Source organism: Ornithorhynchus anatinus, chromosome 4 (assembly GCF_004115215.2).
Source record: "Ornithorhynchus anatinus isolate Pmale09 chromosome 4, mOrnAna1.pri.v4, whole genome shotgun sequence".
Classification (NCBI taxonomy): domain Eukaryota; kingdom Metazoa; phylum Chordata; class Mammalia; order Monotremata; family Ornithorhynchidae; genus Ornithorhynchus; species Ornithorhynchus anatinus.
In genome coordinates this window covers 71,398,541-71,470,629 of record NC_041731.1, presented here as the reverse complement: position 1 = coordinate 71,470,629, position 72,089 = coordinate 71,398,541, and the positions used below count along the sequence as shown (strand labels likewise).

Below are 72,089 nucleotides of genomic sequence, written 5' to 3'. Positions count from 1 at the left end.
GATATCTAGAAGGTAGGAGGAAATATGAGACTGCAGAGAGGGAGAGATATCAGGGCTGGAGATGTAGATTTGGGAATGATCCGGAAGGGGTGATAGCTGAAGCCATGCGAGTGAAAAAGTTCTCCAGAAGAGTGGGTGTAGATGGACAATAGAAGGGGACCCAGAACTGAACCTTAAAATGTGTGCAAAGGTAAGTCATAGGAGGCAGAAGAGGAGACTGTTGAAGAGACTGAGAATGAGAAGCCAGAGAGATAGGAGGAGAACCAGGAGAAAGTGTCAGTGAAGCTGACACGAGAAGGGAATGGTCAATAGTGTCAGACAGCTGAGAGGTTGAGAAGGATTAGGATGGACTAGTGGCTGTTGAATATGGAAAGATGATCATCTGTGATCTTTGAGAGGGCACTTTCTGTGGAGTAAAGGAGGTGGAAGCCAGATTGGAGAAGATTAAGGAAAGAATTGGAAGAGAGGAACTTGAGACAGCGGGTGTAGACAATTCACTTAAGGAATTTGGAGAGGAATGGTAGGAGGGAGATGTGGTGCTAACTGAGGGAGCCATGGGGTCAAGGGACTGAATTTTTAGGACGGGGAGAATAGGCATGTTTGAAAGCAGTGAAGAAGCCATTGGAGAGTAAACAGTTGAAGATAGCAGTTAGGGAGGGAAGAAGGGAAGAGGCAAGTGTTTGCAAAAGGATGGGGTCTGATGCACAGGAGGAGTGGGTGGATTTTGAGAAAAGGCAGGAGATCTCCTCTGTGATACTGCTGGAAAAGTGGGAAAGTTGAAGAAGGAGCAGGAGATGGTAGGGTTTGGGGAAGGCCAGGGGAGATTTTAGGGAGATCATGCCCGATGATTTCAATTTTCTCAATAAAATAAGTGGCCAGGCATTTGGGACAAGGGATGGGGGAGGCAGGGAGATAGGGAGCTTGAGGAGGGAGTTAAACATCTGAAATAACTGGTGAGGGCAATGATCCAGGGTGTCAGTAAAGATGGGCAAATAATTTTGCCAGGCAGAGAAAAGTGCAGAGTTAGGGTATGCAAGGATAAACTTGAAATGGATGAGGTCAGCCTTTTATCTAGAGTCCAGCCAGCAGAACTCTGTGGCTTATGCACAAGCATGAAGAAGGTGGACTCTGGAGATGATCCAAGGCTGTGTGTCGAGATCGATGAAGGGGTGGGGAGCAAGTGAGATGAATTCAGTAGAGGGGGTGCTGTTGAGAGCAACAATTTGGACACCGGAGGAAGGAAGTTTGGGTATGGAGGCCAAATGGGACATCAGGACTTGGGAAAATTGGCTGGAGTCAAGAGATCAGAGGTCTCTATGGGGGAACAGAACAGATTTGTGGGAAGGAGGTATATGGGAGAGAGAGTGTATTTGGAGGGAAGGACTGGGTTGGGATGACTGGAGGCGAGGGGTTCAGGGAAGTTGAGAGGTATTCAACAGCAATAACTATATAATCCAGTGATTCCCTAAGGAGACTGTTGAATTGTTTGCAGGTCCTTGGGTCCTTGAGAGTGAAAAGGACAGTTCTTAGGAAAAAACACAGACTGGACTGATATGAAGGAAGGCAGCGGTTGATATGTACAACTATAAAAATCTGGGTCCTTGTCCCTTGGGGATTAGGCAGCCACACCCCGATCTGCGATTTTCTCTGTGGAATCGGGCCCAACTGCAGGGAAAGGGGGAAGATGAAAAAATGAGGAGATGGTCGCTTCTATGCTGCAGCAGATCGGGAACGAAATGTCAGAGTTCTGGCGGGTAGGCAGTCAGTAGGCAGTAGGATGACCTGATCCGGCTGAGGAAATGCCTGGATCAACATTAAAATCACAATCTTATTAGGGACACTAATGGGCCTTCTCTTCCACCGTCTCTACAGGTTAGATCACTACCCCATCAATCTTAAATGAATCAAAATGCATCCTGTCTTTAAAGATCCCTTACAAAGGTGATTCTGTAATCCTTAGTAATTTATTCCCAGCCTACATAGCCCAGAATACAACTGAATCTGCACACTGCAGTTCAGTAATAATGATAACATTCATTAAGATCCATGCCCTGAACAATCACCTGCATGTCTTTTTTTATGGTATTTGTTAAGGACTTACTATGTGCTGGGCATTGTATTAAGCACTGGGGTAGATACGAGCTAATCAGGTTGGACACAATCCATGTCCCCCATGGGGCTCACAGTCTTAATCCTCATTTTCCAAATCAAGTAATTGAGGCACAGAGAAGTGAAATGACTTTCCCGAGGCCACACAGCAGACAAATGGATGTCTGGAGATGAGAACCCAGGTTCCTCTGATTCCCAGGCCTCTGCTCTATCCACTAAACCATGCTGCTTCCCATGCTGTTTGTCTTTTTGGGTACATGCTTCATTCACATGGGGCAACTCTTGAATGACTATTCTAAAATTCTGGATTCATTCAATCATATTTATTGAGTGCTTCCTATGTGGAAAGTACTGTACTAAGCTCTGGGGAGAGCACAGTGCAACAATAAACAAACACATTTCCTGCTCACAATAATTCTACAGTGCTTGTTAGGACATTCCTGGAAAATTAGAAACTTTGTTTAATGCCTGTGTTCCAATTTCTTGCTGCATCTTGCTTGCAGCTGGGCCACTCTGAATAAATTGAACAGAACTGGACCTACTATACATCCCAGCTTCATGTAATTGATATTTAGGGATGCATCAAAAAAGACACCCCCAGCTCTGATATGACCAGCCATGACATCACATAGTCTCAGAACCCTGACAAACTTCTCAAGCAGCCAAACTTTCTAAGGCATCACCAGAGTGCGTGGACCTAGTGGTGCGAGATGCTTTTGTAAGCTCAAAGAAAGGCTGAAAGCAAGCTCAATGCCGCTTCCTTCATTACTCCTGAATTTTATGTACTGTGAAAATCATATCTTCTGCTCCATGCTGTGCGGGAAATGAAATCCTTAGTGAATGGTAGAGAAGGATTCGGCTAAGAACTTTCCAGCAAGTGAGAAGTCACAATACTTAATCTGATCTTTCATCTTTCTTCTTAAATGTGATGATGACTGGAGTATCTAGAAGGGCCAGAGGCATTCTCCTTAGTATTTATGAATAACTTTTGTAGTCCTACAAAGTCAATCACATCTGTGGTGTTTACTGAGCACTTACTGTATGCTGAGCACTATACAAAGCAAATGGGAGAGGACAGTATGGATCTCTTTCAGATGGAGAAGTGGGGCTGCTATTAATTCCCTACCCATCCTCTCCAGCATATATATTCTTGGCTGTATATAAACCTTAAGCACTTTGAAACTCACCCCAGTCCTACTGCACTAGTGTACATATCCTTATACTTTACAGTTTCTCCTCTCTGTAATTTATTTTAACATCTGCCTCCCCCTGTAGAGTGTAAGGTCCTTGTGGACATGAATTGTGTGTACGAACTCTGTTTTATCATATTTTCACATGTGTTTACTACTGTGGTCTGTACACAGTAAACACTCATTAAATAACATTAATAGATGGATTAATTAAAATTCAATATAGTTAGTAGACATACTCCTTGCCTTCAAGGAACTTTCAGTGTAGAGGACTTGCATAAGAACTTATGGGAAGCAACATGGTGTAGTGGATAGAGCATGGGAATCAGAAGGTTGTGTTTTCTAATCCTGACCACCACTTGTCTGCTGTGTATCCTTGGGCAAGTCACTTCACTGTGCCTCAGTTACCTCATCTGTAAAATGGGGATTGAGACTATGAACCCCATATGGGACAGGGGCTGTGCTCAATCCAATTTACTTGTACCTACCCCAGCCCTTAGTACAGTGCCTGGCACATACTAAGCATTTAACAAATAATTAATTATTATTATTACACTTTAATTATGCCCAAGCTCATAGTGCTCCTGGGGCAAATTATCAGGTCCAAGTGCTTTGCCAGTTCTATAACCCTGACTTCTGTGGTGTCTTCCTCAATAGTCAGGGCAAGGGCTCTCTCATCACATATTGGTAGGTGTCTATGTTTTACAGAGCCTACTAAAATGGGATCAGGTAAATACTAATCAATTAATCCATCATTGGTATTACTGAGTGCTTACTCTGTGCAGAGCACTGTACTAAGTGCTTGGGAGAATACATCAGAGGTGATAGACATTTTCGCTTGCCCACATGGGCTTGTGTGAGTAAAAGGCATGTTCAGGGTAAAGCATTAGTTTTTCCAGTTGCCGTTTAGTGCAATGGTATATAATTTTGGGGGTAACGTCTTCTAACCCTCTCAGGGTAGCACCTGGAAAGTTTCCAGTACTCTCCCAGTCTCGACTTTGGGAGGGAGAGTGAAGCAGAAGAAAACCCATTCCATTCCTAGCTTGGGCAGTGGCTAGCGAGTGGAAGGAAATCTGCTACAAGTCAAAACTCACCTGTGCTGCAGAGCAGCGGCATGGGAGAACATCGAGGGTGGGGACTCAGGTTTACTATGTGGAAGGAGGCAATGGTGAACCACTTCCATATTTTTACCAAGGAAACTCTATGGATACACTACCGGAATGATTGCTGATGGAGGTGGGGTACTCTGGGAGAAATGTGTCCATGGCGTCACGATGGGTCGGAGACAACTTGACAGCACAAGACAATCCTCTTTTAAGATTTGACAGGATTAGTGCTTCTCCTGATTTGTCTAATGGGATCAAGGGAAGTTGCTATAGATGGAATCTGCTTCTATGCACCCCAGCACTTGGTACAGTCCCTGGAACATAGTAAATGCTTAACAAATGCCATAATTATTATTATTATTATGGAAGAATTGGGCTCATTAGTAATATTATTTTCCAGTGTCTTCATCCCTGTATTTTAGGCAAACTGCCTCCTAGTTGCATTCAATCCAAGAACAGATAGGTCAGAGAGGAAAGCAAGAGAAAACAATTTACAATACAGGTCAGACAAGTTCATAAGTGTGAAAGAAAACATACAGACATCTACATCCAGCTTATTGTTGACTGACAATGGAGAATCTGGAGGTGATTCGGGGAAAAGAAATCCTGACTTTATTTCTATATTTTTATTGCTGCATAATTGTATTCACTCTACTCTCTCTTCACCATCGTAGGGTATAGGTGAACCAGACCCAGTGGCATGTGAAACATATTACCAGTCCTGTACTATGGAAGAATTAAACCAGGTCGATCTTTAAATTGGCATTCCCTAGGGGAGGATGCAGCACACAGAAAGTTCTCTCCAAAGAAACCAAACACCTGTAACTGAGGTTAGAGAGGAAAAGTCCACTCTACTAGTTAAATATTCCTTCTTCAGCTTCATGAAGCAGAGACAACAGATAAATAGAACAACACTGACAAATGACAAGAAAACTGAAATGAAGAATAAAGACAGAGAGTTCTGGCTGGTCAGGGACATTATCAGTATGCTAGAAATGCCCCAGATCTGCTGGGCCATGATATTTCGTAACAAGTGGTGATTTGGATGTGCCTCTATCTGCATTCAAATGAAAAATTAAGTAATAATAATAATAAAAAGCAAATAAAAGTTTCAGCTGCTGAGAAGCACCCTGCTCTGCCAAAATAAATTTTGTGACTGTATTGACTCTATTCTCTAGTCTGGTGAGATAATTCACTAAAAATTATGTTTACTTTCCATCAGACGGTCACTTCATTTAGAAGAATGAGTCAGATCAGTTGTAGCAAATCTTGTTCTTAAACAATGCTTGTTTTTCCACCTTGATCAGCTCTACACTTCTACAGTCAATCAACAGTGATATTTATTGAACACACTATGCATGGAGAGCACTATATTAGGCATTTGGGACAGTACAACAAAATAATAGGCATGGAACCTCTTCTCTGGATTTAGCAGTCTGACAAGGAAGACTCCTGACAGCAGGAATATAGTAGCACATATATATGAATAAATAAGTGTCAATTTATGCAAATTGAAAATGACCATAAGTGCAGAGGGAAGGAATGTAAATGCAGGCACTCAAGGTGGTGATCGTGTTGTGTTGTAACATTACATCTTTCCTGTCCAGTTCCATTGCTGCAGTTATACTCTTAGACTGTGAGCTCCCAGAGAGAAAAGGACAAAGTCTAATTACCACCTGTAAATTCTCCCCCAGCACATAGTCTAGTGCTTTGCACACAGTGTACACTTAATAAATGTAATTCCTGCTATAACTATTACTACCATGAAATGATCTTGGAGAATACCCACACTCCTAAAAACTTAGTTTTACAATCTTCCCAATGTTTTGGAAAAAATGTAAGTACCCAGGAATGAGTTGGTCCCTGGTTGGTAGAGAAACAGTTTTATTGTTCTATATTACATTTTGTCAAGCTCAGCAAAAATAGAGCATGTCCTGAAAATTTAAAATTACTTATCTTGAAAGCAACTGTGCTGTTACTGCATTTCAAATGTCAGTTTGAGAATAAAATTATGTACCATAGCAGAGAGCTTTATTAAGTAAAATGTCCATTTTGTTCTTTGGCCAAATGATGCTAAAGAACAATCTCAGTTCAGAAAATGATTTATTTTCCAACCACGGATAAGACTCCCATAAAGTTTATCCTCTTATTCCTTTATAATTCTTGAAGACGATACAATCTAACCATTCCAAATTGCTTCAAGTAGTATATATAACCACAGACTCCCTCTACAGATTGCACAAACACTTCCTAAGTATGGGTGTTTTAACAAGTGTTTCAAGGAATGGGTTTGGAGGCAAAGGGAAGGATTCTAATGGTACAGAAATTATGCTTTGTGCTCCAGAATGAAATATTTCCAAGTTTCTTTTTTTGAATAGGACCTGTTAAAGGCTCAAACAACTTATGACCAAAGAACAATTTTTTTTCAAATAAAGTTTTCAAGGATGCCATCTTTTGAATCAAAATAAACCCAATGAATAGAATTTGTTTGATGGAAAGTGCTCCAGAATGAACAAGGAAAAAAAGTGGAAACCCTGAGTAATATTCAAGACATAGTGATTCTGTGGTCAGCATGGCTTCTTTTCTAATTGGAAAAATTTCACAACCTTGTCCTAAAGGCTCATTCATCCCTTATTTTGATTTGACTTGGCTTGGAAGACAAGAAACCAAGGCTAGGTTAGCTTCTTTGATGAAGTGCAATGGTTAAAGAACTCACACATTGGCAGAGTTTTAGCAGCGAAATAAAGAACTGTCATCAGAGAATCCCATTTTGGAAAACTGCTCTAATCTTCCAGCAAAACATTTAAAGTTCAGATTATAAACAAAATTTGTAAGCAGTCTAAAAGATTCAGATAGATAACCTCCACCTCCGCATCAGACAGAAACTCCTTTCCAAGTGCTTGAAACTTGGCCCCTCCCCTTACCTTGCTACCCTTCTACTAGAACCCAGACTGCACTCTTTGCTCCTCTAATCTCATCTATCTCGACTCTGAGCTCTCTCCCATGTCCCACCTCTGTCCTGAAATGCCCTCCCTTTTCATGTCCTACAGGCAATACTCGCTCCACCTTCAAAGTCTTATTGAAGGCACATCTCTGAGAGGCCTTCCTTTAGCCCTCTTTTCCCACTCCCTTCTGCTTTGCCCTGACCTGCTCCCTTTGTTCATCTCTCTTCCCAGTCCCAGACTACTTATGTATATATCCATAATTTATTTATGTTAATGTCTGTCTCCCCTTCTAGCCTGTAAACTTATTGTGCTCAGAGAATGTATCTGCTATGTTGTTGAGTTGTACTCTCCTAAGCGCTTAGTACAGTGCCCTGCACACAGTAAGGGTTTGATAAATAAAGTTGAATGATTTATTTGATTGAATATAATTTAAATACATTTATGTTTCCAAATATATAATTACCTTTACCCAAGACAAGAGTTTCTTCTCCCAACCTTGGAAACATTCTCTACCAGGCAAAGATCGTATAAGAGGAGAGGAACTTTTCACTTGTAACTCATTTATTCACTGCCACAAGAAAGTGCATTTAAACAAACAAAAAAAGTTTCCACAAAAGGGTGGCAAATTTTTAGCTAGGACACATTATTCAGGAGAAATCCTTCAAGATTATATGTCAGAGAGCGGTCTCCTATGTCTTCAGGACAAATTGAATTATTAGGTCACCCACTTTGGTGAGTAGAGAGAGGAGACAAGGAAGAGGAAGCTGGGACTTGCCTTGGAGCTGGAGAGGAAGGAACCCAGGCTGGCCATGGCAGAAAGTGTGGCTTCCTCTGAAAATAAAGCATGTGTGGTCAACTGGGTGCTGGCCCCCAAGACTGAGGGGACTCTAATCTGGGCCACAACAGCTGGGAGTCTACCGGTTGGTCACAGAGACCTGCTGCTTCTAGTCTCATTGTCACCACTGCTGGTCCTTGGGGCTGTGGGAAGGTAGGTGGAGGGAGTTGGAGAGCTGCTTTTACTGCTGTCCTTAAATCAAAAGATAAATCCCTGGCCCAGGGGCTCTCTCACTTGTGGATATGACTGGGTTAGGGAAGGAGGCAGAGGGCATTTTTCCCTGGCACTGATTAGCCCAGCTTCTACGCAGTTCTATGCCCTTAGAACCCAGGATAGCTGCAGGTAGCCCCAGTTCCAGGGAGAAATTTGGTGAGCCTGGCTTCTACACATCCTGACCCCACTCTTCCCCTTCTCTCTCTGCTCCTTGGTTCTGTGCCATAAGGAGCCAAGATGACTATCGTGGGCCCAGGTCCAGGTGGGACATTTGTTGAGCCTAGCTTTCCCCTCCCACCTACCCCCATTTCTTCCTCCTCTATGTCCCCCTCTGCAGCTCCATGCCCTGAGGAGCTGGGTTGGCTGCGGGAGTGGAAAAAACGTCAGCTCCAGCTTCAAACACATCCCATAGCAGAAGCAGCTGGGCTAGGGACAGGTTTTGATTTTTTACTATTCTTTCCATCTCAATATCTGTGTCCCACTTTGATCTCACTAGTCCTTGGGAAAAGGGGAATTTTAATGAAATGGTGGTTCCAGCTCCAATCCCTTCCCACAGCAGGGACAATGGAGCTGGGAATGCAGAAGGGTACGCATTATCTCCACCTCTAATGATATTTTAATAGAGTTTCAGATCTTTTCGGCAAGGACCAATTAAAGAACACAGCTCATGTCGAGTGTAACCAATCTGAAATGGTGTTTTATAACCTTGACCAAAATTAAACCCTTCAAATTAGTCAAGAAAAATCAGATAAGCATGGCTTTGTGGCAAGAGCATGGGAGTCAGAGCTCACAGGTTCTAATCCCAGTTCTGCCACTTATCAACTGTGTAATTTTGGGCAAGTCTAACTTCTCTGTGCCTCAGTTACCTCATGGATAAAATGGAGATTAATAATAATAACAATAATAATGTTGGTATTTGTTAAGCACTTACTATGTGCCAAGCACTGTTCTAAGTATCAGGTTGTCCCACATGGGGATCACAGTCTTAGTCTGCATTTTACAGATGAGGCAACTGAGGCCCAGAGAAGTTAAGTGGCCTGCCCAAGGTCACACAGCTGACATGTGGCAGGGCCGGGATTAGAACCCACATCCTCTGATTTCCAAACCCATGTTCTTTCCACTAAGCCACACATTTTACAGATGAGGTAGCTGAGGCCCAGAGAAGTTAAGTGACTTGACCAAAGTCACACAGCTGATACAAGGCAGAGCAGGGATTAGAATCCATGGCCTCTGACTCCTAAGCCCGAGCTCTTTCCACTAAGCCATGCTGCTTCTCTATGCTCATTAAGACTATGAGCCCCACATGGGACAACCTGATTACCTAGTATCTATCCCAGCTCATAGAACAGTGCTTGGTACATAGTAAATGCTTAACAAATACCATTACTATTATTACTATTATATGGGCACCAGGGATGCCAATAATTCAATCAGATTTAGCAGTCCTTACCCCCTTGAATTACTCTCCAAAAATAGTCACTGATATTTGGGATGAGAGGGACAGGATTTCACCTCTCAGCTTGTTACTTGTGTACCCCAACGATCATTATTGACCTGTTACTTTTGGTACCTGGAATGGATGATGATATAGGATTAAGACTGTGAGCACTCTGTGGGAAAGGGACTGTCTAACCCAATAACCTTATATCTACCCCAGTGTTTAGTGTAGTGGGTGGCACACAGTAAGCACTTAGGTACCAGAATTGCTATTATTATTATTACTACACTGACAGTCAATGTTGGAACCCTGATATTTACTAATGAGCTTTAGATACACTGTGCTTTAGGTATAATTAGCTGATGGTTGTATTCAGATATTCATTCAATCATATTTACTGAGCACTTACTGTGTGCCGAGCTCTATACAAAGCACTTGGAAAGTACAACTTATTTTGATGGCAATGTGAAGAGAAATGTAAAAGCCTGAGCCACAGGCTAAAAAGAGAAATTTCTGAGAGTCTCTACTTATATCACAGAACCTAAATTTGCAACTGTAATGGAAAAAAGAGGTTAAGTCAAAGAGATCCACTGAAGGGGGAGAAAAGATGAAGAAAAAAAGTCAACTAGGTCTCAGGGCAAAGCCTTGAGACAGAATTTACCCTGCAAATGTTATATACAGCAACTACATCATGATGTGTTGACAATCACTCTTAAATATGGAAGTTTTGTTATCAAGTGCTGAAAATGGAAAATGTGTGGGAGAGGCTATCCAATCCTCTAGAAAATAAAGATCTATGAGCTCTTACCTCAGAGAGGATTCCCTACTGGTTCTTTTGGGCAAGGAACATGTCAGCCATCTCTGCTATATTGTATTCTCCCAAGTGCTTGCTTAATACAGTGGTCTGCACACAGTAAGTGCTCAATAATATGATTACTTGATTTGATTTCTGTTTATTCAACCACAGGCAGCATAAGAGTGATTTGGGGAAAAGACTGGGGGAAGACTTGTTCTCTCCCTCACCCTTCCTTATTTTTTCTTTGCAGCTTTGATTGGCCTCTCTCTGCCAACAGATTTCTGCATATTCAACCCATTTTACATATGAGGAAACAGTCTCAGAGAAGTTAAGTGATTTGCCTAAGGTCACACTGCAGGCAAGTGGCAGAATTTGTGATTGTCCTCAGATTTCCTGGCTTCCAGGCTTGTCCCTTTTTCTATAGGGAGCTCTGCTTCTCTGGAACTTTTCTTAGGCCAGATTTGAGGTCAGGAATTAGGCCCTGACCTTAGACAACAACACCTCTGATAGACCAAAGCTGAATCTCAGGGGGAGCTTGATTTCTTATATTTGCTTGAAAGGTGAATGTAAAATTAAAATAGAATCACATTATAAAATACTGTAAAAACAATAAATCATAGCTTTTGAAATGACAGAATATAATGGATATTTATCAATCTAGTTAGTAAATTGTTTCTTCACTACACTAAATGTTGACTTAATTATAGAGTTAATTTACCCCACAAAAGGTCTAATTTATACCCAAGAAATATCTCACCCATGAAGATCTCCTTCATTATAGGAGTCCCTGTGGATCATTAAACATTGCACACAATTTAAACAATGCAAATTTCATTTTTCAGTCAGCATGATATCTTCCTAGCTATTCTTCCCAGAAAGTGATAGTATTAACCATAAAAATAACTCACAGCACTGTTGCCCTTAAAGAAAAACAATCTGTGTAACTGGGTGGAAAAGTACTGGCAATGAGACCTCATTCCAATTAAGAAGATATAGAATTTACAATGTCAGCAATATTCACAACAGGAACATTTCAAGGCCTCCTTGTGTACTGATCACTATAGGCCATAATTTTAAAATCTTAAAAGGGACCAAAAAGTGTTTTAATTTCCATATATAGTCACACTGAGAAATGCAACTGAACCTTTGGCTAATGTTAAAAAATTGTTACCAGGAGAAGTAGATTTCAGACCAAGTTCTCCTGAGAGATTCTCAATATTATTTTACTTTATAGTTATTTCTGTATCAATCATTGAAATAAAAAAGACATAGCTTTGGATTTTGAAATGAAGTGAATATGGAGTTTCTGAGTAACCAAATGAATCAAGCTAAAAAATCATTTGTGATTCGCGAAACATCATGGTCCACCCAGTAAGCCATTCTTTAGTCCTACAATGTCTCCCATAATCTTCTGACAGATCAAGACAGTTGTAGATGTTCCCTATTTTTCCAACTTCAATCCTTTATTATCCTAATACTTGAAGAACTGAGCAGCCTCCCCAAAACTTTTACCAGGACTGTTACTACCAGTCCTGGACTTTCATGTCTGCTATGCTTACTGTTTTGGTTTTTTTTTTTTTTTTACATTTGCTATTTTTAGGGATGTAGTATTAACCTGTACTCACTTGCAGCAATTCATTGTACAGAACATGGTAAATTGAAAACAAAGTGATATGTTCCATGCCCACAAGGAGCTTGCATTTTAATGGGGAAGTCAGACATAATATTAAAAATATTAGAATCAAGGTAAACATTCAATGTAAAACTGTATAAACTACATACAAAAGTGCTGAAAATGGACATGAATAAGTTCATATGTGCTCAAGATGGCTGATGAATTTATGCAGTTTGGGGTTTTGAGAGTTAATTGGGGAAGGCTTGTTGGAGGAGATGGAATTTTAAGAAAGTTTTGACAGCTCTGGTTTGTCAGTTCTGGGGAGGAAGGAAGTTCCAAACCAGGTCAACAATATGAGCAGAGACACAGAAGCAGGAGACACAAGCTCATGGTATAATTAGAAGGATTTCCTAGGAGAAAATGTAGAGTGAGTTGGGGATTGGTAGATAATAAGTAGAAAGATGAAATGATGTGAGTTGGTGGAGAGTCCTGACATCAACTTGAGGACTTTTTTTTTTATTTGTTGCAGAGGGACCCATGAAGTCAGTGAAAGGTTTTGAGGAGAGGGGAGTTGTGAGCCAAGAAATACTTCAAGAATATGATCATATGTATATATCTATAATTTATTTACACTAATATCTGTCTCTAGCATGTAAACTCATTATGGTCAGGGAACATTTCTACCAATCCAGCTATATTGTTCTCTCCCAAGCACTTAGTACAGTTCTCTGTACATGGTAAGTGCTCAGTAAATACTGTTGATTGATGATCCAGACAGCAATGTGTAGTATAGATTGAAGGTGAGAAGTAGCTGGAGGCAGAAAGACCAGTTAGGTGGCGAGTACAAGATTTTAGCCACAATAGGACCAGAGCTTGCATCAGGAGGGTAACATTTTGAGTAGAGAAGGAAGACAGGATTTGGGAGATGTAGTATAAAGAACATGCAAGATTTCATAGAAGATTGAATGAGAGAGGAAATAGTATTTGTTAAGTGGTAACTGTGTGCACAGCACTCTACTAAGGGCTGGGGAAGAATAAACAGATAGGAATTGGAAACAATCCCTGATGACCCAAGGTTGCTGGCTTCTGTTTGGCACAGGGAAGGAGATAGTATGATCATCAAAGATGTGATCCTGAAGTGCTAAAAGCACAACTTTCTCCTGACTTTTGGATAAAATTGAAAGTAGACGAACGGAATGGGATAATGTTGTATTAAGTACTATGGATAATTTGAAAATGCTTTATGTCCCCATGAAATAATAGAAATATTCAACTTAAAGAGAAAGAAAGAGAAGTGAACAGCAAACATTGGCTTCATTTTGTATGAGATGGAATTTCTATCCCCTTGCATCTGTCATTCACCCTCCACCCCAAAGTGAATAGAATTTTGTCATTATTATAATGACAAAAATCTAGTCTGCCCTCAAGCCCTGGTTGTTCTCAGAATGTTATATGACAAAAAAGCTTTTAGTGATTTCCTTAGATTACTCATTCTTTGTATTTTTTTATTTCCTGGGTTTTGGACATTTTATTTTATATGAGTATTTTGGAGAAGACAGCACCCAAGCAATGTATGAAATAAAACAAGCTTATCTTTGATATCTAATGCAAATAGTGCCAATGGAAAGTAGCATGGCCTACTGGATAGTGCGCAGGCCTGGGAGTCAGAAGGACCTGAGTTCTAATCTCAGCTCCACCACTTATCTCTTGTGTGACCTTGAGTAAGTCACTTCACTTCTCTGTGCCTCAGTTACCTCACCTGGGACATGGAATGTGACCAGCCTGATTAGCTTGAATATACCCCAGTGCTGAGTACAGCACGTGGCATAAAGTGAGGGTTTCAAAAATGTCATATTTTGTATCTGTACATGAACATATATATGTATATATGCATTTATATGTACAGGGGAGGTATATGCCTTGCTCCATCCCTTTGCCTCTGTTTGGCCTACTGTTCATAGTCCTGGAAATGGGTAGACTATGAGTGTGTTCCTCAACACTTCATTCATTCATTCAGTCATATTTATTGAGCATTTACTGTATGCAGAGTACTAAGCGCTTGGAAAGTACAATTTGGCAACAGAGACAATTCCTACCCAACAGTGGGCTCACAGTCTAGGAGGAGGAGACAGACAACAAAACAAATAGACAAGCATCAATAGCATCAAAATAAATACAATCATAGATATACACACATCATTAAATAGAATAATATGTACAAATATACACAAGTGCTGTGGGGAGGGGAAAATGGGGTAGAGAAGAGGGAGGGAGTACGGGAAATGGGAAGGGGACGAGGGGCAGAGGGAAAGGGAGGGCTCAGTCTGGGAAGGCCTCCTGGAGAGGGTGAGCTTGCAGTAGGGCTTTGGAGAGGGGAAGGGAATTAGTTTGGCAGATGTGAGGAGGGAGGCTATTTCAGGTCAGTGGTAGGACGTGGGCCAGGGGTCAATGGTGGGACAGGTGAGAACAAGGCCCCATGACGAGGTGAGAGGCGGCAGAGGAGCGGAGTGTGCGGGGTGGGCTGTAGAAGGAGAGAAGGGTGAGGTAGGAGGGGGCAAGGGGATGGAGAGCTTTGAAATCAGAATGAGGAGTTTTTGCTTCATGCAAAAGTTGTTAGGCAACCACTGGAGGTTTTTGAGGAGGCGAGTGGCATGCCCAGAGCATTTTGGTAGAAAGATAATCCAAGCAGCAGAGTGAAGTATAGACTGAAGCAGGGAGAAACAGGAGGATGGGAGATCAGAGAGGAAGCTGATGCAATAATCCAGTCAGGATATTATGAGCACTTGTATCAGCAAGGGAGCAGTTTGGATTGAGAGGAAAGGGTGGATCTTGGTGATGTTGTGAAGGTGAGACTGGCGGGTTTTGGTGACGGATTGGATGTGTGGGGTGAATGACAGTGTGGAGTCAAGGTTGACACCGAGGTTGTGCGCTTGTGAGACAGAAAGGATGGTAGTGCCGTCCACAGTGATGGGAAAGTCAGGGTTCCCCACTAAGATGCTACAGATGCTGAAATTTTATCACTGGGACATGGACTGTGACCAAACTGATTAGCTTGAAAATACCTCAATGTTTAGTATAGTGCCTGGCCCTTTGTAAGGGCTTCAAAAATGCCATAAAAAAGGAAGGTTAGGTTTAGGATACGACAGAGGGCAGTTTGGGATTGAAAATACCTTCTACAGTAGGTCTATATAAGGATTGCCTTTGTTGATTGAATTACTCACCAAGCCTCATGGTGTTTTTCTTCTCCTTCCTGATGTCACGCTATTTCCAAAGCCTCTGCTCTACATTGGTAACCTCATTTCTGATTCCTGAGTGATTGGCTCATCTACCTTCTGTGGAGATCTCCCATTGTTTCACTGCTAAAGTACATCATTAGGGTTTTGCTTCATCGTGTCACTAAGACATTGGCTCCATTCAACCTTTTTACAATTACCTGATTATAGAGCAGTTGTTTGTATGTTGCTATAGACACAGAGACATTCCCCAAGTGCTTTATAACCAACTTCTTTTCTAGCTTTCTTGATTCAAAAAGTTGTAAGCTCTGAAAAAATAATTTCTGCTATTAGATGTTTTTGCATATTTGAGTAGAAAAGTATGAAATATTTCCCTGAGTAAATGGCTTAGGAAATTTTCTGAAATTGTGACATATGGAGCTTTTGTTTATGTGTCAAAGGTATGATTCCGGGGAAGGTAGCTGATATGATGAGAAATATATTTCTTTGCTTTTAGTGCCTTGGGCAGCACCATGTATACAGTGGTGCTCATAAGTGATCATTAATGATGATGACTATGCTGCTGACAAGAGCTGTTAGTTGGTAACCACTGAAAACCCATCAGACAATGTTCCTGTGTTTTTAAATCACCATCTAGCTGCTTCTAACATCTGTTATTTTAACTTTAAATATCTTAGTTAATAAGGAGACAGTAAGAAAGAACAGTGCATCTGCATTAATATGGAGCTTAGTCTCTGCTGAAATTCCCTGGGCTGTTGCCGATGAGTCCTCTTTATTTGTACATTTTCCATTCCTTACTAAAACTTTTTTTTTCTTGATCATAAAGGGAGGCATGGGAGCACTACCTTGGCCATGTCCCTGAGGATACATGATATTTTTTTTGAGTGCAGTGAAAGATGAACTATGAATTGAGGTGATTCTGTCAATGTGGTGAGATTAACTGTGGGAGACAACCCCACAGGTTTTGCTCACGATGGAATATAAAGAAAGCAAATCGCAAGAAAGAGCTTGAGCTTGCAGTGTCAACAGTAGAATGAGTCCAAATTGAAAAGGAGTGCTGTTCTTGAAATATATTAGAGAGTGATGAGAGATGACAAAGAATTTTTGTGAGGGATAAATAGTCTGGGCCTTGCCTTGTGAATGATATTGACCTACCCATTTATCATCTTTTGCAGCTGCTCTAAACAACAAGAGGATGAAGATAGGGAATCTATTCACCTGATGAGGATGGGCTGCAAATTAGGGAAGCAGCAACACTGTCTCGCTAAAACAAGGCAGACTGTAAAGCTAGTCCAAATAAGCAGTTCACTCAGCCCTTTAAAAGGGAAGAGTTTCTATTAGTCAATGCTCTTACTTATCTGTCTCCTCTCCTCGCACTCCCTTTCGCACTCTAATAATATTACTAACTATGGTATTTTTAAGTGCTTACTATGTGACAAACACTATACTATGCATTGGTCTAGATAGAAGCCTATCAGGTCAGACAAGGTCCCTGTCCCAAACAGGGTTCACATTCCAAATAGGATCACATTCTTACTGATGAAGAAAATGAAGCACAGAGAAGTGGTGAAGCAAGCATTAGAATCTGAGTTGTCTAACTTATTAGATAGAGTATGTGCCTGGAAGTCAAACTGCTTGTCTCCTCTCTTTTATCTATCTCTTTGTCTCTCTTGGTCTCTATCTGATTCTCTCTCTCTTTTCCTCCCTCCCTTTCCCTCTGTCTATGCCACACTTTCACACTTTCTCTCTATGGAAATATAACTATGACTCCTATTTGGGATTTGAAATAAAGCAGGCATTAATTCAGCCTTTACTGAGCTTTGTTTCATTTTTCTCAGTGTGTTTAGGGTTAAGTTCAAATTGAGGTCAGGCCTTCCACAGGACTGAAAAAAAAACTGATTAAGATAGCCTGAGACATATTTTAACCCAACAGGGGGAAGCAAAAAAAAAAAGGAAATCATAGTTATGTCTGGACTTATTCAAGGACCAATAAAGCTATGTACTTTGCATACTTTCTGACTGTATAGATGGATTCAGCTTCCTTGGAGCTCAAGAATTGGATGTACATATAAATATGAGTGAGAATTCACCTACAGCTACACAGGCTGAAGAGTTTAAATTGAAATCTATTCAAGAAGCACTCTTCCAAGTATGGTATTCAGCATAATATGACCCAGGGTAGGGACTGGTACAACTAGAAACAATAATAGCTCTCTGCTAGTGGGGAGAAAAGGTTAGGGAGAATATGTCAAATAAAATGAGATTCTAGGAGAAAATTAGACCCTCTAATTAATGAGGAAGGATGTGATTTGAATAATTACTCTAAATTGCTTGAAGCAATGGTTTTGAAGTCTATCTTTAACAAGAATAAATGAAGAAATCATTCGGGCATCCTGACCATTAAAAAAAAGGCTTGCAGAAAAGATATTTACTAACTTAATCAGAAGAGGGGCATCCTTGGGAAATCTAAAAGTCTATGTTTTAATGAAACTTGCCATAGGATGGATCCATGCTAATTCATTTCCCAGACACTCTGAGCTCAGAAATTTCATTCTGGTCTCAATTAGGCAGATATTTCAGGTGAAAGGTTTTCTGTTTGTTAGTTTGTTGGTTTTTGTTGCTTTTCATTAGAAACATCCATTTTGGACAAATTATTCCATAGTTCAAGTAATTCAACCAAACAACTAATATTTATTGAGCATCTACTGTATGCAGAACACTATTCTGAGTGCTTGAGGGAGTGCAATAGACAGGAATCCTACCCTCATGGAGCTACAATCTGGGGAGCTTGTGGAAGGGTGTAGAACCAGACATTAATCAATTTGGAAATAGAAGCAAAGGAAAAGCAGATACATAGGTGAATAATAACTTAAAAGCAGAGTACACAATTTGATACATAGAGAATATGTGCATATGTGTAAATACTGGCAACAGGTAGAGTTTCAGTGCCTAAGTACCTGATTGGTAGTGAAGTTTTGAGGTGGTAGTTGGAAGGCTATGACACAGGGAGAAGAAATATTAACTGGGGAATGCTTCCTGGAGCAGATGTGACTTAAAAAGGGGTTTGACACTGGGGGAGGGTTATGGCCTAGCAGATTTGACTGGAAAGGGAGTTCCAGAGATGAGGAGAAGGGAATGAGCAAGGGTTGCATTTACTCAAGTTGTCATGCCCCATTTAGTCTTCATATTCAAATGATCTTCCTGAGATGACCAACTTGACAACCACCCTCTCTACTGAACTAAACTCATTCGCTCCTTTAACCCTTCACCAATCTCATACCACTAACCTAGAGTCTTGGATCACCTCCAAAGTCTACTTCATTGGTTCCTCTAGAGGAGCTGTAGAGCAGTGCTGGCAAAAATCCAGATACGAGTCCTACTTCTTCCACTTCAAGTTCTTGTTTGCCTTTACCTCTGACCTTCCCTCAGCCTGGCAACATTATTTCTACATCCACCCATGCCCATTGTCCTCATCAGTTGTTTCAGATATTTAATTACCTCCTCAAACCCTCTGTCCCCTCTGACGCCCCCATTTAATATATAAATTTATAAATAAATTATATTTTTATATTGGTGCTATTGATGCTTGTTTACTTGTTCTAATGTCTGTCTCCTTACTTCTATACTGTAAGCCCATTGTGGGCAGGGATTGTCTCTATTACTGAATTGTACTTTCCAAGCACTTAGTACAGTACTCTGTGCACAGTAAGTGCTCAATAAATCCAAAGGAATGAATCTGCAGTCTTGTATTTCCTTCTGCCTTCATGACATCTCTACTTGAATGTCCTCCCATCACCTCAAACTTAACATGTCCAAAACAGAACTCCTCTTCCCACCAAAATCCTGTCTTCCCTATCACTGTAGATGGCACCACCATCCTTCCTATCTCAAGCCTGTGACCTTGGCATTATCCTTGACTCCCCTATATCATTTAACCCACATACTCAATTCATCACTAAATCCTGTGGGTTCTAACTTCACAACATCATTAATATCTGCCCTTTCCTCTCCATCCAAACTGCTACCATGTTAATGCAATCACTTATCCAACCCTGCCTTGATTACTGTATTGACCTCCTTGCTGACCTCCCAGCCTTCTGTATCTCCCTACTCCAGTCCATACTTCACTCTGCTACCTGGATCATTTTTCTACAGAAATGTTCAGGACATGTTTCCCTGCTCTTCAAGAAACTCCAGTGGCCTATTGGAAAGAGCATGGGTCTGGGAGACAGAGGATGTGGGTACTAATCCCAGCTCTGCCACATGTCTTCTGTGTGAATTTGGGCAAGTCATGTCACTTCTCTGTGCCTCAGTTTCCTCATCTGTAAAATGGGGATTAAGACTATGAGCCCATGGGATTGTGTTCAACCAGATTACTTTGTATCTACCTCAGCGCTTAGAACAGTGCCTGGTACATAGTAAATACCTAACAAATACAACAATTATTATAGTTATCCAGTGGTTGCCCATTCATCTTGACATCAGACAAAAACTCACCATTGGTATTAAAGTACTCAATCACCCTGCCTTCTCTTACCTCAACTGGCTACTCTCCTACTACAACCCAGCATTCACACTTCACTCCTCAAATGTTAACCTCAAATGCAAATTAGGGGCTGTCCAAGCCCGATTTGCTTCTATCCACGATTAGTACAGTGCCTGGCACACTTAGGAAGCACTTAATGAATACTATTATTTTTATTAATAACCTCACTCTAGCTTGATCTCATCTCTCTTGCTGCCAATACTGTGCCCACATCCTGCCTCTGGCCTGCAACACCCTCCCTCCATAAATCCAACAGGCAATTACTCTTCCCCTTTCAAAGCCTTACTGAAGACATATTTCCTCCAAGAGGCCTTACCTGATTAAGTCCTCCTTTCCTCTTCTCTTATTCCCTCTTCATCACCCTGACTTGCTCCCATTATTCATACCCTCATACCAGCCCCACAGCATTTATGTACATATCTGTAATTTATTTCTATCATCTGACTCTCTTCTAGACTTTAAGCTCATTGTGGGCAGGGAATGTGTCTGTTAATTGTTATATTGTACTCTCCCAAGCACTTAATACAGTGCTCTGCGCACAATAAGCACTCAATAAATATAAATGAACAAATGAATGATGGACATATTCTGCTGCTAATTTATCAGCAGGCACCTCGCAATCCTCAGGGATTCAGATGAAAGGTGACTTGCCCCCAGAGGCTGCTGGCCCCAGTGGTGTAATTTTTTAAGCATTCATTCATTCAAATGTATTGAACACTTACAGTGCTCTGCATAAAGTATTAAATGCTTGGGAGAGTACAATACATCATTAAAGAAATCTGTTTCAGAGAAGAACCTTGATGATGACCTTCTCCTTTGCGGGAGGCTCCTCCCCCTCCCATCCTTTAACTGTTGGAGTTCCTCAAGGGTCAGTTCTTGGCCCTCTTCTGTTCTCCATTTACACTCACTCCCTCGGTGAACTCATTCGCTCTCACGGCTCTGACTACCATATCTACGCAGATGACACGCAGATCTACATCTCCGCCCCTGTCCTCTCCCCCTCCCTTCGGGCTCGCATCTCCTCCCGCCTCCAGGACGTCTCCACCTGGATGTCAGCCCGCCACCTAAAACTCAACATGAGCAAGACTGAGCTCCTCATCTTCCCTCCCAAACCTGGTCCTCTCCCAGACTTCTCTATCACCGTGGATGGCACGACCATCCTTCCCGTCTCTCAGGCCCGCAATCTCGGTGTCATCCTTGACTCGTCTCTCTCGTTCACCCCACGCATCCTTTCCGTTACCAAGATGTGCCGGTTTCACCTCTACAATATCGCCAAGATCCGCCCTTTCCTCTCCACCCAAACGGCTACCTTACTGTTACGGGCTGTCGTTATATCCCGGCTAGACTACTGTGTCAGCCTTCTCTCTGACCTCCCTTCCTCCTCTCTCGCCCCGCTCCAGTCTATTCTTCACTCCGCTGCCCGGCTCATCTTCCTGCAGAAACGATCTGGGCATGTCACTCCCCTTCTTAAACAACTCCAGTGGTTGCCTATCAACCTCCGCTCCAAACAAAAACTCCTCACTCTAGGCTTCAAGGCTCTCCATCACCTTGCCATCTTCCTACCTCTCCTCCCTTCTCTCTTTCTACCGCCCACCCCGCACGCTCCACTCCTCTGCCGCCCACCTCCTCACCGTCCCTCGGTCTCGCCTATCCCGCCGTCGACCCCTGGGTCACGTCCTCCCGCGGTCCTGGAACTCCCTCCCTCCTCACCTCCGCCAAACTGATTCTCTTTCCCTCTTCAAAACCCTACTTAAAACTCACCTCTTCCAAGAGGCCTTCCCAGACTGAGCTCCCCTTCTCCCTCTACTCCCTCTACCACCCCCCCTTTACCTCTCTGCAGCTAAACCCTCTTTTTCCCCTTTTCCCTCTGCTCCTCCCCCTCTCCCTTCCCATCCCCACAGCACTGTACTCGTCCGCTCAACTGTATATATTTCCATTACTCTATTTATTTTGTTAATGAATTGTACATCGCCTCAATTCTATTTAGTTGCCATTGTTTTTACGAGATGTTCTTCCCCTTGACTCTATTTATTGCCATTGTTCTTGTCTGTCTGTTTCCCCCGATTAGACTGTAAGCCCGTCAAATGGCAGGGACTGTCTCTATCTGTTGCCGACTTGTTCATCCCAAGCGCTTAGTACAGTGCTCTGCACATAGTAAGCGCTCAATAAATTCTATTGAATGAATGACAGAAACTAAGTTTTGACCCCTGGTTTATCACTCAGGCATTTTGTTGCTCCCACTGAACAAGAGTTGCACTTGGCCCTATATTTTGCAAAGCAATGTGGGAAATATGGAAGCAAGAAGGGTCAAGGAGATAAAGGCCTGAGGCTGGGAGAAAAAGGAGCTGGTTTCAAGGCCCAGCTTTGCCTTTGGTCTCCTATGTGACTTTGCATAAGACAATTAACTTTTCTGATTCTCAGTTGTTCCTACATAAAATTCAGGTAATACAGCTTGCCTCTTCCTAGCTAACAGAACCAAATGAAATAAGTAATGCTAAGGCACTTTGTAAACTAAAAGGATTCTGCAAACGAACATCTAAACATTTTTACCTCATTTAGGTGGTAGTCTGCCAAAAGTTTTCTCTTTTTGTTCCAGGAACTCGAAGGTATTACCACAGGATAAGAATATTAATATCCTTAATTTTACCCTAATCATAAAGTTAATTTGCTTGGCATGTAGTATTGAAATTTCAATTTTCACACAATTGTTCGAGAATTAACAGATATTCTTGTAGTTTGATTTTGTCATTAAGATATCTTTAATCTTTGATTTAGAAATAATTGGTAATTGATTAGCATAGTTTGAATATTATTAAAAATGGATAGAATGAAATACTTTCATTTAAAAATGTTTTTCCCTATTCCAGAATATGGAGAGGCATAAAATTAAGGAGAAATTACTTTTAATTCATTCTTGTTGGTTTCTGTTAAATAATTTATGGAATGCAGCTGCTTATGATATTTATTACTTGATATATTTAATTAAATATAAGTAATGTAAATGTTCATGTAAGCCTTAAAAATTGATAGACATTTTTCCACAGACTATCACTTAAAAGCCCATTTCATGCAAGTCTAAAGGGTCAAATGAGTTTATTTCAAATGCTTCCATTTTATATTAATTCTGTTTACTGCTCTAAAATATAAATGACTGAAGCTTAAACTGCTAAAACTATGGTAATAATAAATAAATCTATGTCTTAGAGATAAATACTTCAATTACTAAAGGGTTCATCACTACACTAAACCCTTTGATCCACATATTCATTCAATTGTATTTATTAAGCACTTAACAGTATGCACAGCACTGAACTAAGCACTTGGGAAAGTACAGTATAACAATAAAAAGTGACAATCCCTGCCCACAATTAACTCATAGTGTAGAAGGGGGAGACAGCAATACAAATAGACATCAATATAAATAAATAAAATTACAGATATATACCTAAGAGCTGTTGGCCAGGGAAGGAGAGAAGAGCAAAGGGAGCAAGTCAGAGTGATGCAAAGGGAGTGGGAGGTGAGGAAAAATGGGACTTAGTCTGACAAAGCCTCCTGGAGGAGATGTGCCTTCAGTATAGCTTTGAAGAGGGGGAGAGTAATTGCCTGGCAGATTTGAGGAGGGAGGGCATTGTAGGCCAGAAGTAGGACATGGACCATGGGTCGGCAGCAAGACAGGTGAGATCAAGGCACAGTGAGGAGGTTAGACCAGAAGAGGGAAGTGTGCAGGCTGGGTTCCAGAAGGAGAGAAGCAAGGTGATGGAGTGTTTTAAAGCCAATGGTGTGGAGTTTATGCTTGATATGGAGGTGGATAGATAGCCCTGCAGATTTTTGAGGATGGGGGTAATATGTCCTGAACATTTCTGTAAAAGATGATCTGGGTAGTGGTGTAAAATATGGAATGTACTGGGGAGAGGCAGGAGGTGGGGAAGTCAGCAAGGAGGCTGATGCAGTAATATAAGTGGGATAGGATGACTGTATTTACAAGGTAGCAGTTTGGTTGGATAGGAAAGGGTGGATTTATATCATTGTTTCCTTTATTGGAATTGATAATGTTTGTGACATCCAGAGCAAAAATAACGTGCAATGTTGATTTGTTTATCTATTTAGAACTATCATGGAATAGGGTTATATCTTAAACTGAACTCAGCATTAGGCATACCAAGCCAGAGAGAAAAATGCCCTGACATAAAAATGACCAGTTAGGTCCTGCTCTGAAGTCAATGTCCCCTGGCTTTCCATCCTATCATAAACTAGGAAACTAAACAAATTTTTCTGTGCCCTGCAAGCCAAACCAATCCTATTTACACATACCTTACCAGAAATAATGCCTGAAACTTTATTTTCTTATAAACGGCAGTAGCATAGCTCAGGAACCAGCCTTAGGGTGACAAAATAATTTGAAATTTAAGGATTCGGGAGTACAATCAAGATCAGCCCTCCCTTCTGGGAAGGAGGAGATAGGTTTAAAGGAGATAGAGTTTGCAGACTGTTTTTTATTTAAAAAAAAAACAGAAGCAGGCTGTCAGAGCATAGAAAGGCCATCTCCTTGAACTGGGACTTACTCTTGCAAGAAAATGAGCCTCCAACTTACATAAGAGCTTCCTCTTGGGAATTGCTAAAAGATGTAGCAACCAAAGGAGTGGGATCAGTATTTACTGAGCACTTACTGTGTGCAGAGCACTGTACTAAACACTCGAGAGAGAACAAATAACAGTATAATAGAAACATTCCCTGCCCACAACAAGCTTACAGTCTAGATAAGGAGACAGACAATAATATGAAAAAATAGAATTACAGATATGTACCTAAGTGCAGTGGGGTTAGGATGAGGGGGTGAATAAAGGGAACAAGTCAAGGTGATGCAGAAGGTAGCACAGGTCTGGGAGTCAGAAGGTCAGGCTTCTAATCCTGCCTCTGCCACTTGTCTGTTGTGGCCTTGGGCAAGTCATTTCACTTCTCTGTGCCTCAATTCCCTCATTTGTAAAATAGGGATTAAGACTGTGAGCCCTACATGGAACAGGGATTATGTCAACCCAATCTGCGTGTACCCACTCCCACACTTAGTACAGTGCCTGGTACATATTAAGGGCTTAAATACCATAATTACTATTATTAAGGGTGTAGGAGAAGAGTAAAGAATGGCTTAGGGAAGGCCTCTTGGAGGAGATGTGCCATCAGTAAGGTTTTGAGGGTCAGGAGATAAATTTTATGTCAGATATGAAGGGGAAGGACATTCCAGGCTAGAGGCAGAATATGAGACTGAGGTACAATGAGGAGGTTGGCATTTAAAAGGAGTGAAGTCTGAGTGCTGGATTGTAGTAGGAGAGTAGGGAGGTGAGGTAGGAGGGGACTAGGTGATTGAGTTTTTTTTTTAAAACCTATGGTAAGGAGTTTCTGTTTGATGCAGAGGCAGATGGGTAGCCACTGGAGGTCCTTGAGGACTGCAGAAACATGGCCTGAATGACTTTTAGAAAAATGATCCAAGCAGCAGAGTGAAATATGGACTGGAGTGGGAAGAGACAGTTGTGATGGCTGTCAGCAAGTAGGCTGATACAGTAATCAATGTGGGACAGGATAAATGCTTTGATTAGTAGTTTGGATAGAGAGGAAAGGGTGGATTTTAGTGATGTTGTGAAGCTGGAGTTGATATGATTTAGTGATGGACTGAATATATGGGTTGAATAAGAAAGAGACAAGGGTAATGCCAAGGTTCCAGGCTTTCTCCACCTTGATCTGTTTCTCCATCCCTACATTGATCCTTGGGGACTTCAATCTCCAAATAGATGTTTCAGAAAAAATCCTTTAGTGGTGAAAGAAGGAAAGTGGGAAAAATGTAACCTCACAGATTAAACCTAAAAAAAGAAGGCGGAAGAGGTACCCAGCAAGAGTCTTTGCCCCTCAAATAAAAGTTCCTACCTGTTTGGTGTTAACCTACAGAGAACTGGAATCATTGTGGGCAGGTCTGGATGGACTTTTATGCCTCAGCCACTGCATTCTAAAAACACTATTTTCGGTTTCATTTAGTAAATATTCAATTTCTCAGCAATGGACACATTTTGAGCTCCCCTGATCAATGTAATACAGGCAAAGGCAGGCTGTTTTTCTAAATGTATACATGAATAATTTTTCCACTTAGAATAAGCAGAGAAAGTAATGTAATGTTGGTATTTGTTAAGTGCTTACTAGGTGCAGAGCACTGTTCTAAGCGCTGGGGTAGATACAGGATAATCAGGTTGTCCCACATGGGGCTCACAGTCAATCCCCATTTTACAGATGAGGTAACTGAGGCACAGAGAAGTGAAATGACTTGCCCACAGTCACACAGCTGACAAGTGGCAGAGCCAGGATTTGAACCCATGACCTCTGACTCCCAAGCCCATGCTCTGTCCACTGAGCCACACTGCTACTAGCATGGTTTGGGTCTGGGGTGGTGGGGAACCTATGCAGAAAAAAATGCTATTAACTGAAAATGTAAACACTATTGCTTTTTATAAATCTTCAATCAAATTCATAGCTCTCGATAAAGTCCTGTTTTATGCAAGTAGGTAGATTGCCAGGGTTCCAAAATAAAACTTTGAAAAAATCCAAAATACAACTGTGGCCTTGTATTGGAAAGGGACAGAATTTATGACTGATGTATTTTCTTAAATTGGCCTTATAAAGCCTGCTGCAATTCATTATTTTCCCAGTGTTGATTGAACTCTGAAATCTCCCAGATGCCTGCCACCCACTTAAATATATTTCTGGACTTTCAAATCTTTCATCTGGCAAGACCTGGAAATGGGCTCTTGAAGCTTAATGCCTCATAAAGATATTAATTTTCCTTAGCCCAGAGCAGTTTTGTGCACATTTCTCCCTCCCTTGCATTTTCCAAGGGGTAGCAGCTGATATTCAGAGAACAATAAAAGCCAGCTGAATACTAATGTGTGAGCCACTAGGGAAGACTCATTTCAGGTATGGCCACAGGAAGTCTAAATCTGCCTACACTTTCTTGTGCAGTTCATGACGTGGAAAATGCTGGTGTCTTCCTCTTGTTTCACCACTATTCCCACCATGACCATTTGATGCATGATCCTGGAATGAATTACAATCACCAGCGTATAGGTATACACATTTTCTGACCTTGCTCAAAATCAGAAAATATCCAGTCCTGAGAGAAGTGAATATCTTTTTCTTTTTTTTAAGTTTAACATAATGGCTTCTTGGAGTCATCTATATTCCTAGGTAACACCCAGCCTCCTGCAGTCATTTTTAATAATAAACTGAAGCACTAGTGAAATCTCTCTTGGGATACTGAATCCTATTCCAGCAGTGATTTTATGCCACTAGAATGTATAGAGTGGCCACCACCAGTTTAAGTAATTGAAGTAAAAGTGTTCCATTGAACTTAGGGGCCTGACAATTCATTCTCCGTCTGACTCACTGTCCACCTGGGAAAAGACAGATGGCTGTCTGGAGAGTCCTGTTGTGTTTCTGGGAGAGAGGGAGTATTATGCCAAGATTCTAGCTCTAAATTTACTGTAATTCTTTACTTTGTTGAAATAGTATTTAGGTGAACCATCGGCATTGAACATTTTCTGAGTTCTGTTCAGAAGGGTGGTGATTTAATACCCTTTTTGCCAAGAAATTAGGACTAAAAGAGTGAAGCGTGAGAGAACACCTTGGTTCTCATTTGACTCAGGGGAGGGGCTAAAGTAGGTGTCCTCAATTCTCTCAATACACTCTCGGGTTAGAACCAGGACATAGCCATTTCTTGGGTTTCCTCCAGTCCCAATTTCTGGGAAGGAGGGAGATCAAAATAACCACCAAGTCCTTCTTTCTTTTGCCGTTCAACTCTATTTTCCCTTCTCCCATCTCTTTCTTCTGTCTTCTCCAGGTTAAGATGAAGATGCTTTATTTCATTTCTGACCTTGTTGTGGGGCTCTGGTAGGGTTGCCTTAGTTGATTCCATGCTGGGATGGTATACAGTCATTCCCTGGGTCTTCAAATCCGAAATGGTGCCTGCCCTAATTTCAGCCTTCATTCTGATTTCATGGTTGGCAGCTGTGGCAATCGGTCAGTCAGTTGTATGTGGGGGGCACTCAATATTTCCAGCACTGTAAAATAGGGGCATGCATACTAGAAGATACAGAGGGATGGGAGATTCACAGGAAAAGAAATTAGGAAGAAGGCTAAGGTAGGTCAGTAGGAGGAGAAAGTTGTTCAGGCAATTAATGGTATTTGAGTATTTACTGTGTGCAAATCACACACTAAATGCTTGGGAGTGTATAATACAAATAGGTAATAGGCACATTCCTTGCCCACAAAAAGCTTACAGTCTTAGGGGAATTAGTATCACCTGTGGCTCAGGGACAGGTTTGAGGATCAGCACAGTGAGAAATGTGAGGAAACAGACAGAAATGCTGAGCTAAACAAGATTTATTTCATGCAGCAAATTGAACCTCCCTCTTGAGAGGAATACTCTTATTTTTAGTTATTTGCATGTGGCAAATTTAATTTCCCTCTCAGGAGGAATATACTTATTCTAGTTTGGTGCAGTGCACCTTATGACATCCTGTGTCCATTCAAACTGAAGGCTTCCCTCTCAGGAGTAGTACACTTATTTCAGTTTGGAGCCCCATGGCCTACGACATCCTGCATGCACTCAAGCTGCCAAAAAGGTCCCTTGTCCTTGATCACGGACAGGGCTGATAGGAAGGCAGTCTTGGCCTCCAGAGTTGTCTCAACCTAAGGGGTTCAGTACCAACCTATATTTGCTCCTTCACTTGGGAAACTAACACCTCCCAGTTCCAAGAGTCATAGGTTAGGTTGTTCCACTGTAGCTACGCAGAATTGGTGAGATTGAACATCCCTGACTCCAGTCAGAGGCCAAAAACTCAAAGTGTCCATATGACAGAATTCCAACCTAGTCAAAGAATTTCTGAAAACCCCTTCCCAGATTATACCCTGCTACTCCCTGATCCTCTCACTGTCCTGGTCATATTTGGGAGGATGGTATGGCAAAACCCACTCTGGAATTCCCCACTCTGACAACCTTGTGGGTTTTCACTCTTATTGCTCATCACAAGTCCTCCAGCATCAATGACCTTGTGGGTTTTCAGAATCAGGTGGCCCACAGTTCGTGTTGCTGTCAGCAGATATGTGGTGTGTTTGTTCAGAGCAAAATGGTAGACTGTTACAAAAATGGAGTTGGTCTGATGAAGGACTAAGTGGTCACAACTAGATGAAAGGAGACAAATACAACATGGGAAGACAGCAGGAAAAAAACAGAGGATGGAGGGTCAGAGAGGGAAAGAAGAAAAGAGGGAGAAGAGGTGAGAAATGGGAAAGAAAGGAAAAAGTAGGGAGAAAGTTATAAGGAGAGGCAAGTAAAGTCAACCATTTGAAATCAATCAATAGTATTTGTGTGGTTACTATGCAGAACACCATTGTAAGCACTTGGAAGAGTTGGTGTCCTCAAGGAACTTATAGTCTAGAGGGAGAGACAAACATTAAAATAAATTATGAACATATTTATAAGGGCTGCAGGCTCAAGTGTGGGGTGAATAACAAAGGCTTAAAGTGTGCAGATCCAAGTGAATAGGTGGCACAGAAAGAGACAGAGTAGGAGAAATGAGGGCTTAGTTGGGTAAGGTCTCATGGAGGAGTTGTGATTTTACTAAGGTTGTAAATAATAATAACAATGGTATTTGTTAAGTGCTTACTATGTGCCAAGCACCTTTTTAAGCATTGGGGTAGATACAAGATTATCAGGTTGTCCCAGATGGAGCTCACAATCTTAATCCACATTTTACAGATGAAGGAACTGAGACCCAGAGAAATTAAGTGACTTCTCCAAAGTCACACAGTTGACAAGTGGCAAAACTGGAATTAGAACTGACAATCTCTGACTCCCAAGCTGTGCTCTTCCCACTAAAGTGGCAGTCTCTCATAAATGAAGAGGAAGCAGGTTCCAGGACAGAGGGAAGACATGGACAAGGCATCAGCGATAAAATAGAAAAGAAGGATGCAAAGTGAATGGGTTGACATTAGAGGAGCACAGTGTGTGAGCTCCTACTACAGTAGGAGATAAGTGAGATAAGTCTAGGGAAGATTAGGGAAGTAGCATGGCCTAGTGGATAGAGCATGGGCCTGGGAGTCAGAAGGACCTGGATTCTAATCCTAGCTCTGCCCACTTGGCTATGTGACCTTGGACAAGTCATTCCAATTCTTTGTTCCTCAGTTACCTCTTGTGTAAAATGGCAATTAACACTGTAAATTCCATGTGGGACAGAGACAGTGTCAAGCTGTTTAGCTTGTACCTACCCAAGTGCTCAAGGACTGAGGTTGACATTCAATAAGTGCTCAATAAATACCATCATAAGGCAGGAAGGGTAGAGCTGATCTAGTGCTTTAAGTGGACTACTTCCTAAATACAGTATTATGCTGTGAACACAAAATTGCATCCAATGAATCTAAGAGAAACTCCTTACCATTGGCTTTAAAAGCACTCAGTCACCTTTCACCCTCTTACCTCACCTTGCTACTCTCCTACTACAACCTAGCCCGCACACTTCATTCCTATAATGCTAATCTTCTCACAGTACCTCAATCTCATCTTGCTGACAATCTCTCACTCATGTCCTGTGTCTGGCTGAAATGCCTTCCCTTCTCATATCTGACAATCATTCTCAGATGTCCAAAGCCTTTTTGAAGGCCCATCTCCTCCAAGAGCCCTTCCCTATGTCCTCTTTTCCTTTTCTCCAACTCCCTTCTGCGTCAACCTGACTTGTTCTGTTTATTCATCCCACCTCCCAGCTCCACGATACCTATGTACATATCTATAATTTATTCATTTATATTAATAATAAAATATCTGTGAGCTCACTGTGGGCAGGGAATATGTCATAGTGTACTTTCCCAAGTGATTTGTATGGTGCTCTGCATATAGTAAGAGTTCAGTAAATAATTGACTATAGAGGGTTTCATTTCAGTAATTTAAACTAAAAAGGATGATGTTTGCTCTTCTCCATTTGCATAGTTTAAGGCCCAGATGAATGGCTACAGAATTGGTCATACTGTGCCATCCCTAATACTGTGTCAAGAAATATTTTTCTCCTTTATCATTAAAACACCCTCAATTCAATTAGTAATTCTCTTCCTGATTAGGGATCCTAACAGATACTGCTGCCTGTGCTTGATTCAGCAAAACCGAGATAAATCTTATTTCAGGTAATTCTTTATCCAGCTGCCTGATGAAACAACCCCAACTTAGGGCTTTAAAAAACATCTCTTCTTGCAACTTTATTATCTGAAATACTGAAGAGAGAAAAAATTAGTCCTCAGAATCCCAGGATATTAGCATAACTGTGAACACCATTGAAAGAATAAACTGTAAAAGTCTCAAATAGAATTTGAATTCCATGCCCTCCTGTAGCTTTGTAAATCTGAGCAAGAGAGCAATCAATCATATATATATTTGGGCTCTTACTCTGTGCAGAACACTGTACTAAGCACTTGGGAGAGTATAATGTAACAGAGTTGATTGAGACATTCCTTGCAGCATGGCCTAGTGGATGGAACACTGACTTGGGAGTCAGAAGGACCTGGGTTCTAATTCTGACAATGTTACTTGCCTGCTGTGTTACCTTGGGTCACTTCACTTCTTTGTGCCTCAGCTATCTCATCTATAAAATGGGGATTAAGACTGTGAGCCCCATGTGGGACACGGATTGTGTCCAACATGATTACTTGTATCTACCCCAGCACTTAGTATAGTGTCTGCGACATAGTAAGCACCTAATAAATACCACTAAATACACGACAAAACAAAAATGAGCTCATAGTATAGTGGTGGAATATAGACACTAATATAAATAAATAATTGTGGTACTTGTTAAGTGCTTATTAAGTGTCAAGCACTGTTCTAAGCACTGGCACAGATTCAAGTTAATCAGGTTGGATACAGTTCCTGTCTCACATAGGGCTCACAGTCTTATTCCCCATTTTACAGATGACATAACTAAGGCCCAGAGAAGTGAAGTGACTTGCCCAAAGTCACAGCAGACATGTGGCAGAATCAGGATTAGATCCCATTACCTTCTGACTCCCAGGTCCATGCTCTATGCACTAAACCAATACAGATAATAATAATAATGTTGGTATTTGTTAAACACTTACTATGTGCAGAGCACTGTTCTAAGCGCTGGGATAGATACAGGGTAATCAGGTTGTCCCACATGAGGCTCACAGTTAATCCCCACTTTACAGATAAGGTAACTGAGGCACAGAGAACTGAAGTGACTTGCCCACACTCACACAGCTGACAAGTGGCAGATCTGGAATTCGAACCCATGACCTCTGACTCCCAAGCCCGGGCTCTTTCCACTGAGCCACGCTGGTGCTGTGGGGCTGAGGGAGGGGTGAATAATAGGGGAAAATCCAAGAGCAAAAGGGAGTGGGAGAAGAGGAAATGAAGACTTAGTTGGGGAAGGCCTCTTGCATGAGATGTTCTTTTCATAAGGCTTTGTAGGTGGGGAGAGTGATCACCTGTTGGATGCGAAGAGAGAGGCTGTTGCAGGACAGAGGGAGGACATTGGATGGGAGACTGATGGTGAGGTAGACGAAACTGAGATATGAGTAGATTGGCATTAGAGGAGCAAAGTGTGCAGCTAAATTGAAATAAAAATTGGTGAGGGATGGTAGGAGGGGCAAGGTGACTGCTTTAAAGCCTGAGTTAAAGAGTTTCTTCTTGAGGAGGCAATGAATGGGCAACTACTGGAGGTTCTTGGGGAGTGGAGTAATGTTTACAGAACTTTTTTTTTTTTTTAAGCAAAGTGATCTGGGCAGTGGAGTGAAGAATGGACTGGATTGGGGAGAGACAAGAGGCAGGGAGGTTAGCAAGGAGACCGATGCAGTGATCAAGTTGGGAAAATATAAGTGCTTGGATTAATGAAGTAGAAGCTTGGATGGAGAGGAAAAGGCAAAAATTTTGGTTGTATTGTAAAGGTTGAACTGACAGGATTTGGTGAAAAATAGAATGTGAGTTGAATGAGAGGTGAGTTGAGAATAATGCCAAAGTTATGGGGCTTGTGAGACAGGGAGGATGGTGGTGCTATCTACAGTGATGAAAAATATGGGGAAGGACCGGGCTTTGGTGGGAAGGACCTATAAGGAGTTCTGCTTTATTCAAGTAAAATTTGAAGTGTCCACAGGGTATCCAAGTATAGATACCCTGAAGGCAGGAGGAAATGCATGACTACAGAGAGGGAGAGATATCAGGACTAGGGATGGAGAGCTCAGAATCATCTGCATAAAGATGATAGTTGAAGCCATGGAACTGAATGAGTTCTCCAAAGGAGAGGGTGTAGATAATAATTATGGTATTTGTTAGGCCTTACTATATGCCAAGCACTGTTCTAAACACTGGGGTAGATACAAGGTAATCAGTTTGGACATAGTCCCTGCCCCACATCAAGCTCACAGTCTTAACCCCATTTTACAGATGAGGTAACTGAGGAACAGAGAAGTTAAGTGACTTTCCAAGTCAGAGAGCAGACAAGTGGCAGACCTGTGATTAGAACCCACATCCTCTGACTCCTAAGCTCTTGCCAGTAGGTCATGATAGAGAATGGAACGGGACCTACAACTGAGCTTTGAGCGACACCCTGAGGTAGGGGGTGGGAAGCAGAGGAGAAGCCTGTGAAAGAGACTGACACAGGTGACAAGCTTTGAGCACATGAACAGACTGAATCTTGTGGACACTTGTGTACAATTATAAAATAATTTACTAAATGAAAGATATTTTCCCAATTTGCCAAATCGTGGTGCTAAACTCTAAAAGACTCCTAGTTGTCTAAGAGCATAATTCTTCTAGTTCCTATGTTACCCAGTCTTTCATTTTTTTAAAATATTTGTTATACTGGATTTGGGTTGAAAGGAAATACATGATATACATATTTCTGAATGTGTATAACATATGCATATGTAATGTATATGATTCTAATGTTTGACCTGGAAGACACAACTACCAGAGAATTGTGATCAATCAATGAATGGTATTTGAGTGCTAATTATTTGCAGAGCACTGTACTAAGCACTTGGGAAACTACAGTGCAATAGAGTTGGTATATCCTCGATCAGAAGGGAAGCAGCATGGCCTAGTGGAAAATGCATGGCCTGGGTGTCAGGGAACATGGGTTCTAATCCTGGCTCTGCCACTTGCCTGCTGTGTGACCCTGGCCAAATAATAATAATAATATTCAATAGCATTTATTGAGCACTTACCATGTGCAGAGCACTGTACTAAGCACTTGGAATGTACAATTCGGGAACAGATAGAGACAATCCCTGTCCAGTAATGGGTTCATAGTCTAACTGGGGGAGACAGACAGCAGAACCAAAACAGAATGAAACAAATACCAAAACAGAATGAAACAAAAACAAGACAACATTACCACAATAAATAGAATCAAAGGGATGTACACCTCATTAACAAAATAAATAGGGTAATAATATATACAAATGAGCACAGTGCTGAAGAGAGGGGAAGGGGGGAGGGGGAGGAGCAGAGGGTGGAGGGGGAGCAGAGGGAAAAGGGGGGAGCTCAGTCTGGGAAGGCCTCTTGGAGGAGGTGAGCAATAATGATAATTGTGATATTTGTTAAGCACTTACTATTTACCAAGCACTTTTCTAAGCACTAAGGTAGATATAGGATAATCAGGTTGTCCCACATGGGGCTCACACTTTTAATCCCCATTTTATAGATGAGGTAACAGGCAGAGAGAAGATAAATGACCTGTCCAAGGTCACACAGCAAACATGTGGCAGGGCCCGGATTAGAACCCAAGTCCTCTGACTTCCAAGTTCATGCTCTTTCCTCTAAGCCACTCTGCTTCTCTTGCAATCACTTTGTTGTGCCTCAGTTTTACAACCAAATTCCTATACTCCCTCCTATTTAGATTGTAAGAATAATGTGGGACAGGGACTCTGTCCTGATTATCTTGCATCCACCCCAGTGCTTAGGACAGGACTTAGCACATAGTAAATGCTTAACAAATACTATTATTTTTATTATTACTACTAGTATTATTACAAAAGGTGCATACCATCTAAAGGAGGACATTATAAGCAAGGATGGAAGATTGCCTTCCTTGAAAAGCTGGAAAATTCCTGGATTTTCCTCTGGTTAGCCTATCCCTGCTGGAGCAAATGGGCAATTAATTGATCAGTACCTTATGTATATATGTGTGCCAATGGCTCCTTAAACTTATTAGTAAATAAAGCAACTTCCCATCTCCATTGTCTTGGACAGGGTAGTGATGGCTTAGTCAGCGAAGATCCCCTTGGAGGTGGTTAAGATGGAGGAGATGGTGACTGCCCTCCAGGTATTGTCACTGCCCCAGTCTCAGCTCCATTTTTGAAGGACTGGGATGGGGATTTCAGCCTTAGGTTGGTGGGGCCTGAAACTTTTGTTTTCTCTCTCAGCATCCAGAATTGACTCTAAGCTCATTGTGGGCAGGGAAAGTGTCTACCAACTCTGTTGAACTGTACTCTCCCAAGTGCTCTATGTAGAGTAAATGCTCAGTAAATATGATTGATTGATTGAAGGAGAGGACAGCAAAGAGCCATGCAGCAGAATAAGGTAAGGGAAACTAATATCCAGCTCCCATGATGGGCAAACTACAACAGGAATTCCTGGAGGGAGTGATTGCTGAAGTGGTGGAGGTGGCACAGAGGGAAGCAGCATCACCTTATGGATAGAGCACAGACTAGGACACAGAAGGACCTATGTTCTAATCCTGACTCAACTACTTGTCTGCTGTGTGACCTCGGGCAAGTCATTCACTGGGCCTCAGATACCTCATCTGTCAAATGGGGATTAAGACTGTGAGCCCCATGTGGGACAGGGACTGTGGCGAGCCTGATTAGCTTTTAGAAATCGTTGTGCTATAAACCCCGAACAGTACTTGATACATAGTAAGTGCTTAACACCGTTATTATTCTTTCTTGGGGGAATAGATGCGTCTCTATTCTAAGTGTCCATGATTCATTTATTCATCCACTCATTTATTGAGCATTTACTGAGTGTAGAGCATGGTACTAAGCACTTGTGAGAGTACAACAATAAAAGGACACAGACATTGCCCACATGGAACTTAGTCTAGAGCAGGGGAGACAAACATCAGTACAAACAAATTACAGATATGTAAATAAGTGCTGGGGGCTAAGAGGAGGGGAAAGAGCAAATCAGGGTGACACAGAAGGAAGTGGGAGAAGAGAAAAAGTGGGGTTTATTCTGGGAAGGCCTTTTGGAGGAGATGTGCCTTCAGTAATCCTTTGAGGCTCTGGGGGAAAGTAATTGTCAGATATGAGGAAGGAAGGCTTTCCAGGCCAAAGGGAGGACAGGGGCTAAGGGGGTTTGTGGCAAGACAGGTGAGATCGAGGCAAAGTAAGAAGGTTAGCACTAGGGGAATGAAGTGTATGGGCTGGGTTGTAGAAGGAGAAAGTGAGGTGAGATAAGAGGGGACAAGGAGGTGGAGTGCCTTAAAGCCATTGGAGAGGAGTTTTTGTTCGATGCAGAAATAAATGGGCAGCCACTGGAGTTTTTTTGAGGAGCAGGATAACATGATAAATGTTTCTGTAGAAAAATGATCCAGGGCAGCAGAGTCAAGTATGGATTGGGGTGGGAAAGAGACAAGAGGCTGGGAGGTCAGCAAGGAGGCTAATGCAGTAATCCAGGAGGGATAGGATGAGTGACAGTATAGGGTGTGTTGCATCTGATTGTTTATTTTATACACACACACATCTGCCTTACTCATTCTATGATTCTGTCTCTATCTTCTTCTGTGGATATGCTCCTCCAAGGTCCATCTATTTGCATCTCTCTCAGGACACGAGAAGCTTGACTCTTACTGCTAGCATAAAACTATTTGAATCAGGTCATGTGAAACCATTATGCTTTCAGCTTCTGCTAATCAGAAAGACCTTTTTTTGTAAGCAAATCCATTTCAACAATTCAAAGAACACAGTGGAAACATTTTCTTCCACCCACATTTTTCTTTTCAAAAGGTAGGTGAATATATTTTAGTCTCAACATTGGTTGTGTAATGGGGCCTAACTGACAAAGAGAGATCAAGTGGAAAAATAGCATTAAAGGGCAAAGGATGAATTTCTTGTTCTCTTTTTATACTGTTTTTAAAATCCTAGCATTGTTTTTCAATCACAAGAATCCTGTTTAGTGTCATACTGTAAATGAGTCATTTAAATGAGTCAATTAAAACTGCTGTGAGTGGAAAGAGTGGGATTTTTATGATTAATTGTAGTTGCTGCAGATTAAAACAAACCTAAATAAGATAAAAAGGTAGTCCTTATCCTTGTGACAGACCTAGCCTGCTTCTGCCTCTGTCATCTATAAATTATAGTTGTTTGAAGTGTTGAACAGCAGGTTGTTCTGTAGCACTAATTTAGCTCCAGCATGGATTTTTATTATTCATTTAGACCCTGTGTGAGATTATGAAGTCTGATATCAAGATGAAAATATCTGAAATTATTTTTATTGAATCTGAGTTCACTGGATAATTGTACCAATTAAGAAGGCTATAATAACTGACCAACTTAAAACTGGAAATGCCTGGGGTGGTGCCATAAATGACATGCTTTTCTAGTTGTAAGAGACTAACTTCTGTGGAATGATCAGTTTTTTAAGCTAAGAGTTCAATTTTTTGTATGCCTTATTTTGGTTTTAGAAGCTGTTTCTGGACCACTCCCCACCCCATTCCTCATAAAATCAATCACAATGAAGTCACAAGAGATGCTTCTACCTCAATTCATAGTTGATCATTTTCTAAAGAAGATTTAGTTAAAATGTTCCCTACTTATTGAAATCTGCCTCTTCCAACCAAATCATTCTTTCAAGCAACTCTGGAATTTACAAACTTATAAGCATCAAAAAATTACAATTGGGTATTTGTTAAGTGGTCACTAAATAGCAAGCACCGAGCTAAACACTGGGATAGACAATGAGCATACAGAAAAACACGCCTGCCTGACATGGGGCTTACAGTCTATAAAGGAGAGAATTTGGGGAGGGGGGGTTGGAGGGGAGAGGGGCAGGGGGATAAATTGCTTAAGATACCTTTGATTGGATTACAGAATATTTGGATGCACCTAGTCATCCTCCACTCAGTTGAAATTTTTTTCCTGCAGATGGGATCTGTTTCATTTGGAACATCTGCCAATTATATAATGCAATAAAAAGCAAGTGGAGTGGGGAGGATCGGGCAATTTCCCCGTGAGTTTCACAGTGCTTCATTCTAGCACTCAGGAATGGGCTGGTTGTCACCACGAGACTCACACACATCCCGGTTGGGCCTTGCTTGGCCTGGATAGTAATAACTATCATTATATTCATTATTATCTTAATAACAATTTAAGCATTTAAGCATTTACGGTATTTAAGCATTTACTATATGCCAAGTAGAATAGTAAGTGCTGGGGTAGAAGATAATGAGTTGAGACACAGTCCTGTTATGTGGAGTTCACTGTCTAAGTGGGAGGGGAAGTAGTTATTTCATCTCTATTTCACAGATAAGGACACTGAAGCTCAGAGAAGTTGTAATTTCACCCAAAGTCACACAGCAGGCAAGTGGCAGAGCAAAGATCAGACCCCACATCTGACACCCTGATCTTTAGGCCACACAGCTTTTCTTCTTAGTGAGCTCAATTCATCTATTTTGGCAGAGTTGTAATGATTTTTATCTCCTCCTTTAAGTATAAAATCCCAATGGATAGGTAAAATTTGGTATGTCCAGGCCACTAGTACAGTGCACCATACCAAGTGGGCAATCAATACTGCTATTACAACACCACCACCACGTAATCTACCAGTACATTACAAAGTTAGGTGAAGTCAAATCAACTGCAAGTGATCTTTATTACTTTACGGAGACTATTAGCTCTTCAACAAGGTTTAAGAACAGAAGAGAAAATAGAATTGGGAAATGAAAGGATCTTATGTGTGGAAAGGGGATAAGATGAATATACTTCACCACAAAATAATGAAACAAGGAAGCTCATGGGCAGGGTAGCTCTGTCCATCATATTAGCTGACTTGGTTAACTTATAAAGTAATGAGTTCCTTTGAAATCTTCCTTTCCTAATGGTGCTAAAGAGAGAGTGGGCAATTTAGGATGAGGCTAAAGGAACTGTCTGCATAGACCTATTCCAAACTTGTACATGCATTAAGAAATTTATATATGTCAAATCAAGTAAAAGAATTTCAAGTATAGTTGAGTGGTTCTTGTTACTACTGACCCACTTGAGTAACAGAAGAATATCTCCATTGGGTAGCATTTGCTGGAGGGACCAGATGCCAGGGTCAGGACCACATTCCAGGGTCACAATTCACAAGAGATGCTTCTACCTCAATTCATAGTTAATTTTCTAAAGAAGATTTAATTAAAATATTCCCTAATTATTGAAAACTGCCTCTTCCAACAACCAGCTTATTCTTTCAAACAACTCTGGAATTTACAAACTTATTTAAGCATCAAAAAATGATAATTGGGTATTTAAGTGCTCACTATATAGTAAGCACTATAGAGTGCTATATATATATATATACACACACACACACTATATATCTAGATAGTGCTATGTATCTATTTATATCTATAGATATAGATAGTGCTATATAGATATAGATATATATTACACACAGTGCACACACACGTGTGTGTGTGTGTGTATATCACACTACATAACAAGGAGAAGCAGCATGGCTTAGTGGCAAGACCGTGGGCTTGAGAGTCAGAGGTTGTGGGTTCTAATCCCACCTCTGCCTCTTGTCAGCTGTGTGACTTTGAGCAAGTCATTTCACTTCTCTGGGCTTCAGTTACCTCATCTGTAAAAGGGGATTAAGACTGTGAGCCCCATGTGGGACAACCTAATTACCCTGTATCTACCCCAGCACTTAGAACAGTGTTTGGCACATAGTAAGCACTTAAATACTACAATTATTATAACAGATCTTTATTAAAAAAACCCACTGGCATACAAGCCAGGGTACACCATACCCACAAAATCTTTTATAACTAAAGAAATCCAAACTCTCAAATGCTTCCAATATTCTTCCTCTCAGTTCCCACCTCTATGTACACAGAAGGTGCTCAATAAATATGATTAACAAAGAATCCTTCAGGATGAACACATTCCTCCTTTCTTTTGGTGATGGTAAAAGGGAACATGTGGGAAACACTTCAAGGAAATTCCTCTTCTGGTGATTTAATCTGTCATGATTCCTCTTTGTTTTGTTAGTAGAATGCTGAAATTTCTTCTCAAAGTTAGTTCTTCTCCTGATGATATTATCAGTATTGATTCCTAGCCTAAGGATGTTACATGGGTATATGTGGGAATTTCTTCTTAAAAGGAAATTATTCCTCTTTTGTAGTCGGTAAGCTCCTTGTGGTCAGAGAACTTGCCTGCCAACTGTTATATTACTCTCCATCCAAACTGCTACTACAGTGATCCAAGCACTTACCTTATCCCAACTTGACTACATCATCTGCCCCTTCACTACTTCCTGTCTCTCTCTAGTCCATACTTTCCTCCACTGCCCAGTTTATTTTTCTAAAAAAATATTCAGTCCATATCTCCCCACTCCTCAAGAACCTTTAGTTGTTGCCTATCCACCTCCACAACCAAAACTCCTTTCCTTCAGTTTTAAATCACTGTTACATGCCCCCTCCTACCTTACCTCACTGACCTCTTACTACAGCCCAATCTGCTCACTTCACTCCTCTAACACAAATTTACTCACTGAGCCTCAATCTTGTCTATCTCAATGCTGACCTCTTTTTTTTTTTTAATCCTCCTCATGGTCTGAAACTCTCCCTCCCTCAATATATGCCACACCATCACTCTCTCCACCTTCAAAAGACTTAAGGTCATATCTCTTCCAAGAAGTCTTCTCAGTTAAGCCTTCTTTTCCCTTCTGCACCATCTGTAAACTTGGATCTGTGACCTTTGGGCATTTGAAATTCACCCAACCCTCAGGCCCACAGTATTTAAGGGCATATTGATAAACTGCATATTACAAGTTATTAATGTACTTACCTTCTGTTTCTTGCTCTAGACTGTAAGTTCCCTGTGAGCATGAAATGTGACTACAAACTGTCGTATTGTACTGTCAGGAGCTTAGGAAAGTGCTCTTCATAAACAAGCACTCAAGCATTTGTATTGTGTGTAACCTGGGCAAGTAGTTTCTCAGTTCTCTGTGCCTCTGTTCTCTCATCTGTAAAACAGAGATTAAGACTGTAAACCCAGATGGGACATGGACTCTGTCCAACCTTATATTTATCCCGGTGCATAGTACAATGTCTGGCACATAGTAAGCACTTAGCAAATACAATAAATTAATATATAAACATGATCGATGTGAATGGTGGCAGTTCTTTAATTGCATTTGTAAAGCACTTTATGTCAAACACTGATCTAAGTGCCGGGGTAGATAATAATGGTGGTATTTGTTAAGCACTTACTATATGCCAAGCACTGTTCTAAGCACTGGGGGAGAAACAAGGTAATCAGGTTGTCCCACATGGGGCTCACAGTCTTAATCCCTATTTTACAGATGAGGTAACTTAAGCACAGAGAAGTTAAGTGACTTGCCCAAAGTCACACAGTTTACAAGTGGCAGAGCTGGGAATACGAGTTAAGTCAGGCATAGTCCCTGTCCCAAATGAGGCTCCTACTCTGCTGTCTTTGGATGATATTCTGTGAGAACATGTGGGAATCTCTTCAATCTGTGGTACTTATTGAGTGCTTACTGTTCTAAGTGCTTGGGAGAATACAATATGCAGAGTTGGTAAACACGTTCTTTGCCCACAGCAAGCTTACAGTCTACAGCTCACAATATACAGCTTTTGCAATGGAATCCCTTTGATAATATAAAACAGTACTGAGAAGCAGCGTGGCTCAGTGGAAAGAGCACGGGTTTTGGAGTCAGAGGTCATGGGTTTGAATCCCGGCTCTGCCACTTGTCAGCTGTGTGACCGTGGGCAAGTCACTTCACTTCTCTGTGCCTCAGTTACCTCATCTGTAAAATGGGGATTAAGACTGTGAGCCCCACATGGGACAACCTGATTCCCCTGTGTCTACCCCAGAGCTTAGAACAGTGCTCCGCGCATACTAAGCGCTTAACAAATACCAACATTATTATTGCTTGCCTGATGACGTTGACAGATCTTAATTGGCAGCTGGCATGCATGAGCCTTCCTGAGCAATTGCAGGGATGACCAGATTATCCACTCTGGCCTAATACAGGCTCATGATAAAGATATTGCTGCTACTGTCCCACTTTAAGACCAGTGGCTCCTCTGGAACCACCGATATCAGTTCTCTGGTTCAGTAGAGTCTTCAGGAGGCAGACATTTTTTTCTCTTCTTCAGAGTTCATGGGATGAGTGGACAGCAACAGGGACAGATTTCCAACCAGGACACTGGGAAATTCCTAGTTGGTTAGCGGTGCTGCTATGGAACTCCAAGCAAAGAGGAGGCTAATCAGAGGTAGAGATGCTTAGAAGACATTTCCAGCATAGCTCAAGCTTGAGTGACAGTGAAGTAGGGCAACCTCTTCCCACCCTCTTCCCATAAATTTTATCAGACCTTGCCAATTCATGTTTCTGAGTTAAGCTGGTTCTGAAGAAGAGGGTGGTAGATGTGGACATTCTGCAAAAGTGCTCTGTGGATAAGTGTGCCAAGGCTTTCCCCATTCCTCACCTCTGCAACCAAGCAGATCTAAATCTACTGCAGTCCACACCACTGCTGCCAGGACTCTGTTCCTGAACTTGCCTAGTTTTGTTTTCAGTTCAATTCAATTGTATTTACTGAGTTCTTATTGTAATAATAATAATAATAATAATAAGAGTGTTGGTATATGTTAAGCACTTACTACATGCAGAGCACTGTTCTAAGCGCTGGGGTAGATATAGGGTAATCAGGTTGTCCCATGTGAGGCTCACAGTTAATCCCCATTTTACAGATGAGGTAACAGGCACAGAGAAGTTAAGTGACTTGCCCACAGTCACACAGCTGACAAGTGGCAGAGCCAGGATTCAAACACATAATCTCTGACTCCCAAGCCCGTGCTCTTTCCACTGAGCCAGACTGCTTCTCGTGTTAATTATCCCAGTCTATTAAGGCTGAGTTCAGAGCTGCAAGGAGACAAATTCTGCTTCTCAAACCACAGTGCCCTGTTGATATTTGTTTTTTATTTTTATATCATATTACTTTTTCCAGTCAACCAATAAATGGTATATTGAAAACTTAGTGGGTACAGAGGATTGTACTATGCACTTGGGAGATTATGACAGTTGGTAGATATGATCTCTGCCTTCATTATTTCATCCAATTGTGTTCACTGAGCACTGTACTAAATGGTTGGGAGAGCACAGTATAACTGTAAGCAGACATTCCCTGGTCACAATGAGCTTACAGTCTAGCGGGGGGAGACATTAATATAAATAAATTACAGATATGTACATAGGTGCTGTGGGGCTGGGAAGGGGATGAATATAGGGACCAAGTCAGGGCAATGCAGAAGAGAGTCAGTGCAAGAAGAGGAAAGGAGAGTTTAGTCAGGGAAGGCCTCTTGGAGATGTGCCTTCAATAAGGTTTTTAAATGTGGCTCAGAATAATTGTCTGTTGGATTTAACAAAGCAGGGCATTCCAGACTAGAGGCAGGATGTGGGCCAAGGGCCCGATGTTGTGATAGACAAGATCGAGGTACAATGAGAAGGTTAGCATTAGAGGAGCGTAGTGTGTGGGTTGGGTTTCCAGTCTAATAGGGGAGGAAAGCAGGGCAGAAATGATGGTCCAAATTCAACATAAGCTACACAAAAAGCAATGACAGTAGAAAACCGCTGGATCAAAAATCTTTTTTTTAATAGTATTTAAGTACCTTACTATGGACCACGCACTATGGGGAAGCAGCATGGCTCAGTGGAAAGAGCCTGGGTTTTGGAGTCAGGGGTTCGACTCCCGGCTCTGACACCTGTCAGCTGTGTGACTGTGGGCAAGTCACTTCTCTTCTCTGTGCCTCAGTTACCTCATCTGTAAAATGGGGATTAACTGTGAGCCTCACGTGGGACAACCGGATTACCCTGTATCTACCCCAGCACTTAGAACAGTGCTCTGCACATAGTAAGAGCTTAACAAATACCAACATTACTAAACTGAGCATGGGGGTAAATACAACCTGATCAGTTTGGACCCCATCTAAGCCCACATGGAGCTTACTGCCTCAATCCCCATCCTACAGATGAGGAAACTGATGCCCGGTGAAATGACTTACCGTAGGTCACAGAGTAGGGAAGTGGTAGAGCCAGGAGAGAACCCAAGTCCTTCTGTTTCCCAAGCTTGGGTTCTATCCATTAGGCTGTGCTATTTTTCTAGATTTTAAGGGCCTCACTGCACCAGGCCAGGCTGTCCTTGACCCTTCATGATTCCCAGCCCACGAGGGGCTTCCAACAGGCCTCAGGCACTAACCTGAGAAGGGACCAATCTTCACCCTTTCTCCAACCACAGCATGGTCACTATGAGGTAGCAGTACTAACAGCACCTCCCACTGACAGAATGTCCCCTCAGTTCCTATGGTTTTCCATTGTCACTGAACCAGTGGCATATACTGAACACTTTACTATATGCAGAGTATTTGTTCAGTCATTTAACACTTATTGTGTGCAAAGCACTGTACTAAGCACTTGGGAAAATACACTGTAGTAAATGTTTGGGAGAGCACAATCCAACAGAATTAGCAGACACCTTCCCTACCAACAACAAGCTTACAGCCTAGATATTACAGGCCAAGGCCTTGAGAAACACAGCCTGGGATATTCAGCTTCCATACACCTACACTAATAGGGACTGTTACACATGCCAGTTCCTCAGATACATTCCCCTACCTATACAGGCTTCAGTATAAACACATACATCCCACCAACAGCCCCAGATATATAGGCAAAGACCCTGACACACAGAGCCCAGGATAGGTAGCCCCTGGCTACTCCACACCCACAGGAACATTTAAACAAGTTTCCAAGAACCCCAACCTGACTTAGTACCACAGACCAACAGAGCCAGCAATCCAGGTTTCAAAGAGGGGGAAATTTTGAAGCATGGCTACTCACAAACAAGCCCAGAGCAAGAACTTCCACACAGCTCCCAGGTGCCTTCTGCCAGGACAGTGAGAAGTGAAGGGGCACTCTAATCAATTTAAAAGGCTTCACCTGGCTTGATTGGCTCTCACTCCCCAAGGAAGCTTGGAAAGGAAAGCCTGTTGTTTCTGGGAAATGTAGTTCCCTGACTGTAAATCAGTCAATCCTATTTGTTAAGCACTTACTGTTGGTAGAGCACTGTACTAAGCAGCTGGAGAGTAAGGAGCTTGCAGTCTAACAGTGGAGTTCTTCAGGGATGTATAGTAGTTGTTTGATATCTTCATAAACAATCAGGAAGAAATGGGTGATGAAATTGTCAAGTTGTGGATTTTCTGGGTGATGAAAATCAATATCGTAGGAATGAACTGCAGGAAGTTCTGCTAAAACTGAATAAAAGGCCTGAAAAATGCAGGTGAATTTAACTGTAATGTAATGCACTGTGGGAAATAAAATGCATAATACACTTCATGATGGTGAGGTAAGAACCATCAAATATAATAATTATTATTACTAGAATGGCATTTTTAAGCACTTTCCATGTGCTCTAGGAAATTGACGTATTGTTAGTAAGCTGAATACAATCCCTGTTCCACTCGGGGCATCCAATCTATCATTCCCACTATAGAGATGAGGAAACTAAGGCCCAGAAAAGTTAATGACATATCCTGAGAAGCAGCGTGGCTCAGTGGAAAGAGCACGGGCTCTGGAGTCAGAGGTCATGGGTTTGAATCTCGGCTTGGCCACTTGTCAGCTGTGTGACTGTGGGCAAGTCACTTAACCTCTCGGTGCCTCAGTTACCTCATCTGTAAAATGGGGATTAAGACTGTGAGCCCCATGTGGGACAACCTGATTCCCCTGTGTCTACCCCAGCGCTTAGAACAGTGCTCGGCACATAGTAAGCGCTTCACAAATACCAACATTTTAGGCCGATGGTGAAACTGTGACTCTCCCTTGGATCCCCTGATTCCTATTTTCACTTTCTTTCCAAAGGGCCAAGCCTTTGGAAATCATCTTTCAAATGATTGGAACAAAGTGCAGCAACAAAAATGGACAACCATTATCTGGCATTATCGGGCAGAGGATAGAAAATGAAACAAAAGACATCACTTGGAATGCCCATCCCTGCAGTTCAGATTGCCTCATTTTAGGAAGGACATAGAGTTGTTTTGAAGGGAAACCATGGTGATCGGAGGTATAGAGAATTTTCCATATATGGATAGGCTGAAAGAGTTAGCATTCTTCTGTCTGGAAAGATGCTGGCAGGGCAAGATCATGACTGAAGCCACCAAAACTGTGCATGAACAGGATAGAGGAAATACATAATTGGTTTCATGAAAATCCACTACACAGGAAGGAAAAGCACCCACCGAGCATAAATTCTATTTTCATTAACAGCATTCTATCCTTTCTGAATAGAGCAGGCTGCCTTCACATTTTGTACATGTTTGTAGTTTCCCTGGGATTGACCACTCATAATCAGTTCTATAACTCATGTTCTCCCTAAATGATTCAGGAATAACAAAGCGAAAGAATTAGGAAATTTCTTCTGACACCATAAATCTGTTCTGGATAAAATATTAATTGCAAGTTGAGACAAATAGGTTTGAAATAGGTAGAACTGGTTTACTCACTGGACTATGTTGATCATAGTATAATGCAGCTATGATTCCCAGCCCAGATCAATTTTATGCCCTGTTTTTTGTGTGTTTTGGGAACTTTACAATTCCTGCAAGGATGCAGCATCTACCAATGTTGTTGTATTGAGCTTTCCTAAGTGTTTAGTACAGTGTTCTGCACAGTAAGTGCTCAGTAGCACCATTGATTATTTAATACAATCAAAGTACCAAAGGTGTGCAGCATCCTACTAGAATGGGACAGAGGAATTTGTATTGAACAATATGTCATGATGCTATCTTCAAACCATCTACCTCCTAACCCATTAATCCTATCAAATGGGTGATTACTAACATTCATTCTTTCAGTTATATTTATTGAGCACTCACTGTGTGCAAAATACTGTACTAAGAACTTGGGAGAGTACAATACAATAGCAAACAGACACATTCCCCTATCGTACAACTTTTCCATAACCTGAAGCTCTCCAAAGGACACAACCACTGTGCTACTGCAGAGATGACTGTATCAGAACTTTAGCAGGAGACAAAGGACATGAAATTCTAAGTTTTGACCTTTACCATTTTTAATGATTCAAGTTCTGTTGAAGAAGAAAATAATTAACTACCCAGTTAGCATCACCTGATTATTTTCCATTCTGCCACATTTTGAGTCTTTAAGGAGCATGACTATTTTTAGGCAGGTGCGATTACAACTAATTGAAGGCACATGTCCTCTAAGAGGCCTTCCCTTAGTAAGCCTCCCTTTCCTCTTCTTCCACTAACTTGTGCGTCATCTGAGTTGCTTCCTTTTTTCTTCCCCTCTCCCAGCCTCAGAGAACTTATGTACATATTTGTAATTTATTTATTTATATTAATATCTGTCTCCCCCACACTAGACTGTAAGCTCATTGTGGGCAGGGAATGTGTCTGTTCATTGTTGTATTGTACTCTCCTAAGTGCTTAATACTGTACTCTGTGCACAAGTAAGCACTTCATAAATACAATTGAATTAATGAACGAACTGATACTTTCTTCCCAGAGCTATTCAAATGACATCTTAAAGTGAGTTTATCTTTACACAGAAGCTACATGCTGTGGAACCCAGAAGAAGCATGAAGGTCTCTAACCCAGGCAATGGATTTTAAGGCAACAAAATGCATGATCAGGATGTGCCCTGATATTAAGACCAGTTTTCAAAGAGGTGAATGATGTCCTAATAGTGGTCTGGAAATTTCACTACAGATAATGAATTCCTACCCTATTTTACCACCACTTAACTTGAAATAAATTAGTAAATTTTTTTCCCAGTCACAATTAATTTTTATGTTCTCCTTCCATTAATTATTTCTCTCCCATTTCCTATTCTTCTTTTATGTACCCTATGTTTCCAACCCTGAACAGGAAGACTGTCTGGAACTCTCACATTATTCAAACATACATAAGTCTATTGAATTGTCAATCAACCTGAAATTTCTCTCAGTAAAAATCTATTATAAAGGAGGAAAATGATATGTATGAAATTCAGGTCTTGTATGTGTTCTTTTCTTCTGTGCTCCACACTGTAAAGAGTCTTTGTGAACACACTAGGGATACCGCGGTCTCTATCTTTGTCACTTCAACATTTCTTTTCCAGCCTTGTTTATCATTTTTGTGTGATACAGTCAATGTTTTTCTGACAGAAATGGTTTATAAAACCTTGTAAACGTACCAAATTGTCATTTAAGTGTACCACAAAATATAACCCACCTCAATATTAGGGAGAGTGTCAATGAAATTTGACAGCAAAGTCTAGAGTGGGTAGGCTCTACAAGTAGGCCCAATCCAACTATAGGAGTATATTTACTTATATTTATGTCTGTCTTCCCCTCTGGACTGTAAGCTTGAGGGCAGGGAACATGTATGACAACACTGTTGTATTGTACTTTCCCAAGATCTTAATACAATGCTCTGTACATAATGAGTGCTCAATAAATGCTATTGAAAATGATGTTGATGATGATAGTACTTGGGAAGGGTTAAGTACAATTGATCGATTAAACAATGGTATTTTTATTTGGCTGCTTACTTTCATTCAATAGTATTTTCATTCAATAGTATTTATTGAGCACTTACTATGTGCAAAGCACTGTACTAAGCGCTTGGGATGAACAAGTCGGCAACAGATAGAGACAGTCCCTGCCATTTGACGGGCTTACAGTCTAATCGGGGGAGATGAACAGACAAGAACAATGGCAATAAATAGAGTCAAGGGGAAGAACATCTCGTAAAAACAATGGCAACTAAATAGAATTGAGGCGATGTACAATTCATTAACAAAATAAATAGGGTAATGGAAATATATACAGTTGAGTGGACGAGTACAGTGCTGTGGGGATGGGAAGGGAGAGGGGGAGGAGCAGAGGGAAAAGGGAAAAAAGAGAGTTTAGCTGCGGAGAGGTGAAGGGGGGGTGGTAGAGGGAGTAGAGGGAGAAGGGAGCTCAGTCTGGGAAGGCCTCTTGGAGAAGGTGAGTTTTAAGTAGGGTTTTGAAGAGGGGAAGAGAATCAGTTTGGCGGAGGTGAGGAGGGAGGGCGTTCCAGGACCACGGGAGGACATGGCCCAGGGGTCGACGGCGGGATAGGCGAGACCGAGGGACGGTGAGGAGGTGGGCGGCAGAGGAGCGGAGCATGCGGGGTGGGTGGTAGAAAGAGAGAAGGGAGGAGAGGTAGGAAGGGGCAAGGTGATGGAGAGCCTTGAAGCCTAGAGTGAGGAGTTTTTGTTTGGAGCGGAGGTTAATAGGTAACCACTGGAGTTGTTTAAGAAGGGGAGTGACATGCCCAGATCATTTCTGCAGGAAGATGAGCCGGGCAGCGGAGTGAAGAATAGACTGGAGTGGGGCGAGAGAGGAGGAAGGGAGGTCAGAGAGAAGGCTGACACAGTAGTCTAGCCAGGATATAACGAGAGCCTGTAGCAGTAAGGTAGCCGTTTGGGTGGAGAGGAAAGGGCGGATCTTGGCGATATTGTAGAGGTGAAACTGGCAGGTCTTGGTAACGGATAGGATGTGTGGGGTGAACGAGAGAGACGAGTCAAGGATGACACCGAGATTGCGGGCCTGAGAGACGGGAAGGATGGTCGTGCCATCCACGGTGATAGAGAAGTCTGGGAGAGCACCGGGTTTGGGAGGGAAGATGAGGAGCTCAGTCTTGCTCATGTTGAGTTTTAGGTGGCGGGCCGACATCCAGGTGGAGACGTCCTGGAGGCAGGAGGAGATGCGAGCCTGAAGGGAGAGGGAGAGGACGGGGCGGAGATGTAGATCTGCGTGTCATCTGCGTAGAGATGGTAGTCAAAGCCGTGCAGAGCATTGTAGTATATCTTTGGGAGAGTATAATACAAAAACATTGGTAGACACTATCCTTGCACTCAAGAAACTTAAAATCTAGTAGGGAGAGACATACATTAAAATAAACTACAGACAAGAAAAGTCACAGAGTATAAGAAAATGTTCAGAAGTGCTGTGGAGCTGGTGTACAAAATGCTCAAGGAGTACAGACCTTAAGTAAGTGGGTAATGAAAAAGGAAGGGTGGATATGGTGGGGAAATAAGAGGTTAGTTAGAGAAGGCTTCTTGGAGAAAATGTGATTGTAGTAGGCTTTAAAGATGGGGAGATTAGTGGTCAATCAAATAAGAAAACAGAGGGAGTTCCAGGCCAGTGGAGGATATTAGCAAAGAGTCAGCAGCAAGAGAGGTGAATCTAAGCCCTTATAGTGTGCACGTTTCCTCAAGTTACCTTTTATTTAATGATACTAAATTATGTTCAAAGCAGTGTACTAAGCTCTGGGGTAGATACATGATGAGTTGGACAACCTCCTGTCCCACATGGTGCTCACAGCCTAAGAAGGAGGGAATAAGATTTAATTCCCATTTTACAGATAAGGTAACTGAGACACAGAGAAGTTAAGTGACTTGCCTAAAGTCATATAGGAGACAAGTGGCAGAGATGGGATTAGAAGTTAGTTCCTCTGTCCCACAGGCCTGTGCTCTACAATTTAATAGGACAGGTGAACAAAAAGATAAAAATGATTTAGAAGAAGGGCCAAAAGGAACAAGGGCAAAAAGGGAATATGGCAGGATGAAATCCCTGAATAAATAATTGCAATACATAAATAAATTTATGTATGTGTATAATTGCCAAAAATGAGAATAAAATATTTAAGTACTAAGGTTGACAATTGGGTTGTTGTGCCTAAGATGTTATTAGTTGAAACTTTCTTCAGGAAGTGGTATGTTAGGAGGACTTTTAAGACAAGGGGAAGATCTGTGGTATGGTAGAATTGTTCAGAGAGGACACTCTAAACTGGGAAGCAGCAGGAGTGAGATAGCAGAAATGGAATGTTGGCATTGAAAAAAATTTCCTAACAAACTTAACTATAAGAATTAAAGACTTTCCAGTAAATATATGTAAAGTCCCTAATGGATAATGTTGAAAATTTAAAAAAATCCTGTCTATTGAGAAGTGTCATTGGACTGTCCCCTCAGATGAAGATGGAAATTTGATGCAAATGTGTAATTTTATCTGACAATAATCTCTTTGGAGATAGTACATTTTATTCAGAATGATTCTAAATTGGCAAGTCCTGGTCACCATAAGATTTGGCACATAAATCTTAGATTATTTCAATCAGTCATAGCAGAGGTGGGAATATTTGATTTGTAGTACCCCGCTGTGCAAAATAACCTGAAATCAGCAATAATATATGCTGTATTGGAGTTGTGGGAAAAACCAAATGGAAGACTGTAGCAATTAATAATGCAGAAGAGATAGAGATACAAGTACCCGCTCTAAGAGGTGGTTCCATTAGTCCGGAAATACTGTGCACAGGTTAGAGAACTGGGAACATCCAGCAATTTAGAATTGTTATAATTTCAGGCATTGTCCCTGAAATTATCATGTGTTATCATATGTTTCCAATTTTATATGAGCACTTTGTGATTCCTTTACTCTTCCTCTGATGGAGAGGGGAAATAGTTTCAAATTATTGTTTACAACATAATTATTCTCTTTTCATTCAGTGGCAGTAGTGTCTCAACATTTGCTGTTTGGGGACCATTCCTAAAATGAATGCATTTAGAGCATATTTTTGTTTGTAAAATATTTACCACAAGTAACCTAAAGAAATACTGATAAACACATAGCTTTTTGATTCAGATGAATATTTCTAAGATCTAGGTCCAATTTTTATTGAACAGTAGGCTTCTGAACAGTAAAGCTGATAAAATTGATTCAGCCATCAACATCATGAAGTGCATTGTAAAAACACTGTTGCCTCGCTGCCAAATAGAAATGTTTAATGAACATTCTCATTCCCACGAAAATGAACCACTGAAACTGAGTTTCCTGCTTGATCCATAATTCTTTGTTCTTAAGTGAGCTTAGACAAAATTGGAAGACCTCCGTAACATGAAACATAAAACAAGACAAAATGCAAGCAGTTACTGTGAGTTCAGCATCTTTAGCTGCTCAAATACTGAATGGAGCAAGAATTTTTCATCATCTGAGTCTTCTTCCTTTGATACTAATGCACCCAAGATATACTTCCAGTCTCTCTTCTTGGCCCTCAATTAATTTGCCTTTTTATTTAATCCCTGCTCCTTCTTTAAGAAGCTTGAAGGAGAGGGACTTGCCCAGCTGTCTGTAAAAATAAGTTAGAAAAGATTGAGTCCATAATGTCCATTAAATATTTTGGAATCCATAGATGCCTATAACTTTCACGGTAAGATTTCAAAAGTTCAACAAATTTTAAATCAGATTGATGAAGTGAATAAGCATGACCCAAACTGACAAACTGTAGCTTGAGAGACAGGCATACATCTTTTTTACTTGCTGGGTGGCTAATGCACGTAGGCTGTTTTATTTATTTTGATGCTGCATTGCTGGGCTTCAGGATGCTATTGCTCCAGATCTTTCAGTGGAGCAGCACAGGCAGGAGAGATGTTAAATTGATATTGACCACTCCACTCACTGCCAATGTCCTCAGTAAATTAGAAGAATCAAGACCTGGGCAATAGCAGCAGCTGCCATGCTGGGGTAGAAGCAGGAAAATCTATAATGGTATTAGATAAGTGCTTCCCACCATTTTTCTCTCCAGTAGACCTTGACCACTTGAATACTGAAATCATTTAAGCTCTATTTCTAATGGTTCTGATGGGAACTGTGATGTCATTAATCAATTAATAGTGTTAAATAAGCCCTGGCTCTGTTTAGACCATTGTGCCGAGCACTTGGGAGAGTTTGATTAGCTGTCCCACATAGAACTGTAGAAGTGGAGTGTATTTTCTCCCCTGTGAAACCAATAGAGAAATATATATTGAATGGAAGGTGCATGCTTTATTAGAATGAGGCTGACAACCATTGCTATAGTAATATGGTCCTGGACAAATTACTATAGCAGTGGTTAAGCGTGTGATTGCAGTAAAGTGCTTTTATCATCACTGAGTGGATTAAGTGTACAAAATGAAATAGATGAAATCGTTGATTGTTCAGTTTTTCTACTATGAATTATATTATACAAAATTAAACTACGACTCTCTCCACCTTCAAAGCATTACTAAGGTCACTTCTCCTCCAAAAGGCCTTCCTCAATTAAGCCCTCTTTTTTCCCGCTCACTCTCCTTTCTGCATCATCTACACACTTCAATCTATGACCTTTGGACACTTGATATTTGCCCCACCTCCAACCCCACAGCACTTAAGTACATATATTCAAATTATACATTATAAATTATTTACTTGTATTAATGTCTTTCTCCCCCTCTAGACTGAAAGCTCATTACGGGCAGAGAACATGTCCGCTAATTCTGTTGTATTGTATTTTTCCAAGAGCTTAGTACAGTGCACGGCACATACTAAGCACTCAATAAAATGTGATTGATTAAAATTTATGCCAGTAAAAAAATTTGAAAGCCAATAATGTTCATATATGCTGACCGTAATCCTCCTCCTCTCAGTTGTTAATCCTGGAGAAGGTACAACTGTCCTGGCAAAATATAAAATTCAAAGAAAGTCACTAAGTCCAAAAACTTTGAAGAGTTTGTGAAAATTTACATTTCCTACTAGTTATTGAATGTCTGAGAATCAATCAATAAATTACATTAATTGAGAACTAACTACATACAGAATACTGTACTAAGCACTTGGAGACTATAACAGAGTAAATAGAAGGAAGCCCTGCCCTCAAGGAATTTAAAGTCTCAAGGAAGCTAATAATTTAAGGAATATAAAATCTAGGAATTGAAAACTTCAGTGCCATACTACTAATCTAGTCTATGTTGACGTTGTAAAGGCATTTACTGAATGGCTAAGTAGCTGAAATGTGGATCCAAAATATATTCTAACTCCAGCTTCAAGACCCTTCATCATATCCCAAAGCCCAAATCAAGCCTGACCCTAACACATAGAGTACTTTATTCTTGTGACAGGGAAAAAACAGGTATATAACTTTTACGTTTAATTCTACCAGGCACACTGCCATGGAGTAATCAGTGACTATCCAACTCCTCAGAGCAGCCTAATTTTGTAAGTTTCTTGAAGGCAACTTTAACTTTCATTGTACTGTCCCAAGGGCTCACTCAAGTGCTCCATATACTGTAGGCACTCAGTAGTGATAAAGGAATTTTCCAGGTCCCCAATTCACAGATGGTGTCAAATGCTCCTGTAAGGTCTATGGATTCAGCATAGAATACTTAGTGTTGGTCCTTGCTCTTTTCTTGTGTTTGTTGGAATGCAAAGATCTCATTTGTTGAGTGCCTCAGGTGTGAAGCCACATACCTGCTAATGTTTTATTTTATTCAAAGTTATGATTAAACAAATGCAAAACAGAAATTCAAATGAAGTTGTAAATCCACAAAAGCATACTAAGATTTAAATCAGGAAAAAAAATAGATTACCACGCTCACTTCTGTTACCTACCTTGCCACTATCTGAATTAGATGTTTAAGAGGTTTCTTACCATGGGGAACCATGTGAGATATCCAATAGTTTCCATCTCAATTCTTAACCTTCTTCCCTTTCTTCTTGAGGATGGTCATTATAATGTCATCTTTGAAGTCTGGCAGCGTTATTTAGGTGAAAGCAGCAGATTTCTGTTCTAGGCTGAGTACAAAGTATCCCTGGATCATATTTAGGATCCCTGCATGTGTCCTTCCAAGTCTATGAGTCTTGTTGCATCTGAGCCTTATAGGAAGAATTTGAAGAGACCTATAAACTAACTCAATTGGAACTCTCACTGCCTCTTTCAGGGCCTGAGATTGCTCCTCAGAGTTGTCCATGCATTCTTGTCTCAACTGTGTCCCTAAAACCATTATTAACAGAGGACATACACCATGTCCAGATCCAGTCTCAAGACTGCAAACTTGTTGTAGTCAGGGAATGTGTCTATTATTATATGGTATTCTCCTAAGCACTTAGTACAGTGCTTTGCATGTAGTAGCACTCAGTAAATATGGTTGATTGAATTAATGGTCATTCTTCACCTTCAAAGTCCTACTAAAATCAAATTTGTTCAATAGTATTTATTGAGCACTCACTACGTGCAGAGCACTGTACTTAGCGCTTGGAATGGACAATTCGGCAACAGATAGAGACAATCCCTGCCCAATGATGGGCTCACAATCTAATCATCTATTCCAAGAGGTCCTCCTGCTCTAACTTTTCATTTCCCTACCCTAATCGCCTTCCCCTCTGTGTTGCCTCTACACTCATAAGAGCTCTCCCTAAACAATTTGATACCCAACCCATGCCCAGCCCAACAGCCCAACAGGATATTGATATACTCTGCTACTTGCCCTATCGCAATTAATTTTAATTTTTGTCTCCCTCTCCAGACTGTAAAGTCACTTGATGGCAGGGACCATGTCTGCCAACTCTGTTATACTGTATTCTCCCAGGTGCTTAGTATGATGATGATGGCATTTGTTAAGTGCTTACTATATGCAAAGCACTGTTCTAGGTGCTGGAGAGGATACAAGGTGATCAGGTTGTCCCACGTGGGGCTCACAGTCTTAATGACCATTTTACAGATGAGGTCACTGAGGCCCAGAGAAGTTCAGTAACTTGCCCAAAGTCACACAGCTGACAATCGGAGTCAGAATTTGAACCCATGACCTCTCATTCCCCAGCCTGTGCTCTTTCCATTGAGCCACACTGCTTCTCATGGGACCCTACACACAGTAACAGCTCAATACATGCCATTCATTGAAATAGAGGTGATAGCAGCTCCACAAATGTGGGATTTACCACTCCTTCATATGTCTGGTGCCTCCTGCATGCACGCTTTGTTTGCTTTTAGTCCACAAAAACTTGTAGGCACTTGTAGGTGTGATCCACATACACCTCTATGATGTATGCAGAACAATGCTTTAAATTGTCTTAAAGTATCCCCATTGAGGAGAAAATTAAATTGTTAGAGATTCAGATATTTAGAAATTTACACATTACAAGTGATCTCCACAGACTGGTCCCAAATTACCATATTTTACTGCTCTCCTACCTCCCTGAAACAGAGTTAATATTTTTAGGTCTTATGTCATTCCATTGATTCAATATGTTCAGTTTTCCACATGACTATCATCAGAATGAAATTTTATTAAAGAGAGGGGCTGAGGTCTGTGATGTGTGTAGTGCTGTAAACATAGTAGGAAGCACTTAATGATGTTCACTGGTGCTGATGGAATAATTTTCAAAGATGGACCCCAGCCATTTCTTTCTTTTCTTTTTGGTTTTGGTAGAAACACTGTAGAAGGAAAGTAAGTGAAACTTTGAGATAAGGGTCTGGATGATATTTGTCCAAGAATTCAACAGTTTGAGTCGACCATCTGTCCTAAAATGTCTTTGAATCATTGAGATCCTCAGCGGTGTGAGTCTGATTTAGTAGTTTGTAAAAATGGGACTAAGATAGGCTGATCCGGAAGACACTGATTTAATTTCAGTAAATGTGCACTTTCCCCATCATTCATTGACAAAGGAATTCCTTTCTCACAAATTTTGCATTTCTATCATTTTGGGGAACGAATACTAAAGCAATTATTTAGAAATCTGTTCCTTTTATTGAATCTTCTTTATCCATGCAATTTATGCTTCGCTAGGATTAGAGGACTGTGTCTTCCACTTTCCGTTTTAAAACTAATTGATCAATGGTATTTATTGAGTGTGTACTTTGTGCAGAGCACCAATTCTTCAATTTTCAGTCTTCACTCCTGAAGCTATGAGATGCATGCACGTTTACTGTGACTACTTTAAAAACCACTGCATAGCACAACACAAGACTCAGCATATATATAAATCTCCTCAACCCCATGCTGCTCACCCAGAGTTTTAGAGCTCTACTTCATATTTAATAATATATCAGATGCTCTTGCTTGCCCCAAAGAACAGATTTCTCACTTCACTCATTACTTTTCTTCCTAAACAACAGATTTTTCTATAATAGACAAGAGTGGTTGTAAATATCCTAACTATTGTTTGTTTTAATGGTCTTGCCCATCAATATTTTCAGGGAATTACTAATTTAAGTCACTGAGCAAGGGAATCACACCCCAGGGAAATTTATCTTTGAGGACAAAAGAGCTATTTTTTTCCTCTTTCGTCATTAGAAAGGCCATTTTATTAGATGAGATTTACAACTAACCAGGTTACTCTTACAGGACAAAGAGAATTGACTAATTTACAGAGCAGCCCAACATAAATTTTCAATTTTAATAGTGATATAAAATACTATATGCTCACTTTAATTAGATACTCTGCTTACAATGTGTTGCCAGCAATAAATATTAAATACTCCAATAGTTTACTTCATGTTATAATAATACCTTCTTATGGGTCCACATAGGTAATGAAAGTGACATACTGCCCAATTGATTGAAAACTTTTCTTAAGTAAAGTTTGTGTTTTTTTTGTGGAAGAAGAAATTACCTTGAAAAATGTTATTGCATTTAATGTTAATGTTTTTAATGTAGCTCATTCATTCAATCATATTTATTGAGTGTTTACTGTTTGCAGAGCACTGTACTAAGCACTTGGGAGACTACAATACAACAATAAGCAGACACATTACCTGCCACAAAAAGTTCACGGTCTAGAACAGGAGACAGACATTAGTATAAATAAATAAATAAATTACAGATATATGCATAAGTGCTGTGGGGATGAGAGGGGGGATGAATAAAGGGAGAAAGGGTGATGCAGCAAGGAATGGGAGAAGAGGAAAGGGGGGCTTAGTAAGAAAAGCCCTCTTGGAAGAGATGTGCCTTCAATAAGACTTTGAAGGTGGGGGAGAGTAATTCTCTGTCAGATTTGAGGAGGGAGGGCATTCATGTCCAGTGGCTGGAGGTGGACGATAGGTTGGTAGCAAGATAGAGAGGACCAAGGATTATTGAGAAGATTAGAGGAATGAAGTGTATGGACCAGGTTGTAGGAGAAAAGTAGTGAGGTGAGGTAGGAGGGGGCAGGATGTTGAGTGTTTTAAAGCCAATGGTGAGGAGTTTCTGTTTGATGAAGAGGTGGATGTGCAATCACTGGAGTTTCTTAAGGAGTGGCCTGAATGTTTTTGTGTGAAAAATTGACCCATGAGGCAGACTGGTTTGGGGAGAAACAGGAGTCAGGGAGGGCATCAAGGAGGCTGATACAGTAATCAAGGTGGGAGAGGATCAGTGATTGAATTAAGGTGGTAGCAATTTGTATGGAGAGGAAAGGGTGGATTTTAGTATTTTAGTGATGTTGTGAAATTGGAACTGACAGCATTCCAATCAACCCATCAAACTAATTCCATCCAACTGATAGGAGGTAATATAGTGTAGATAGCATTCATTCATTCAATCATACTTATTGAGCGCTTACTGTGTGTGGAGCACTGTACTAAGAGCTTGAAAGTACAATTTGGGAACAAATAGGGACAATCCCTACTAAAAAAAAGTGGTCGTGGTCTAGCATGAAATCAAACCAACATAATGCAGTGTTTTAAAGATGGTACACTACTTATGTTTTAACATTTCAATTTGAGATTTAGAAATAGGATATTCAAACTAAATCCTTTGGTTTAAAACAAAATTATTCTAGAAGTCTGACCCAATACGCACACATATTTTACATCTGATGGCTAACACAGTCACTTCTTGGTCTAGATTAAAATATTGTTGTGTCAGAATGACTAGCATGGTCTTCTTCATTGTCTTTCTATACATTTTTCAGTAATAATAATTAATGATACAACTAGCAAGTGAAAATAGATTTGTGTTCTTTTTCCAAAAATGTGTGTGAATAAAATTTGGAGTCTCATGTTATCCTAATAATTTTCACAAATATAATCATATTTGACATAATTCTACCTTAAACATCTTTGTCATCATTATCAGATAATGTTGCTGAATTCTTGGTTGGTCTGAAATTGCTGTGGGGCGGTTCACATGCTTCCCTTGGGGATCGGGCACTTGCGTCATATCCCCTGTAGCCCAAAGTGGCTAATAGGAAGTCGACACATTATCTTGGCTTGTGCTTCTCTGTGTAGTAACAGTATTAATTTGGTCTTCAACTGTTTATCCCAACATTTACTACAGTTTGCTGAACTGAAAAAGCACATAAATAATAGTAATAATAAAAATAATGCAAAGCCTTTGTAGAATTTATTGCAGACATATTACATCTTACTGAAGTAAATACTTGGGATAATGGATTCTTTTCAAGGTATTTGTTACACATTTACGATGCACCAGGCACTTTTCTAAGCACTGGGGTAGATACAGGGTAATCAGGTTACCCACAGTCTTAATCCCAATTTTACAGATGAGGTAACTGTCACAGAGAAGTTAAGTGACTTGCCCAAGGTCAAACAGCAGACAAATGGCAGAGCTGGAAAAGAACCCAGGTAGGTCCTTCTGACTTTCAGGCCTGGGCTCTATCTACTAGGCTACACTGCTTCTAGACTGTAAGCTTGTTGTGGGCAGCTAATATGTCCATTATCTTGCTATATTGTACTCTCCCAATCTCTTAGTACAGTGGTCTGCCCATAGTAAGTGCTTAGTAAATATGACTGATCAATTGACTGCTTCTCAAATTACAAGTAAAAATCTCTCAATCTGCCTTCGACTCTCTGGATGGGTACTTCTGCTGAAAATGCTCTCTAACCTTAATTTTACTGACAGTTTTCTCCTGGTTAATCCTTCTTGATGCTTTTGGCTGGTTCTTCCAATGCCTCTCATCACCATTCATTCATTCAATCAAATTTATTGAGCATTTATTATGTGCAGAGTATTGCACTCAGCACTTGAAAAGTACATTTCAGCAATAAAGAACTATAGATATGTACATATATACATAAATGCTGTGGGGCAGGGAGAGGTGGGTAAGGGCAAAGAGAGCTAGTCAAGGTGATGCAGAAGGGAGGGGTAGCTGAGGAAAAGGGGGGCTTAGTCTGGGAAGGGCTCTTGGAGGATTATATTCAGTGGGGCAAGGGGGGAAGAGTGATTGTTTGGCATATTTGAGGAGGGAGGGCATTCCAGGCCAGCGGTACGACGAAGGCCAGGAGTCAACAGAGGGACAGGTGAGTTTGAGGCACAGTGAAAAGGTTAGCACCAGAAGAGCAGAGTGTGCAGGAGAGAAGGGAGGTGAGGTGAGACAGGGCAAGGTGATGGAGAGCTTTGAAGCCAATTGTGAGGAGTTTTTGTTTGATACAGAGGTTGATAGGCAACCACTGGAGATTTTTGAGAAGAGGGGTGACATGCACAGAACATTTCTGTAGAAAGATAATACTGGCAGCAGAGTGAAGTATAGACTGAATTGGGGAGAGACAGGAGGTTGGGAGGTCAGAAGGGGTGCTGATGCAGTAATGCAGTAGGGATAGGATGAGTGATTGTACTAAAGTGGTAGCAGTTTGGATTGAGAGGAAAGGGCTAATCTTGGCAACGTTGTGAAAGTGAGACTGCAGAATTTGGTGACAGATTGGATATATGGGCTGAATGAGAGAGCAGAGTCAAGGATGACACCAAGGTTGCAGGCTTGTGAGATGGGAAGGATGGTCATGCCGTCCACAGTGATGGGAAAGTTAGGGAGGGGACAGGGTTTGTGGGAGAGGATAAGGAGCTCTGTCTTGGACATGTTGAGTTTTAGGTGGTGGGAGGACATCCAAATAGAGATGTCCTGAAGGAAAGAGGAGATTCGAGCCTGGAGGGAGGGAGAGAGAAAAGGGAGGACATACAGATTTAGCTGTCACTGGCAAAGAGATGGTAGTTGAAATCTTGGTAACAGATGAGTTCTCCAAGGGAATGAGCAACCAGTGGGTTCCCTCCAAGGTTTTCTTCTGGGTCCCTTTCACATCTTACTTTAGTCATATTGCCTTGGGGAGATCATCTGGTACCATCATCATTGTCGTCATTATCATCAATCATATTTATTGAGCACTTACTGTGTGCAGAGCTCTGCACTAGCACTCATGAGAGTACATTACAACACATTTTCTGTCCATAGCAAGCTTGCAGCCTAGAGGGGAGATAGATATTAGTATAAATTAATAATTATTATAATTAATTATAATAATATACCATTCATATACATATATATGGTATCAACAACACCTCCCAGAGGATAAAGCCCCAATCTCCTTCACTAATAATGATAATTGTGATGTTATTATGCACTGCATTATTTCCTGGAATAGACGCAAGTTAATCAGGTCAGACACAGTCTCTGTCCCACATGGGGCTTACATTCTAAGTAGTAGGGAGAACATGTGTTAAATCCCTATTTTATGGATGAAGAAACTTAGGTATAGAGAAGTTAAAGTGACTTGCTTAAGGTCACATAACAAGCAAGCAGCAGTGTAAGGATTAGAACTCAGATCCCCCAACTCTTTCCACAAGGCCATGTTACTTCTTTATCAAGCAATCAACTGTATTCATTGAAAGCTCACTGTATTCAGGACACTGTACTAAGTGATTGGGAGAGTACAATATAAAAGACTTTGTAGACACATTCCCTGACCTCATGGAGCTTTCAGTCTAGAGGGCGTTTAACACAAGAGATACTTTCAAAACATAATTATGTGTTATAATACAAATTTTGTTCACTCTCATAAATTAATATATATTTGAATATGATTAGTAGAGTCAACCAAAAGGTAATGTATTTGGGGAGAATTTTAAACTGTAATTCACCCATTTTCCTTCAACCTGAGGTTTGCACTATTGCCAAATATCCCGTTAAGGAAAACTGTGTATAATCCTCATTTGATCTGAGCACATCTGTGATAAAAAGCCATCATTGTATGTTCATCAGTAATGAAAATTAGATATAATTTCTACATTATTTCTTTCATTCTGACTAAAGCAGAAGTAAACCTACAGAGTTAGGAGAAAAAAATTCTGAAATCCATAATGTTTTCTGATGTCACTTTCCCTGTAACCCATGTTGGATGATAGTTGACACATCTCACCTGGATTTGGCTTCTCTCAATAAATAAATCAATGGCATTTATTGAGAATTTAATGTGTGCAAAGCATTGTACTAGGCTCTCAGGAAAGTACAATACAATGGAGTTGGTAGACATTCTGCCCTGCCCACAAGGAGCTTACAAGCTATAGGGTGAAACAAATATTAAAATTAATTACAGATAAGGGAAATGGCAGACTGTAAGGGATTTGCCTAGTGTCCATCTCTAGTGCCAGGCCATTAAACCTTCTTCTATAAAATAAATAACACTAGATTCTTAAATGAAATTTTGAAAAACAGTAGAGAGGGGAACGTCCTTATTTTTTACTTATTTTCCAAAACTCATGACTGTGACTGATGAAATAGATTTTGATTCATAGTTGATGTTATACAAAGCAAAAAGACAACATAGACTGTTTCTAAGACCAGGAACAATTACAGAGTGGAGTGGGAAGGTTGTGAGAAAGAGGGGGTTAAAGTGCAATTTGACAGATAAGTGATCAGAAAGGGAAAAAATGCCATGGGGCATGATTATGATGCGAAAGATGACAGGCTGTCATGCTCCACTGTTTTAAATCAGTGTCTCACTGGAAGGAACACAGGAATTGGACTTGGGCTCTGGTACTAACCTCAGCCCTGCCACTGACCTATTGAATGACCTTGCTCTGAGCCTCAGCTTCCTCATCATTACACTGGGAATAAATTGCCTGTTTGCCCCAATGCCTAAGTTGCTAGCCCTTTGTGAGATAGAAACTGCATTTTATCTGATGATTTATATCCACCCTAATGCTTAGCATAGTGCTCTGGGACCAAGGAAGCACTAAACAAATGCCACTATAATTATTATCACAATGCCTGGCCTATTTTCTTAGAGGGTCTACTCACCTAGCTCACAACTTTGGGTACATAGATCTCTAGAAGAACAATTAGAAAGGTTGATAATACATGACAGGATTCCTGAGGCAGACTTAGAAAAATAATTGGTAGTGGACTTAGTGAATTGTTAAATACACATGGTCCAGCAGAATCCAGGGATTTTAGGTATTTGATGTCAGCTAATCACAATGAAAATGTAAGTTTTCTGAAAAATAATGATAGGGAAAGCAGCAATATCTGGTATAGATATGACTGGAAAAAAAAAAGATTTGGGAAAATACAGAGTTGTTTCCATTCCAAAAGGAACACAATCTCCCTAAATATAGACTACAGAAGTCCCTTGAAATGTTGTCTTAAAAGCTTATCTCAGTAGCTGCAAATGAAGGAGAACACTTTTTTTTCCCTTTTTTAAGTTAAGTGGAAAAAATAAGCAGAGTGCCTTTTGACACATTCCTAAATCTGCCCCTGGCCATTTCCCTCAGCCTTCCTGGTGCTGCCATAGCCTACGTCATGATTCCCTGAAGCTAGGGAAAAAATATCCACACCACCTCACTGCCATTTGACATTTGATCCTTGGACATATTATAACCAATATTTGCGGGTTTACTTAGGAAAAAATGGCTTAGTGCAGTCAGAGGATAAGGTTTCTATCCCTGCCATTTACACTAATGACATTTTCTTTTTGACCATTTATTCCTGGGCAAATCATTTATTCATTCAATTGTTTTTATTGAGCACTTACTGTGGGCTAAGCACTGTACTAATCATTTGGAAGGTACAATTATCTTAAAGTACAAGTAATTTAAGTACATGTACTCCTCATCTTCCCTCCCAAGCCCTGTCCTCTCCCTGACTTTCCTGTCACTGAGGATAGCACTACTATCCTTCCTGTCTCACAACCCTGTAACCTTGGTGTCATCTTTGACTCTGCTCTCTCATTCACCCCACACATCCAATCTGTCATCAAAACCTGCCAGTCTCACCTTCTCAATATCGCCAAGATCCGCCAAACTGCTACCTTGCTGGTACAAGCTCTCATTATATCCCAACTGGATTATTGTGTCAGCCTCCTTTCAGATCTCCCTTCCTCCTGTCTCTCCCCATCCATCTATTCTTCATTCTGCTGTCCAGATCATCTTCCTACAGAAACGCTCTGGGCATGTCACTCCCCTTTCATTCAATAGTATTTATTGAGCGCTTACTATGTGCAGAACACTGTACGAAGCGCTTGGAATGAACAAGTCAGCAACAGATACAGTCCCTGCCGTTTGACGGGCTTACAGTCTAATCGGGGGAGACAGACAGACAAGAACAATGGCAATAAATAGAGACAAGGGGAAGAACATCCCCTCTTCAAAAACCTCCAGTGGTTGCTATCAACCTTCACATGAAGCAAAAACTCCTCACTCTTGGCTTCAAAGGTCTCCATCACATTGCCCCCTCCTACCTCACCTCCCTTCTCTCCTTCCACAGCCCAGCCTGCACACTCCACTCCTCTGTTGCTAACCTCCTCACTGTGCCTCGTTCTCACCTGTCATTGACCCCTGGCCCATGTCCTACCACTGATCTGGAATTCCCTCCCTCCTCACATCTGCCAAACTGACTCTCTTCCCCTCTTCAAAGCCCTACTGAGAGCTCACCTCCTCCAGGAGGCCTTCCAATCCTGAGCCCTCCCTTCTCCCTCTTCCCCTCCTCGTCTCCCCATTCCCCTTTCTCTCTCCCTCTGCTCTACCCCCTTCCCCTCCCCATAGTATATTTGTATATATTATTTATTTCTCTATTTTATTAATGATGTATATATATCTATGATTCTATTTATCTATTTTGATGGTATTGATGTCTGACTACTTGTTTTGATATGTTGTCTGTCTTCCCCTTTTAGACTGTGAGCCCATGGTTGGGCAGGCATTGTCTCTATCTGTTGCCGAATTGTACATTCCAAGCACTTAGTACAGTGCTCTGCACACAGTAAGCACTCAATAAATAAGATTGAATGAATGAATACAATTCAGCAACAAATAGAGACAATGGACTCTCTAGGAGACGAGCTCTCTCTCTGCCTCTGTGGCCGTGTCTATAAATTGAGGGTGACACAATTATTTTCCTCTTAGACTGTGAGTGATTTGATTATCTTGCACATACCCCAGCATTTAGAGCAATGCTTTACACATAGTAATACTTAATACAAATCATTATTATTCTTATTATAAGTGGATGAAAATTGGAGACATTTGGGTTAATTCTGATTAAATGGATGAAGCAACATGGTTTATTGGAAAAAAAGACAGGCCTGGGATTCAGAGAACCTCTGTTCTAATCCCAGCTCTGCCATGTGCCCCGTATGATCTTAAGCAAATCACTTAATCAATGATTTAATGGCATTTACTGAGCTCATATAACAATAATAATAATAATAATGTTGGTATTTGCTAAGCACTTACTATGTGCCAAACACTGTTCTAAGCGCTGGGGTAGATACAAGGTTATCAGGTTGTCCCACATGAGGCTCACAGTGTTCATCCCCATTTTGCAGATGGGGATAACTGAGGCACAGGGAAGTTAAGTGACTTGCCCACAGTCACACAGCTGACCAGTGGCAGAGCCAGCATTCAAACCCATGACCTCTGACTGCCAAGTTCGGGCTCTTTCCATTGAGCCATGCTTCTCTAATAATAATGTTGGTATTTGTTAAGCGCTTACTATGTGCAAAGCACTATTCTAAGCGCCGGGGGGAATACAAGGTGAAGTCACACAGCTGACAAATGGCAGAACTGCAATTAGAACCCATAGCCTCTGACTCTCAAGCCTGTGTTCATTCCACTGAGCCACACTGCTTCTCTATCCTGTGCAGAGCACTGTACTACTGTATTGTATGGACAGAGTAAAATACAACAGAGTTGGTACACATTCCCTGAACACAATATGCTTACAGTCTGAACTCTGTGGTGCTTCAGTTTCCTTTGTAAAATAGGGATTCAATACCTGTTCTCCCTCCTGCTTAGACTGTCCATGTGGGGTTCCAGGTGGGACAGGGACTGTATCTAATCTGATTATTTTGTGCCTAGCCCGGCAGTTAGAATGGTATTTGGCACATAATAAGCATTCAACAAATATCATTATCATCCTACAAGTATTTCTTATAGCATGCCCATATTTTACTCTGAAGATTTAACTCTATAAAAATTCCCCTCTTTTCTCCTTATAGGTTTAAGTTCTCTGAATTTTCCTGATGTTTTTCTCACTAAGGTATCTGGGAGCAATGAAAAATGTCTGAAGCCACACTTAGGTCTCAGATTCTGTGGAGTCAGATGCTTCTGTCTCAGCCTTAGAGTTATTCACCTGTGCAGGTCAAAGGTCCCAGAAGAGATAATTAGAGAACTAGGCCATGCATTACACATATTGAGTGCAGGGTTAGCCCAAGACTTAGCTGGTGGCCTCAAATCTGAACAAATCTAGGAAAAGTGCTGATAACAGCTACTAGTTCTTTTTAATATAATTAATTTGGAGACGATTCAAAATGAAACACTAGGTGAGTACTGAATTCACAGTCCCACATTATCTGGTTGTGCTGAGTCCATTTCTTAGCACTTCTATTTCTAATAATATTTTCATGAGGAACAAATCTCATGCTCAATACCAAAACACTCATATGAAGGGATTCAAGATGCAAAGATTGATTAGCGAGATGTCTCCAACTAGTCTCTGATCCTAAATCCACCCCAGAAATCTTGACATCAGAACATGAAACTATGCATCTTGGATGAATCCCCTCTTGTAGCCTGTGCCCCAATAAAAGCCCACCCTAGAGTCCTAGACACGTTCCCCAAAGTCTGGAGAGTCTAGTTAAGGAATGGGGAAAGCAAAAAAAAGGAGGTCAGTAAGGGAAGCACACCAACCTCTTCTCCCCAGTGTCCCCCCAAAATATGCAAAAAGTATTATTGTTTTTTTTTTACAATCAGCCAAGGTAAACTGTGCTCAGTAATTACCAAAAAGTACACTGAGTTCTTCTAGAAAGTATATTTTCACCATAGCCTTTGACTAGAACCTTATTAAAGAATTATTGACAATGCAAACCTGTTTAAATACAGCCCATGATGGTGTCATTATAAATGATGTGAACTGGATGTATGATTAATTCATCTCTCGTTCAGTGGATTGAGTATGAAACAGCTGTTGGAAACCAGGTCACACATTTAATTTTTATAGACATGACAGTCATGGGTTTAAAAGCATAACCTGGAGAAGTCATATTATAAGAGAACAGCTCATACCATCAAAAAGGAGGTCATTTGGTTGGAATTATTATTATTAGTTTTGTTATCATATTTGTTAAATGCTTAATTCTGACACAAGCACTGATCTAAGAGCTAAGGTACATATAGGTTAATCAGGGTGGACACAGTGTCTGTCCCACTTGGTGCTCGCAGTCTAAATAGGAAGGAGAACAGGTATATTATTCATATTTTACAGTTGAGGAAACTAAGACATAGAGAAGTTAAATGACTTGTCCAAGCAGACAAGTGGCAAATTCATAATTAGAATCCAGGTCCTCTAACTCATAGATCTGTGCTCTTCCCACTAGGCCATGAGAATTCTATAGTCTGACATCCCAACAAACTATGGTTTGAAGCTATCATTTTAAGGCTTTTAAAAGCTCTACAGTACAATTTAGAAAATGATATTTTGACCATCTCTTCTTTATTAATAAAAATTGGTGTTTGTTAAGAACTCACTGTGTTCTAGCAACTGAACTGGAGTAGATACAAGATAATCAGGTTGGACACAGTCCCTTTCTCACATGGGCTCACAGTCTTAATCCTTATTTTACAGATGAGGGAACTGAAGCAAAGACAATTCAAGTGACTTTCTCAGGATCACACAGCTGACAAGTGGCAGAGCTGAGATTAGAATCCATGTCCTCTGACTCCCAGGTCTGTGTTTTTTCCACTAGGTGATGCTCCCTCTTTAAAATGTGTAAATAATTCTTAGCCCCATTTATCTACTTAAAAATAAATCAGAGCTTTCTTTTCTCAACAAGTTAACAGTTCTTCTCATAATAAATAGCCCTGAGTTAAAGAGAAAGGAGAAGCGAGTAGTAAAAAAAGAACTGAGGTAATGACACAGTTGAAATAAGCTAATAACATGTAGAGAACAAGAAAGTTCTAATCTCCCTTCTTTTTCTGGATGATTGCCTAGTGAGATCAGGTCTGTTACTCTGACATTAGAGATTCTCAAGTTACCTAATATCTGCAGACAGTATCAGTGTATCTTTCTTCACTTTGGTTCCAATTACATGCCACATCCAAATATGTGTTCACAGACTGGGAAGGAAAAAAAAACAGCCTTCTAAATCATAATATATTAGGGTCAACACAATTAGGACTTCCTGAATTGCTATTCTGACTCAACATAAAAGCATAGTTACAAAATCCACAATGAAAGTCTCATGTGATTTAGAGCCAAGTGACGAATAGGGCTGGGGAAGGCTTGGAGGCAGGAAGGTCTGTGAGGAGGTGCACTATTCAAGTAGAAATAAGATAAGTGCTTGGACCAACATGATGGCAGTTTAATGGAGAGGAAGGGGCAGTTTCTGGAGATGCCGTGAAGACTAAACCTCCAAAGATAATTTGTCCTAGAGCATTCACTATAAGTATTCATTCTCTTCTAAGAAAGAAAAGAATGATTGTGAGGGAATAAGAAAAGTTTACATTTGTCTGGAAAGCAAATAAAAATCAAGTAGAACAGAAAGTTTAGGAAATAAAGATATAAGTGGTGAAATCACAGCAGCTCACCCTAGTCAGAAGAACTGGGCCTGGTTTTAATCCCAGTTCTGCCACTTGCCTACTGAGTGACCTTGGTCAAGTCACAAATTCTCTTTGCCTCAGCGGCGTCATCTATATAATGAAATTCCATACTTGTTTTCCCTTTTACTTAGACTGTAGGCCCCTTGTGAGCCAGGGGCCATGTCTAATCCAATGATTTTGTAGTTACTCCAGAGCTTAGTCCAGTGTTTGGCACAGAATAAATTCCTAACAATTACTATTATCATTGTCGTCATTATTATTATCAACATTATTAGTAGTTATGAGGATAAATATGATCTGTACATTGTCTCAACTGGTTTTGGTAAACAGAAATGCTCAGGAAACAGAAAGAACAGAGTCATAATAGCAGTGAGCATGGGGTTGGGAAAAATAGGAGGAAAATGGATTAATTTAGGAGAGAATGAAGGAATTTGGAGGAAACTGTCATTGTGATCTCATAGATTATTGTAAGGAATGAGGATTTTTTGATTTATTTTCCATGAACAAGTATAGGTAGCAGAGTACAGTAGGATATCTCACTATTATTTATTATTATGAGAAGCAGAGTGGCCAAGTTGAAAGAGCCTGGGCCTGGGAATCTGAGAAACTTGGATTAAAAAGACAAAAAAACAAAAAAAAAAACACTGTTAACACCTTTTTCAAGCCACAAAACATTCACCTCCTTCAGAGGCACCATGGAGACAGAGGCCACAATAAAATTCCACAGCTTCGGTAGGGGAAGGAGAGGAGAGAGGAGCTCAGAGGTGTAGGCAGCTCCTCTAAGGGATTATAGTTTCTAGGGGTTGCAGGGGCTAAGAAGAAATGAAGCAGGGGCTGAGGGATGGCTGAGGAGCCTGGGCAATGTGAGACAAGAGTTCAGGGGTAGAACCAGAGCAGTGAGGCAGCTGTGTTAAACAGAGTTTCCTCCCTGACCCTTGAGGCAAGGAGTGTGTGTGCCCATCTGGCGGGGAACCCTCAAGACACTTTCCTTACCCTCTCCCCCCAGTAGCAGCTGTGATACATATTTTGAGGGGGTGCTAAGCATCTCACTGATTTGTAACAAACTCCATATACTGAAGGTGCTTCGTGAGTGAGGGAGACAGGAGAGGAAGAGGATCAGATAGGGATGCTTGAGGTCAGAAAAATCCCTCAGCATTTGAGAGGGTATGGAAAATAGGTGAGGATCTAATAGGAAGGATTCTATATTCTAAACTTTATTTAGGGCCCAGTCATCATGTTGGAGCTAGTTCTGTAACAGAACCTAATAAATTTCATAGAAGTCTAATAAAAAATGTATCCCCAAAATAGAAGTGATCACAAGTACATCCATGTTTCAAGGAACACATCCCAGGAGTATCATGGGTGTCGGTACCATTTTTATACGATTTGTAATCATTCTTGATATAATCTTTTTAATAAATATATTATTTTAAAACAAAGGCAGTGTGTTCCTGCATATTAGTGCCGTGAAAATATAAAATATAATTACCTAAGTATACGTAACTTCCAACTTTTGCATTTATACTCGTGTTTAATTGCATCCTCTCAACTGTAGAGAACTTGGCTCTGCAAGTCTGTCAGGAAAATATAGTAAAAAATAATGTTTTTCTTAGAGAAGGTACCTAAGGGAACAGACTGTAGAGCATTTTGGGTAAATTATTTCTACTAATGTCTCTGTCTGCTGGCAGAAATCAATTATTACTCTGAGCCCTGAACTTTTGTCATGATCTAATTTATTTTGAGAAAAAAAATCAGTCAGATTTTTGATAATTTGTTTGCAAATTGTTCCTTTTAACTCATTAGAAGTCTTTTTACAAGAAAATAATAAGCAGTTAGTCACTTCTTAGTCTATCATCATTTTAATTGTGCAAAACTGTAACCTGTGGTTGATCTGTGTGCTGAATCTCTGACTAAAATTACTCTAATCTTATGTGACCTTGAAAAGTTTGGTTTGAGCTCTAAAATGAGTAATTTGCATAGCATTTAATGAGTTCATTACAACTTCCCTTTGAAATCAGTTTTTCACATTAGCAAAGTCATTTTACTACTGTATTTTTTTAAAGAGTCTACTTCTTAGCATTAGCAGAAGCAGCATCAGAGAAGCAGCATGGCCTGGTGGTTAGATCATGGGCCTGGAAATTAGAAGGACCTGGCTTCTAATGCCAGCTTTGACACTTGTCTGCTGTGTGACCTTGGGCAAATCACTTAACTTCTCTATGCCTTAGTTATATCATCTTTAAAATGGGGATAGGCCCGTGAGCCATACGTGGGACTGTGAGCCCTTATATCTACCCCATTTCTTTGTAAAGTGCCTGGTACATAGTAGGCATCTAACAAATACCACAATTATTATAATTATTATTTTTTCAAGTCTTTTCTGGTCAATTAATAATCAGTAAACATAATTAAGAGTACCAGACCAAAGAAACACTTATCACTGTGTCATCATTATATAGCATATTGAAACTAAATGATGAATCAATATTTGCTGTTTTAAACTTTCTAACTTTTCTGAAATATAAATGAAAAACAAGTCCTTCATTTCCCTCTGGGCTGCTTCCATTTGGAATTTGTATTTTTTTCGTAAAGCAACTCATTCAAATAAGAGGAGCCTTCCAACCTACTTAAAAAGTTCCATTTCACCAATGTAGTCCTGGTTGGCAACTTTTAGATTAAATTATAACCTAAAAGTTTGTTATCTCAATATCACAGAGAAAAATTCTGCAGAATTTCCTTTAAATTAGATATTGTCACCAGACATCAGATATTATTCAGATAGTACAAACTCCTCTCTTTGAATGATTGAACAAATTATTTTTATGAAGTCCTATTTCACCTTTCTCTATCTTTCCCTCTGCCCAACAATCATCTGCCCTCATCTCCCATCTTTTTCAATCTTGTCCTTCTTTCTTTAATGCTTCATCTTACCTTGAGAGGTGATACCAGAAGAAGGAGAGGCAGAGAATAAAAAGGGAAGTAAGGGGGCTTGAAAATTGAAGAGGAATATGGCAAAGGGGAGATGGAAGGAAGAGAAAAGATATAGAGAGACAAAGGTAGTGGGAGTGGAATGAGTGGAAGAGAAATGAGCGGCAAGTGGGAGAGAGGGAGATATAACAAGAAAGAGAG

The 72,089-nt window shown here is 40.7% G+C and overlaps 1 long non-coding RNA gene and 1 other non-coding gene across 2 annotated transcripts; one reads left to right on the top strand and one right to left on the bottom strand.

The window, feature by feature from the left end:
• The first annotated feature begins 4,245 nt into the window (after positions 1–4,245).
• On the top strand, positions 4,246–4,383 carry LOC114811697. The gene has a single exon (XR_003759393.1). It is a non-coding gene; the product is annotated as a small nucleolar RNA SNORA7 (small nucleolar RNA).
• A 23,230-nt stretch (positions 4,384–27,613) lies between these two features.
• Positions 27,614–41,289, bottom strand: LOC120638366. Its single transcript, XR_005659995.1, has 2 exons — positions 41,120–41,289; positions 27,614–28,144 (listed from the first exon to the last, which is right to left on the bottom strand). It is a non-coding gene; the product is annotated as an uncharacterized LOC120638366 (long non-coding RNA).
• Between the last annotated feature and the right edge of the window lie 30,800 nt (positions 41,290–72,089).